This window comes from Benincasa hispida, chromosome 6 (genome assembly GCF_027475165.1).
Source record: "Benincasa hispida cultivar pf3 chromosome 6, pf3_genome.v1.1, whole genome shotgun sequence".
Lineage (NCBI taxonomy): Eukaryota > Viridiplantae > Streptophyta > Magnoliopsida > Cucurbitales > Cucurbitaceae > Benincasa > Benincasa hispida.
In genome coordinates this window covers 43,799,893-43,860,840 of record NC_143483.1, presented here as the reverse complement: position 1 = coordinate 43,860,840, position 60,948 = coordinate 43,799,893, and the positions used below count along the sequence as shown (strand labels likewise).

Below are 60,948 nucleotides of genomic sequence, written 5' to 3'. Positions count from 1 at the left end.
AATCTTGAGGAGACCATCTATATGACTCAACCAGAGGGGTTCATAGTTCCAGATCAAGAGCAAAGGGTTTGCAAGCTTAATAGGTCCATTTATGGGTTGAAACAAGCATCTAGATCTTGGAACATCAGATTTGACACTGTTGTCAAGTCGTTTGGCTTTGATTAGAACGTTGATGAGCCTTATGTTTACAAGAAGATCATCAACAGCTCAATAGCTTTCCTGGTACTTTATGTGGATGATATCCTACTCATTGGGAATGATGTAGGGTATCTGACTGACATTAAGAATTGGCCAGCTGACCAGTTCCAAATGAAAGATATTGCATGAGGCACAGTATGTTCTAGGGATTTAAATTATTTGGGATCGTAAGAATAAACAGTTAGCCCTGTTTCAGGCATTGTACATTGATCAAATGTTGATCAAGTACATGATGCAGGATTCCAAGAGGGGTTTGTTACCCTTCAGGCATGGAATGGTTTTGTCTAAGGATCAATGTTCTAAGACACCTCAAGAGGTTGAGGTGATGAGACGTATTCCCTATGCTTTTGCTATAGGAAGTTTGATGTATGCAATGTTGTGTACTAGTGTAACACAATTTTTAATCTATAAGCTACAAGTCCATGTCCCTGTTACTAGTTCGCCGGCAACGGCGCCATAAACTTGTTGACACATTTTTTTAGATATGAAACTACAATGCAAGGTTCAAGTCCATTCGATACTACTTCAAGATATGCGTTAATAATGAATGTTTTTGTAGTATGTTGTGCATTGTCACACCTTGCGTTGGAATCAAGTGTAATTCCACCGCAAGTTTCTCGGTGTGATCCAAGGTCGAACACAGGGACTGTTTGAGGTTATTGTGTTATGCTTGTGATACATGCGACCAAGGGTTTTTTCAATTTATAAAAGAGTTGTGTACAAGTATTTAAACATGCGGTAAAGTAAAGTAAAGCGGTAAAAATGCAATAATAAAATAAATTGCGATAAAGTAAATCTAAACTAAGATGATACAAGATACAGGTTTCATGATACAAGATACCGAGGTTGAGGCTGACTATGAAGATTATACAAAGATTGTGTTATGTGGTGGCAAGTCTTATGTGTGAAACAAAAACAGAAAAGATAATTAATACAAATAGTGCAAGTTCCTTAATTGCGTTAAAGATACAAGTACAGTTCCACTTTTCCCTTGGCGTACACCTCTCAGTGATCGGCCGCGTTTCCACATATCTGTGGTGAAATAGGGACGAACGTAATGAACACAAGGTTGCTTCCATCTCTGGAAGTACTACTCACTTTAGTTAACGCATTCTTCTAACCTTCTCTTGACAGATCAGAATGGCATCTTTACTTCTGCTCTCACAGGTGAAGATGCCATCTAGCATGCCTTAGCTAAACGCATTTATCTCTTTATCACAGATTAAGTTACTCGTTTAATTCATCTTAATTACCAAGGGATTAAGAAAACTTCATGGAAAAAACGATTAATGGAGGAATGGAAATAGACAGAGAAGTGGAAATGGAAATGATCGAGACATTCAATAAAACTATTTAGCGTCTGATACATGATTTGTGAATGAGGAGATTAAGAGAATGAAATACAATTGATGAAAATAGAGTTAGAAACAAATACAAATAAGCGCTAACGTCTTAGCGTTGATCTGGATGGAGATTTTCTTGAGGACGTGGATGGATCGTGCGGAAGGATGAGCTTCCCTTTCAGGCTTGCTCAACCTGTAGTAGGGATCTAAGCACAGAGCTTCACGACGGGGATTTGGTAGAATTGTACTGAGACTCACCTCTCGGCCTTGTCTCTTCTCTTCCTGGATTTATTCCGATCAGTACTCAGCTCAGCCTCTCTCTCAATAATCTAGCATCAATTAGCCCTCGTATCAAGTATATTTTCTCTGAATTCTATGGGGGTATTTATAGGTGAAAAGTTTTGACTTTTGGCTTGTGGACCCCACTTATTGTTATGGAAATTCCGAAGATGGAAGAATAAATATTCCTTCTATTATTCAATCAAACCGTCAAATTTGCACAATGGTTAGTTGTACACGTGTCACAATCCTTCGCGTTTGCGTTGCTCAGCTACATCTTTCAATTGGGTGCTCGCATGCAGTGTTGTTTTAATTACCGCTTGCAGTTGAAATTCAGCTCAGGAACGACTGTCACATTGCACCGTCATTGCGTTAATCATCTTTTAATTGTTGATTGATGAGCGCAATGTGACAGAGATGTGTTGTTCAGTTTCTCGTTGAGCCTTGATCGCAAGCAGTGACTTGGTTTCCTACAAAACAGAGTAGAAATATCCTCTTCTAGCATCTTAATGATCTTAGTGGGTGTAATTGCGATAATTTGTAATTATTATATTTCTTAGTTAATTTTCATACAATCGACGCATATTTTCTCTCTTTTTTGCCACAATATCTGAATAAGGTAGCATAAATAACTTGTATTTCTACAAGTTATCTAGGCCCGACATTTGCTATGCAGTAGGGATTGTCAGTCGGTATCAGTCCAATCCAAGATTTGATCACTGGACGACGGTCAAGATGATCCTCAAGTCTCTTCAGAGAACGAGGGACTACATGCTCATGTATGGAGATAAGGATCTGATCCTTACAGGATACACAGACTCTGACTTTCAGACCGATAGAGATTCTTGCAAATCGACATCGGGGTCAGTGTTCACTCTGAATGGAGAGGCTGTAGTCTGGCGAAGCATCAAGCAAGGATGCATTGTGGACTCCACTATGGAAGAATACATAGCCGCTTGTGAAGTAGCTAAGGAGGTAGTTTGGCTGAGGAAATTCCTTTCAGATCTGGAAGTTGTTCCAAATATGGATTTGCTTATCACTCTTTATTGTGATAATAGCGGGGCAGTGGCAAATTCAAAGAAGCCTCAAATTCATCGTCGAGATAAGCACATAGAACGAAAATATCACCTGATCAGGGAGATTTTGCCTCGCGGTGATATGATAGACACGAAGATCGCATTGGAGCATAACGTTGTTGATCTCTTTACAAAGGCCCTCACAGCTAAAGTGTTCGAGGGTCACCTGGAGAGTCTAAGGCTATAGGTGATGACGTGCAGAAATGCATGTCATCTTAAGCCTTTTACTTAGAATTATGAAGGTTGTTAGGCAGAATATGTGGCAATCATGATAGGAATTCACAAGGAAATGAGCTTGAATCGATCAGCATGTTGAATCTCAGCTAACCCCTTATTTTGCGTTATTATGCGTTCAATGTTCTATTTTTGTAGCTAAAACAGGAAATGGACATAAACGTGGAAATTAGACCACTGCATAGACGACCGCATGCAAAGAAACACTCCATCGCAAGGCCAAACGTGTCGATCAACGCATAGATGTTGCGGTAATCAACCGTATGCGTCCATCGCATGGGAGTTGCACTCGCCTAGCAATTGTGGTCATCGTGTAGAGTTGCGGTATTAAGCGAATTCAGTCATTAAATGATTACAGCTATGCGACAACGCATTCTAATGAAATCAACGCAAGGTTGGTGGAATGAACGCATCAATGCATCTACCTCGAGAAAAACCAAAAGATGATGCTGACATTTCACCTACCACGCCGTTAGTGGTAGAGGTTCAGAAAGGACTAACACACCGAACGTCAGACTCAAAGCAGTCCAATTAATGCTGTCGGCGACCCAAGCTCTATAAATAGAAGCCAATGAATGGAAATTGAAGTTATCCAAGGTTTTCGCCTGAGGTTCGCCTAGGGCGGATCCTTGTGATCCAGACAAAATGAGTGAGAAAATGCTGAGAGTTCTTCACCTCTTTCATCCATTCCGAGTGACGACCGGAGCCTTCGACCGAAGCTAGATCTCGAGAGAGTCAACTTCTCCACCCATCCATGGCACCACCAACAGCCTTGACGCATATTCGCTGGAAGCAAGACTTTGTTTCCAGCCGGTCATTTCATTTTCCTTTCTTTTCTTATATTGTATTGTGTACATTTTGTGATTAAGAAATTAATACAATTTGTTTTCAATGCATTTCTCTGTTTCCTTCGACTCCATCTCCATCTTATTTGCTTAGCATCTTTACTTTCATTGCAAAACTTAGTGAGATTGTTTGGGTATTGCATACTTAGTCATGTGGATTAGAGATATGAAGCATGTAGCAACCTATTGAGAGGTGAGCGTTTCGTAAGTGTGTAACCTTATTTTCTTAGTGTGAAGCTGCGACAAAACCTATCTATAGGCTAACACATTGCTTTTCTATGAGTAAAGTCAACAACAACCAACTGCCCGAAAGGGTAAGTGGTTGGTCGCATTAAGCAATGTATGCATTATTCACTAGAGATAGGAATAAGCTTAGGTCAGCCAAGTTCATGCGATTATCTTGTTCTATGAGCGCATCATTCATCATTTAGGTATACTTGAGAGAGTAGTCTAAAACCCAAATCTAAGACTCGAGAGAGCAGATTGAAATGCATAGACAAGAATGGGATCTTAGAGATAAGCTCTGTTTGCTTCACACAGCGTATGCACCCTACAGATTGGATTTGCATGCGTCCTGGAAGTAGGACAAGGGGTTATGCGGCAGCCACGTTCATGCGGCAAGAGCTAGTGAGCTGGTTATGGAGGTCTAGGCAGGCATAGGCTTCTCGGCAATATCGTAGATACACTGTATACATCCTAGAGTTAGGTTCACGTGTGTGTAGCAAGATTGTATAGTTTGCGTTGACTAAGGTTGCCTTTGCGGTCACTCTTAAGGGTTGCAATGAAACCATCTCCTCATTTTATCTATTTTTCCATACATTTATTTCATGTCAAGGTTTGTCGTATCTCTATCTTTCATGCATATTCTCATTACGTTGTCTGTTAGATAGGAGTAGGAGTAGGATTAACGTAGCAACCCCTCCAACATTCTTTTATTTAACCGCTGCATGCACATCATCACATTCATTCTGCTACAAGTCCCGTGTTCAACCTCAGATTACCCGAGAAACTTGCGTTCGCGTTATACTTGCTGTGAGCGCAAGAAACTTGTGACAGGATGCATGGTCATCGCAAACATTTATTAACGCATATTCATTCCAACACATGACCATCGATGCATGACTTTCAACGCATATCTTAAGAACATGCATCGTATACCACATCCACGGGATTTTAGTTGTCGAGTAAAATTGACTTTTAATTTCCTGCCACCAAGTTTTTGGCGTCGTTGCTAGGGACTTGGTAGCTAAATGTTTGTTAAGTTTTGTATCTCTTCGAGCAAACTTTTAATCTTGAGAGTATTGCAGCTTGTGCGATGAGGATATAAACAATATTAAAGTGTAGGCGATGCGCTGAAAGTCAGTATTGACCCCAAGGTAGAAAGGCAATCAGTCGCAAAAGAGCTGAAGACAGTTCTAAGCTCATGGTGGCCAACATGCGCCCAACAATTGTCAGAAGTTCCAATGGTCAAGGCAACTTGACCCAAGTAGTTGAGAGCCATCTCCTGCATGGAAGACTCCTTGCGGTGAAAACATTCTTATTTTTCCAAGGACGTCTTCTACTCTATCTTTACTTTGTTTTTTTAGTATAGGTTATTTTTATATTGTTATTTTGGATATATGGCTGCTTCCTTAGATGTGGTACGTCTGCTCTTGTAGGTGCAATAATAAGTCTCCTCGGTTCGTAGTTCAACGAAAGAATTCCTTTCATCCTTCAACGCATGGCTTCAATCGCATGAATTCCAATGCATGAGCGCATACATTGTTTCACCTAAGGTCTTTTACTGTTATCTTGTATGCCTTATCCTTTTGAAATTCTCTTTTTCCCAATTGCGTTATTTTGCGATGTTTCTATGATGGTACGTATAGTTCACCGCATCTTCTAACTAATCAACGCAAGGCATTCTTGCTTCTTCAAAATTTGAAAGTCTTAAGTTTTATTTTGTGCAAACCTTTGTTCAAGCATTTATTATCGCATTCTTGTAATTTTGCTTTTTTAGCTTTGTGGTGAGAACGCTGCCAACCTCTAAGTTTGGGGGTGGTAGCGGTCTCAGAGAATTGCGTTCATTATATTGCGCTCAATTGAAAAAAAAATGACGTGAGATTTTGAGAATAATAACTCTACTGTCAACGCAATGGGGAAACCCATGTTGATAAGAGTTAAGCTGTGAAATACACTTGCTCGAAGTTGGATGTCCACATGACACACGTGGGGGCAAGCCAAAACGAAGGCAAGTCACCAGAATCAGCGCATAAGCACAAATCAAATGAGACAAGAGTTGAGTTGAATATGGAACGTAACTGAAGTTGGATGCCCACATGACATATGTGGGGGTAAGCCAAAACGAAGGGCGTAACCAGGTTCAAGGCCGCATTTTAATAAGTCATCGCAAAGTTTTGAATTATTTTGACGAACACATTCTCAAAAGCTAAACACAAAGTTGCGATGAATGAAGAAAAAGTTTTTGAGCAAAGGCTTGCCGGAACTAAACTTAGAAAAGATCTTTTTGAAGAAGCAGCCAAAGTGGAGGAGAGTATTGCAGTGATGGTCAAAGGTGTGTAAATTATATTCTAAGAAGTTGGTCATCGCAAAGGAAAGCATGAAGGTGAGTTAGAATTTCTTGAGTATAATGCATGCTTGAGGACAAACATGATTTTAAGTTTGGGGGTGGAGCATTGGAGCACAACGTTGTTGATCCCTTTACAAAGGCCCTCACGGCTAAAGTGTTCGAGGGTCAACTGGAGAGTCTGGGTCTGTAGGACATGCGACATCTTGTCTAGGGCAAGTGGGAGATGATACTGGGGTATGCCCTAGTTTATTGTATATTGTATAATTTTATATTGTATTGTACATTAGTCTCGCGAGTCATTAAGACTAGTAGGAGATTGTTGGGATTGGTGTCCTAATTCTCCCGGAGTTTCATTGTTTGTAATGTTACATATTATTTGATGAATAAAATAATCGTTATTTCATTCTGGCATTTCCTCATATCCAATAAACAAAGCTCATTGGTTATCTTATGTAAACTTAAGCATGTATATGTGATATACAAGTGGATCATGCCTTAAGTGATAACCTAAATAGGTCTGTAGTATAAGGATTAAGGTGGGATACCTGATCCTGATGACTCTACGGATACAGCCCGCTTTGTAGAGGTTTGCAAGTGTTGTAAACTACTACAAATGATAGATCCTGACCATTCATGTGGAGACGTGCTAGGGGGTGTCCTATACAAAGAGTTTTTATAAGACTAGATCACGGGATGACTAGACTCTATATATAACGCCGTTGATACTAGAGACTTACATCTCACCTAAACGATCATAGGTGACACGATCTCAATCTTGGGTGTTTTAGGAACTCCTGCCTTTGAAGGCAGTACTATGATTAGTATGGGTGAGAGTGGCCAGATTGCCAACTCAACATGCCTACCTTTTTGGGGACTTGTTTGATCTGGGAGCTGGAAACTCAATCCACAAGATGGAATTCACTCCTTTCCCGAAGCAGGGATAAGTAGAGAGATTGCTCCCTTAAAGGTTGATTCCAGAGCTTGAACATAATGGCCACAACTTCTCTTTGGAAGAGAGGACTCAGTCATAGTAGGACTATAACTTATGTTCATTAGAGGGATCAGTGGTACTTAAGGAGTTAGATGTAACTACAGGGGCATAACAGTTATTGGTCGAGTTGTACTTACGAGCGATTTGTGAATGGTTGTCGTACTTCTGATTGGTTAAGATGGACACATAATATACCTGTGGTAAGGAGAGTTTAGCTGTTGGTCTTCTGGTAGTTAACGAATGGTGGATCCCGTGACTAAAGAGTTTAGTCAGCTATTCACGTACCATTAGAGCTTCGAGCTACAAGTCCATAAGGTCCCCTTGGTAGCTCAATGGATTCAGTTGAGGATCAGTTCTTAGTGTTGATTTGAAATGTTCAAATTGACAAGAGGTAATTTGATTATATATGATATGATCGATATGATGTATGAGATACATTTAGTGGAGGATTGATGTAAATGAGATTTACATTAAGTACCATGGAATAGAAAAGGAACTATGGTTTATATGATTCATGAGATGAAATATTAAGACTATAGGTTATAAGTATAGTATGATAAGTTGGTTATCATTTATATTTATAATAATATTAATTATTGGATAATTAAATCTTTTTCTCTAATAACCAATTGAGTGAAAGGTTATTGGTGGTTCATGGTAACCGTGATTTAAAAGGAAAATTGTTTTCCTAATTTTAGTAAGTTTTGGCAAAAATGTTTTGAGATTTTCTCTCTCGGAAAAAGAATCTCACGGAAGTTGTCAAGTAAATACAATTTACTAAGGGACAGCTTGACAAAGGTAAACGATCGTGTAGTGTTTGTAGGCGACAGACACGCAGTTAAGCGATGAGCTAAACGATTGCTTAGCTTTTACCAGACGATCGCTTAGCTTTTGCTAAACGATTGGGCATCGACCTATATGATAGGTTTCAGCCATCTCCCACTTGCTCAATCATTTACACGATTGTTGTTTCCTCCGTCTTTTGCCTCAAACCAAGTCCATACAGAGCCTACCATTTGGATTCTCACACCGAGAATACCAAGGTAGCCTTCTTGGTGGTGTCATACTCAACTCGACGCCGTCGAGATTCTGTGGAGTTCGTTCGTGTTGTTGGGGTGTTCGTGACCGAGGTGATTGCTGAGTTCGAGTTTGCGGTGTTCGTGCTGCGTAGCGGTCATGTTGTTCGAGCGTTTGTGAGTAAGGAGCATGGAGACGAGTCTAATGTGTGTAGATTTCTCCTTGATTTTTGTAGTTTCATGCTGTAATTTCTATATGGATTGTATAACCGTATGTTTCTATTAATGACTGTAATTTGTAATGTTCATACATGATTGTAATTTGGATATGTTTCTATTAATGACTGTAATTTGTAATGTTCATACATGATTGTAATTTGGAATGATCTTTCAGCTGCTCACGGAAATCCTCGTGTTTGATTTCCTTCAAATCTGACTTGCTTTTGTTATCTTATAAAAGAACAAAATGTATATATTTTTGTTGTAAATGAAATGTTCATTTTCGAAAATTATGTTTGTTCTATCTCATAGCAACTTCTGTTAAGAATCAAACTAGTTATAAGCCATTTGCAAATATTCAGATATTCAAAATGGCTAGAAATCAATTATATCAAAGTATAGAAAGTTTAAAGATTTCTAGATCTATTTAATAAAGAGTTATTGAATTAACACTGTTAACAAAAGTTGTTAAAACAGGTCAGATGCGTCTTACTCAAAGAGTTGAGAGTACCTCAATGTAGTGGGAGGAAAGTATGACTTCCTGGTCATTATTGAGAATAAGATGCGTTCCCCATATAGTTTAATAAGATTTCTATTGTACACTAACATGTTTACAATGATTCTTTCGGCTAAAGTGTTTGAGAATCACCTAGTAAGACTAGGAATACCAGGTAAATAACCAGGGCATGTGGGAGAAATATCGGGTATAGGATACCGAATGGTAAACCATGAGTATGGGATGCCCTAGTTTATTTGTATTTCTCAATAAAACTCAAAAACTCAGTCTTATATATTCGTATATATAAGTTACCACTGGAGTTTTAGTCTAAGTGGGAGTTTATTGGGTTTTATGTCTTAAAACTCGTGGATTGTAAACAATAAAACTTATTCTGAAAATTCAATAAGTTGTTATTGAATATATGTATTGCTTATTAGAAATCCAATACACCTAAAAGATCCATGACTATTACATGAGTACTTGAACTTTATGTGGAGACATAAAAGTGGATCAGGTTCGAGTAAAGAGTCAAAATGATCTATAGTATATGAATAAGTTTGGGTGCCTTATTCTGGTAATACTATTGAATGTGGCCTACTCTGTAGTTGTTACAAAGAGTAATAAAGTGCTACAAACGAAGTGATCCTAATTCGTACATGTTATGACTTGAGAAGTGGGGGTGTCCTATGCAATAAGATTTGTACAAGATTGGATTGTGAAATCAGTCACTCTTATTTTATAACGTTGTTTACTGTTTAAGACTGACTATTTCAAAGTGATGACCTAGGTAACTTGACCTTAATCCTAAGCTAACTATGAACTCTTATTTATTTGGGATTATCCTTAGATTTACATAGGTGTGGGTTGGCTCAACAACGCCGACTCAATAAACCTCCATTTCAGGGGTAAGACCGGGTAGATAGCTGGAGACATAGGATGCAAGAAGGAATTTAAGACCGGGTAGATAGCTGGAGACATAGAATGCAAGAAGAAATTCACTCCTACCCGCTTTTAGGGATAGTAGAGAGGTTGTTCCCTTAAGTGCTAACTCTGAGTCTTGAACAAGGGGCCCCACCCTCTCATTGGCCCGAGAGGGATTCGATTTGTTGATTGCATCACAAATCAATTATTCATTAGAGGATCAGTGGGACTTAAGAAATAAGAGGTAATCTCAGGGGTAAAACAGACATTTAACCCAGCCGTTATTACGAACAACTTGTGAAGGGTTAACTTACTAATCATGGTTATTTCGAGTGGACATATATATCTATAGTGAGGGGAGTTCAACTATGGGCTTTAATGGAGTGTCCCATTAGTTAATGAATGTGGGTTAATTCGATGTAATGAGTTTAGCCAATTAATCTCAAATCGTTGGAGCCCATGATCTGTAGGTCCGCGAGGTCCCCCTATTAGCTTGTAAATGGATTAGCTTTAGAGTAGTGTGATAAGTTAATTTGAAACGTTCAAATGAGATATAATTACACGTTTAATTTTAAGAATTAAACAAAGTTGGAGAATTAATATTTAAATATGATTTAAATATATGAAGGTGGTTTTGTGCAAAATTAATTTAATATTTGATATTAAATTAATTAGAATTATTTAAATTGTTTAAATAATTATTTATTAATTGTATAAGAAAATTGATTTTGTAAAATTAATAATTTTTTCAATTTTAGAAATCAAATTTGAAAATTGAAAAACACAAAAATGGAATTGTGGATTTTTCTATATCATCTTCAAAGTAGCTCACACAAAACCCACTTCATTAGGCTTCAATAACTCTAAGCATGAGTTGCATCTCATGCAGCCATCTTCTTTGCATGAAGGTCCTACAATATATTGAGAAGATTGGAGTGGAATTGAGGCATGCATCTATAGAATTTTTGTTGAAAAATTCGTGTTGAAGAAGGTGTTCTTCAAGCGGGTTGCTACTGTGAGTTCTTCTTTAAGTTCCCTTCATTCAAGTTTATTTTGAATCTCACAACTCAATTTGAAGCTCCATGAGAATAGTGGGGAAGATCTTGAGGTGGTTTACAACAAGATTTGGAGAAGTTTGCAGCTGAGAATCAAGATTGAAGAAGTTCTTCAAAGGTATGGCTTGAAATTCTCTTGTTTTAATATGAACATGCTTTAGTTACTTTTAAAACTAATGAATTAGGGTGCTTATTGATCATTGTTATTCCCGCTGCTTGCTGATATACTCCAACAGTATATACCTTTAGGACCAAGGATTTCTTCAAAACACTTTAGCAGAACACATGGGTGCTTGGAGACGTGAGTATTTCTATTAATGCATTAACCATAATCGACCATTTGGAAAATTCTAATTGATCGTAGAAGTTTTTAAACAATCGTTTAAATCTTTATAAAATATCGCATAGAAAAGTCTAAACGGTGTTGTAGACATTACCAGTGAAACTACTCTTCACTCAACCATGTATTTATATCTTGCTTTTTCTAGGATGCTTTGATGGAGCTAGAGGGAATTGCTTCTAAAATCTGATAAGAAGGTCTTGATGCAGGGGCATAACAGTAATTTTGGCCTAGCTGTAGTTACGAGCAATTTGTGAAGGGTCATCGTACTATTGACTGGTTATATATAATGGACACAAAAATATATTTGTAATGCGAAGAGTGTAGCTGTGATTTTTAGTGGAGTGCCCGACAGTTAACAAATAGTGAATAATTTTATTAAAGAGTTTAATTAATTATTCATATACCATTGGAGCTTCAAGCTATAGGTCCATGAGGTCTCCTCTGTAGCTCAATGGGAATTAATGAGAATGAATTTTTGGATTAATTTGAATTGTTCAAATTAATTTAGGGAATTAATTATATGTGATATAATTAATTTAATCTAATTATATATGATATAATTACTATAATGTATTTGATACATTATAATATAAAATTTATTTGAGAGGAAATAAATATTTGAATATGATTCAAATATTAATTATGTGAATTGGATTCATATAATTAAATTTATTATAAATATGATTTACATTAAAAGTCATTGGTGAGAGAGAATTGAAACTATAAGTTATATTTTATTTGATACAAGATAGAAACTATATGTTATGTGTTATATTTGATATAATATATAGTTATATATATATATATATATATATATATATATATATATATATATTATTTATTAAAAATAAATTTATTTCATTTTATTTTTTTTCGAAAAAAATCATTTTGGGAAGAAGTTGTAACTCTCTCACCCTATTTTCTCTTTAATAGGTGATAGTGGGGCAAGAAAGAGTGTGCTTCTTCTTCCTGTAGTGTTTTCACAAAAACAACATAGATTCACAGAAACGTTCTGAGAAAATCTGAATCCCATCATCTTCTTTTTTCTCTATCAAACTCCCTTTTCCAAAATAGCCAGAGCCCACACATTTGTAGATTCTAATCTAGAGAATACGGAGATTTCTTCCGTGTTGGTGTCCATTTGAAAGAGGGTTTTTCTTAAATCCATTTTTCTGTTTTTGTTTTCTTTCAAGCATGCTGTAATTTTAATTTTAGATGTATGTATTGTGTAAAATTGTATTCTATGAAAAAACTGAAATTAGAATGATCCACTTCCATTCAGGACCTTTGCAAGTTCCTTCACTTGAAATGGGGGATGGCAAAGTGGCAGGTTGGTTGGATCATGAAACACACATGAGGTTTTGGGTGGACTCTCACTTCTTTACTGATTACGTGCTTGGACAATATAAAGATTACAAGCCAGCATGGACGGATGTTAACTTCGTCTTTGGGGCAATCAACATCAAACAACACTGGCTTATGTTTGGCATCGATCTCGAGAGGTGCATAATTTTTGTATTTAACTCCATGTCAAACTACATCGGTAACGACATAGTTGATGGTTATCTTCAACTCGTGGCCAGAGCAATACCTTCGATGTTGATTTCTATCCGATCTGACATTCCACATAGGAAGTTCAAGTACGAGCAATGGGAAGTGAAGAAATCGAAGATGACCCTCCAAGAGCGCAAGTTTTTAGACTGTGGCATTTTTTGTGCTAAATTTATAGAATAATGTGTAACTGGTGTTGGTAGAGCTAGCTTAACACAGGCTAATATGGCACTATATAGAAGACAGTATGTTACCAGTTGTGGACAAATAAATATTTATGGTAATAGAATTCAAATTGCACTGTACATTTAACTAAGCAATCGTCCAAAACTAACTAAACAATCGCATATATCTGAGTAAATGTTCACACATAATAACTACAATATCAAATACAAATAACAAAGCAGTCGCATATAAATAATAAAATGATCGCATAGAAATAACTAAACTATCACATAGATCGAAGTAAACGATTGCACATAATAACTAAGCGATCACCATAAATAACTAAGTGATCCCCTTTTGTTTATAACAAATCGATCACATACAAATTACATATCATTAAGCATAGATGGGCCAACGCCAGGTGTTATTAATGTTTGTCTGCAAATTAATGTTTTCTTGTTAGCCTAGATGAGCCTAGATAGTCAAAGTTCTTTCGTATTGCAAGCATCGATAATTTAACTAACAAATCATATTTCGAAAAGAAAATTTGATCGGCCTTTACATCCTCGTTATTCAAACAGTCATGAGGTATTGTGATGAGGTCGTCATACGGTGGGCCTTTGATGGTCTGGGTATATTTACAAATGATTGGTTTAGAATGGTGGAATACATTTGAATCGAAGGCATCACAACTGGTGGGACGGGAGCAGGTGGGGTTGGAACATGGATGTAAGGTGTTGGAGAAATTTATGGTCCTAAAGATTGCCCATATCCATGTTCAGTATCAAACTATGAAATACATCTAGGTTCACTGTTTTGACCAAACCAAGCTTCACTTCGGTCATCCTTTAAGTTACATGGCTCAATATGATCATTCAGTGAAGACATGGTGTGAATATTACGTGTTGGAATGGTAGCAAACCCAAAGTTTTGACTGGTTGAAATGGGTTGATCGGTCGGATTGCAATGTTGGTACATATCATCGGTGTACACTCCATGACTTTCGCAAGGTGTAATTGATATAAATAACAGCATCCGGATGCACCACTTCCTTCTGAAAAAAACTAAGGTCTTCATCATTGATTATGTCAACTGGGAGAGCTGGGACCAATAAATTGTAACAACATTTGATGTATATATCAAACATATCCAGATCGATATTCAGTTGTTGGTGCATAATACTCACTAATTCACTGACTGTTATATCATTTCTGACTTTCAGACCTTTCATATGACCTCCAACATAATTTCTTCCGGACTCATCCCAATCCTCACCAAATCGTACAAATATGCAAAGTAGCGTCTTTGATCTGCAATGGGATAAGCAAATCTTAAGCAATGTCCCATAAAAGTTTAAGAAATCGCCCAGTAATTGATAAGTGATCGTCCAACTATTTATAAGTGTTTGCTTAGTATTGTATATGCGATTATATATAAATTTCTGAACGATCGTTTCTACAATACTACACGATCGTTTATAAATTACTACACGATCGTTTATAAATTACTACATGGTCATTTATAAATTACTACACGATCGTTTATAAATTACTACACGATCGTTTATAAATTACTACATGGTCATTTATAAATTACTACACGATCGTTTATAACTTACTACATGATCGTTTATAACTTACTACACGATCGTCTAGTAATTCATGAAGGATTGTTTATATGGTAATGAACGATTGTATATATATTACTATATGATCGTTTATTTCATACTAAACAACACTTATTATGAAAGCAATCTGAAACAAGAAATATTGTAGAATATCACTTACATTCTCTCCGTTTCTAAATTTGACGATGAAAGCGATCAATGAGAATGTAGGACTGAAACTCTGAGAGAACACTCCAAGAGAACAATGGGAGAACTTCGTGGGGGATTCGACGGAAAGTGAATACTGAGAGTGAGAAATTCGATTCATACCAATGTTATTGGTAGAATAGTAGTTAGGAATAAATGCTTTGGTGGAATATTGGTGTTGCATTGAATACATATTGAATGAATGCTTGAGAAATGGTTGAAGGAAGAAGATGGAAGGCTTTGGTTTGACGGCTTTTTAAAATTTGGGGTAATTTTGGAATTTTGCATGGGCAAAAGGTCAATGGTAGAAAAGTTTTTAGAAAGAGGTCATTGGTAGAAAAGTTTTTGGTTTTTAGATCATTTTGTGAATTTTTCCCTTATTTTCTCATCTTCTAAACTAAAAAAGATTGAACTCTTATCCAAATTTCAAAAAGGGCGTTTGAGGCAAAAAAAATTGGTTATTGTATCCTAAGTTATTATAGTTGGGTTATAATAGTTTGTGAATAAGGTGTAAATTATTTTAGTTTGAGTTATAATAGTATGTGTCTGAGGTGTAAAATATTTTAGTTTGAGAAGGAAAAAGTAAATACTGTAGCAAAGAATAAAAAAAATGATGAATGTAAAATATTAAAAATTGTAGCAAATAGTAAATACTGTAGCAAATTAGAGTTTTGAAATAGTGTAGACTATAGTTAGTTGGGGACAACAAAATAGAATTTACTATAACAAGAGGTGGTTATTATAGTCTTAAGATAATTCTTGCTCCAAACACCCCTTAACAAGTTTTTAAAAATTATTTTTTATATAATATCTTTTGATCCCTAAGTTTTGACTCTAGTTTTTTTTTTCTTTGAAACCGAAGTGAGCAGAAGGACTTTTTAGACCCAACTCAATTCTTCAGATTGTTAATTTCTTTAATCCAAATAACCATTTTTCTTTAATCCAAATAACCCTTATTAAAAAATGAACCCAACCCAACCCAAGCATAGTTCGAGTTGGTTCGTGGTATATTAGGTGAACCCATGAACTAACTCAACCCACAAAATTTTCATTTATTTGAATCCAACCCAGCCCAATTGAGTTAATAACCCAACTCAAGCCACACGGGTTGAGTTGGGTTGATCGATTTTTTCGGGTCATCGGATTTTTTGAACACCCCTAGATGGCCCTGACATTCCCTTGTATCCCCTGCGATCGGACTACGTCATCTTTGCTTGTATTGATGCTTTTAAGGGTGAAAGTTATCCCCACAAACTAATATAGATCAAAAAAAAAATTCTCATGAGGTCACCCAATAAGATTGTTCCAAGCTAAGCACGTTTAACTATAAAGTGTCAGGGTTAAGCCCTGAATCTCATAGGGTTTTATAGTTTGTAAACCTTGTATAAACTTGTAAGTGATTAATAATATTTGAATATTTGATATTTTATTCACTTTGTCTATAAAATATCTGATATTTTAGTGGCATTAACCACAAAGCAATAAACTAACATCCACGATTATCGTTGTAACTTAAACATGTATGTGGAGACATAGAGGTGGATCATATTTAAGTGATAACCCAAATGGTCTGTGGTATATAGATCAGGTTGGGTACTTTATCCTGGTGACACTACGAGTAGACTCGCTTTGTAGATGTTACAAATGTTGTAAAGTGCTACAAATGATCTAATCTTGATCATTCATATATTAGACATGCGAGCAGGGATATTCTATACAAAGGAGTTTGTACAAGACCGGACCACAAAATGCTTAGTCTTATTATATAACGCCGTTCATAATAAAGACTTTCATTTCACTAGGATGACCATAGGTAACATGACCTTAATCCTAAGTGAGTTGTGAACTCTTGCCTATGAGAACGGTCATTTGATTTGTATGGGTGAGAGCGGCTAGATTGCCTACTCAACAAGCCTACCATTTTGGGGATTCGTCTGATTAGGGAGCTGAGAACTCAGCTACACAAGTTGGAATTCACTACTTCCTCGAAGAAGGGGTAAGTAGATAAATTGCTCTCTTAAGGGCTGATTCCAGGTCTTGAACAATGTGGCGCCACACCCTCTTCTAGCCCGAGAGGGGTTTAGTCATATTGGGACTATGATCTATTGTCCATTAGAGGGATCAGTAGCACTTAAGAAGTTAGAGGTAACTATAGAAGCAAAACGATAATTTGGTCCAGCTGTACTTACGAGCAATTTGTGAATGGTCAACACAGAAATATATCTGTAGTGCGAAGAGTGCAGTTGTCGGTCTTTAGTGGAGTGTCCGACAATTAACGGATAGTGGATAATGTAATTAAAGAGTTTAATTAATTATTCACGTACCGTTGGAGCTTCAAGCTACAAGTCTATAAGGTCCCTTTGGTAGCTCAAAAGGATTTAGTTGAGAATCAGTTTTTGAGTTAATTTGAATTGTTCAAATTAATAAGAGAGAATTTAATTATATATGATATAATTAAATTGATTCAATTACATATGATATAATTAACATAATGTATTTGATACATTATTGTTTAAATAGAGGAATAAATATTCGAATGTGATTCAAATATATTTTCTATGAATGAGATTCATAGATGTTAAATTTAATATAAATATGATTTATATTAAATGTCATAAAATAGAGAAAAAGAACTATAGTTTATCTTGTATATGATGCAATATTAAAATTATAGGTTATAAATATAATATAATAAGTTGGTTATCATATTTATTTATATTATTAATTATTTTGGATATTATTCTCTTTTTCTCTCTAACCACCTTAATGGGAGGTTAGTTGGTTTTTATGATAAATGAGATAAATAAAATATAATTTTATTATTCCATATCTAATCTACACGATCTTGTGATTGAATCTATATGATAGATTAAGAGAGCATATATGATAGGCTCATTGTCTACAAGATTGAAGAACTTCTCTATACGATAGTGTGCTCTTCCTCAATCGTCTTCCTCCTCTAAACTCTAACACTTCCTCCTAACCAAAATAGTCAGAGCACACCACTCCTAGGTTCTCACCCTGAGAATACCGAGGTCACTAAGTGGGAGTGTCTTCCCCTTTGGTTCGAGTTTGGTTGCTGATCGAGGGGTTCGTGTTTGTTCGAAGAGTTCGTGACAATTTGACGGATTTACGTGAAGAAGAGTTATTCAAAGGTATAATCACTTGAACTCTTTTTGTAGTTTAAAAGAATGCTGTAATTTTTGTTAAGATGCATAATTTGTGTGCTTTATTGTAAATGTTTGTTTTCAATCGAAATGGGATTTGGACGATCCGCTTCCGCTCATGGAGCTCTTGTAAATCGAGTTCCTTCATAAAGTTCCTAAGATTGAGCCATCGAAAAAAAGGGTGCACGTTGTTGGTATAGGTAGTAACTTTCAATTCTTTTGTCTTTTTTAACCATATTTTCATGTTCTCAGGATCCCTATCATTTAGATATGATCTCGGTTCATTTATGTCTTCCTCCTAATCTCGGGGCGTTACAGTAATTGACATGACCTTCGTCCCTAGAGCTCGGAGGTTCAATCCCCACCCTACAATTGTTGTACTAAAATAAAGTTTTGGCTCTAGTTTCATTATGTTTTAAAATGTCACACACTAAATTTTTCAATTGGTTTTAGAAAATTGTTAGTATTTTTTGGGTAAATTGCAAAAACCACTTTTAAAGTATGGTGATAGTTGCAATTATACACCAAACTTTCAAGTAAAAATTGAGTTTTCATGCTTCTAAAACCGTTAAAATTGTAACCTCAAATTTACATAGTTGTAGATATTAGACCTTCAAATATTTAATGGTAAGTAATAAATATAATTTTTATTTAAGAAAATATAATAGGTGAATAAGCTTCTAAAATTTATAATAAATATGCTAATAGATATATATATATATATTTTTTTTAAGAAATCTATAATAAAACTAAATTTAAGATTTATCGATAGTAAATGAATTCGAACGAAATCTCAAAATACCGATTACCGACTAAATTGATATTTTAACCCATTTTTGCCCAAAAAAAATAAAAAATAATAAATAAAATCACAATTTTCAAATTTTTTTTGTGAACTCCAAAGTATGTGGATCCCAACGGTCATTCATTCGTCATCTTCTCCTCTCTCTCGTCCGAGAAGCAAAGCATCAGAGTAAAATGCAGACCACAGCCATAGTTCCTTCTTCAAGTGGCTCCATTTTCTTCAACCCCCTTCTCAATTTTACCCTTTCAAATCCCATAATTCCACCCAGATCCCCATTCCTCTCGACCCTTGTAGCAGTTTCCGATGGATTGCAGGCCCAAACATCGATCATTTGCGCTAGAAAGAAGAAGAAAAGTCCCGGATTTCAGAGATCAACCAAATTGATGCTTGAATTGGCTTCTCTCTTAGTTTCCAATCTCAAGATCTTGCCGCCACCGCTGGATTTAGTCGTCACGGAATTGAGCGGCGGAGATGGAAACGGAGGTGGTTCGCGGTTGTGGAGGGGTTTTGGTGGAGGGGGCTATGATGGATGGAGAGGTAAAAGGAAGAAGAAACCATTGTTGATTGGGTTTTTGATTGTTTGTGGTCTTGTTTTGTTGTTTATGACTGATTTTGAGATCGATACGGTTTGTGGTGTTCTTGGATTTGCTTTATTCAGTGTTGCATTGATTCAATTGTGGCTGAAAAGTGGGATTTCGAAAGATTTCGTTTGGGGGTTTGGCCTTTTCGGCATTTTGATTGCCTTGGGATTGAGAAGATCTGAAATGCAAAAATGGGTTGGAAAATTAGGGATTTACAGTCCAAAGATGAAGAGTTTGAGAAGAAAAATTAGAGGCAAGAAAATTTTCTGAGAGCGCTCTTCGATAAACACAATATATATATCTATAAGTATTTTTTTTCCTCTAATGAGATTATAGTTAGAGATTCGACTAGATATTTCCCCTTCATATCTTCACCTTCTTTTTACATAATTCTCACTCGATGATTCATTTCCATGATCTTCAATCTTGCGTATCTGATTGAGAACGAAGATAATGAAACCGAATTATTACAGTATTATAAGTTTATTGGAAAAATGCAAAACCATGAAGGAGTTGAAACAAATACACAGTCTGATGATTACAACTTCAGTCGTCAAGAACATAGTCCCCTGCAGCAGACTTATTGATTTTTGCGCAAATTCTGATCTGGGTGACATTGAATATGCGAGAACAGTTTTCTATCAAATTGATCAGCCAAGTGTTTACATCTGGAATTCGATGATCAAAGGGTACTGCAATGGCGGTGACAAGTTTGAAGCTCTGTTTATGTATGAAGAAATGCAGCGTAAAGGCTTCTCCCCGGACCATTTCACCTTCCCTTTTGTGTTGAAAGTTTGCTCCATAATCGATCTTTTTGGATATGGGCAAAGCGTTCACAATCGAATTGTGAAAACTGGGTTTGAATTAGATGCGTATACTTCTTGTTGTTTGCTCAATATGTATGTTTCTTGTGGAGATTTGAGTTCTGGGCTGAAGGTGTTTGAGTTTATTCCCAAGTGGAATGTGGTTGCTTGGACTTCCTTAATTGCAGGGTTTGTGAACAATGATCAGGCGAGAGAAGCTCTGAGATTGTTCAAAGATATGGAGAATGAAGGTGTGGAGCCTAATGAAATCACCATGACCACTGCCTTGGCTGCAGCTGCTCATTGCAGAGATATCGATACTGGGAAATTGGTTCACAATCGTCTCTGCCAACTTGGTTTTGATCCATTCGACATAAACTCTAACTTCAATGTAATACTTGCAACTGCAATCATGGACATGTATGCAAAATGTGGCAAGTTGGCGACTGCTCGGAATCTGTTTGATAAAATGCCTCAAAGAAACTTGGTTGTTTGGAATTCGATGATTGGTGCCTATAGTCAATATGGTCGAAGAGCGGAGGCATTACACCTTTTCATTGACATGGGATTGGCTGGGTTTGCTCCTGATAAAGCAACATTTTTGAGTGTGATAAGTGCTTGCACCCATCTGGGGTTTCGATCAACCGGACGAAGTTTACATGCTCGTGTGTTGAAAACAAGCTTCCATGAGTATGTTCCCATCGGAACCGCTCTTATGGACATGTATGCGAAAGCTGGAGATGCAGATACTGCATTGAAGATCTTCAGCAAGATGCAGAAGAAAGATGAAATGGCCTGGACAACGATGATATTAGGGTTAGCAATCCATGACAAAGGCCAAGAAGCACTGCATATGTTCAGAAGAATGGTAGCAGAAGATGAAGTTGCTCCTAACCAAATCACCTACATAGGAGTTCTATGGGCATGCAGCCATCTCGGGCTGATCGAAGAAGGTCAGAAACAGTTTACCTCCATGACTGAGGTTTACGGTATCGAGCCTACTATGGAGCATTATGGCTGCATGATCGATCTTTTGAGTAGAGCAGGCCACTTTGAAGAGGCCGAGGAGTTCCTGAAGAAAATGCCAATGCAACCAAATGCAATAATCTGGAGTTCTATTCTGAATGGCTGTGAAATGTATGGAAATGTAGGTCTTGCTAACAGAGTGAAAGGTCACATAGCAGAGTTGAAGAACTCTGGCAGTGGTGTTTATGTACTTTTGTCAAATATTTATGCCAGAGCCTGTAATTGGCAAGAAATGAAGCTGGCGAGAGATATGTTAAAGCATAAAAAGATCGGAAAAACTCTTGGGAACAGTTTTGTTGAAATAAAGTTGTTGCCTTAGCTAATGCTACTGTTGGATAACAAAAGTTCCATACTATTATGATAGTACCTAATCCAATAATCCTTCCATTAAGCATTTGACACTTGATTAGATGATAAATTATTTTATTCTACGGGTCCATGCAATTATTAAATACTTATTTTTTTGGCAAACAATGAATGGAAGTAGTTGTAGTACTAAAATTTTTCCTTGTCCAAACTAAGAAAACTTAAAAGACGATCAAATCAGGTAAGTAAAGTCAATTGATCTAGTAGTGAACGTAATTATGATGGTTTGAAAGTTTTCAATCAGTAACAGAGGGAGGGAGAAAGACAATTTCAGTCACAGAGGGAGAGAGAGAGACTGTTAGGGGGAGAAAAGTGAGAGAGAGATCATGAATGTTAGAATTATAGACAGATTGATATCGTAAACTTCAAAGTAAAATGAACTAGGCACTACTTAATTCTCTATACAACAGATCTTTTAACAAAATTACAAATTCCATATCATTGTGATGTTTTTCTGGGAGCTTGGTCGAGAAAATTAAGCTGATCCTTTCAAAGCATCTCCTTCTAAAGGAATGACAGAGAAAAAAAATGAGTTAACATCTTTCCTAATAGGCCATATTTCCTAATGAATAGTTATCCACAGAAAAGGCCTTTTCCTAAACAACAAACCAAAATGAGTCAACAATCATCTCAGTATTTTGACCCCCCTAACAAATCATTTAAGCCTGCTAATCACCTTTTGGCTACAGTGCCTTCTAAAATCCCATCTGCACCAAAAGCACCTGAAAATTGCAGGTTATTGACAGGGCCGGGTAGCTGGAAAGTGATAGAGAAGTGACCTGGTGGACATAGATTTTTCGATTGCATCCGAAATACTTGCGAATTCTTACATACTATCTTCTCCCCTGTTGTTGTTACTCCTTTTATTTTCACTTTCCCATCAGGTTCCATGTCACAACTGAAACTGTCTGCTGCCATTAAACAATAGTCTGGTCAGATAGATAATTTTCATGTGTACCAAAGCAAAAACAGATAAGAGAATAATCTTGTGTCTGTATTGTTAGGATAACATTAACGCTGCACATTATGGTAGCAAAGTGGAAGAAAATTAATCAGTTTCAACACTCACTCACTTTGATCTCTAGCCACCCCTGGAAGAGAAACGCGGAAGAAGTATGAATTCTCGTTCTCACCGATGTCCACACGTCCAATGACTGGTCCAACTTTTCCCATGGCTGCAGTCCCAGTGAGGGAAATCCCAGTTTTGGTGGCAGATACAATATCATCCCACTCTTGACTGGTTGTGAGAGGACAATATACCATAGCTGGCCCAACCTTCACCATAGCTTCTGGATCTTCAACTCGTGGAGAAGAAGGAATGTAGCTGTGTGGTAGAGGTGGACCAATATATGGCATGCTATTGATGGGAGCCACATTGAGAATGCGTTGACGAAGATTTGAAGAATCTGCCTCATCTTTTCTTGTTTCCTCAACCCTGCAAGACGAGTAATATGATTACAACATAGTCTGATGGTTCTCTGTCATACCATTCATTGAACAGAAATTGTGGACGAGTCTTTGAACTCCCTTTTTCCTAATAAAAAGAGGTTTTGAAGGATCTCCCTCATATTATGCTCAGTGCACACTGCACTGATCTCAAGGAGTTTCATCCATCAAAAGGTCAACTTCGGGAGAATAAAGATTTTGAAATGTTAAGTTTTTCATTTAGGGACACCAAGATATCTCCAAAAATCCGAGCTCTTACCACTAGGGGCACCAGTTGGAGGTGGGGATCTTTAAACTTAACAATAAAAATAACAAACACTCCCAAATTGAACCAATAATATAAGGCCATAAGCAGTCCAACAGTATGTTCAGTCGCTACTCTAGTCATATGAGAACATATTTTCCTAAGAGAACTAACTCGAGTTAAAGATTGTCTGGGAGGTATTTTAATGGACATATGGAGGGGTCTGAGATTAAAACAGTCATTGCCCAAAGCAAAGGTTGTGTAGGGAACATCTAACCTCTTGTGTGCATATGATGTAGTGCGTGCAAGCGACAGGTTCATCTTGTTTGGCAGGGGAGGGAGAAGAGCATACAAGAGGTCACCAGCGTTATATGAGACACATGCCAAACTAAAAGATTGGAAAGTACGATAGCATAACAAGAAATATATGAATATATGATTAGGTCTAAACTTTCTGTATGGTCAAACTTTTCTAATGCTCACATACTTCAAGAGAAAATTAGTGGGAGAAAGGAAATTTTAGTCTTAAATATTTCCTTTCTTCACCAAGGTGAAGCTGATGTAGTTGAAACAACAGACGGAAAATGGATTGTGATAGAAAACAAGCAGATTGTGACAGCCACCTCCAACAATTTATCCTCACAAACACAATCTCTTTGGGAAAAAATAAATTTCTCAAGCGTAAATAATTTTTTTCTCAAACGGCAGCCCAAATGTCACAGAGAGGATTCACTTAATGGACTTGTTTCTTTTTAAAGCCAGAGTATGTATTCACGTTACTGACATAAGAAGACAAAGATGAACGCCTGGAGGATAAGCTACAGGGACAGGTACAAATGAGTGTACCACATATCTAAAAGAAATGGCACAAGTTTAATGATGTACTTGGACTATCAAAACCCGGGATGCCTGGTCTATGCTATCAATAGATATTATGTGAATTTGGACATCCGGGTGAGTATACATGAGCAAGAGAGAGAACAAGACAAACAAATAGAAATCCTTAAAATTGTGACAACCGTCCAAGAGAGATTGCATACCCGGGTTGGAAATCAAAACAAAAAACAAAATTGATCAAATTTGGTTACTTATAACTCTGACAGATAATTTGGTTTCTAAATCGTTGACATTCCCTTGTATATATATGGGATTTCCTCAGAAAACAGATAACCAGAACAACATAAGTTCCTTTATGAGGCACGTAAATTTGCCATTTCCTTGTATCATAGCCAACTTCAAAGAAACAAGAACTCATTTACAGAATATATGATGTTTATCATTTATGATTAATAAAAGGATAACAAAAAAAGAAGTCTAAAAATATAAGACTATTGGTGATTATTTGCCTTGTAAGTCAACATGTGGGTGTTTAAGACTATAATGCCTCAAGTTGCCTTTTCAACTTCAGACACGTCAGGCAGATAATAAATCTCAACTAGATTTTAAAATCTGTTGTCAAATGGATATAAGCCTCTAGAACTAAAGTATATAAAAAGTACTGTTTTAATGGTTTAGAAAGGAGAAGAAAAAAAAGTTGATATTTGCTATTTAGCTTAAGAGTTCAGACAAAATTCAACAAGCACAAGCAATTACAAACATTAATATGGACCAATCGAATTAAAATGCATCTCAAAAAAGATAAAAATAATCAGTGCAAATTCCAGCTCAATACTTCTATGCTTCTAAGGAAAACGTCATGATTTAACACCAATTTGACAGACTGGCAAGGAAAAATTAAAGGGAAGTCTGAAAGTATTAACTTTCCAAATGAGAAATTACAGTTTCCCCCCTCCAAATCTTTCCAAAATAGGCACTTTAAAGAACTCGTGAACCCATGAACTAAATCTTTTGGTGAAGCCTTTCTGCTGGACTCTATGGAGGTGGAGGGAAAGAAACAACGGCCTTTTCAAAAACAAAGCCAAGCCTTCTGATTACTTATTAAACTTGGTGCTCTTCTCTGTTTTTAGTTGGTGCAAATGAACAAATTTTTTAAAGGACTATTAGTCTCAGAATCTCACTGATTTTATTTCTTGATGGAAGATTCTTTTGTAATCCACTCTACGAAGATTCTCCTTCCATTTTGTAAAGATTAACGAAAAAGGCCGTCTATGTATTACCAACTACGATTTCATGCCATCCAAAGAAAAGAACTCGTCCCAAAATATAAACACAACCATAGATGAGAACACTTATCGCTCATTCACGGACTCCAATTATAGAGAAACTCAACTTGGTTAAAACCGCCAAAAATCTCCAACAAAGTTCCCCTGATTTCCATCTCAACAACTTACTCTCTTAAGCAACCAAAACCAAAAGTTCCCACTCACCATTAAGAAAAAATTCAGAACATAAACACCGCAAAATGATTATTACATTTACCCATATTCAATTACGAACAAGCAGAACGCAAAAATTACCTTCAATTCTTCTTAAAATCCGAAACTATAGTTCATTTATCTATATCACCAAAACCCTTTACCCTAATACCCATCCGCTTCATAAATATAATGCTCAAATACCAAGAAAAAGGAGACAGTAGTTAATTAAAGAAGAGAAAATCCCTCCTCTGCTGCATTAACCGATGATTGATAACAGAAGAGATAGATAGAGAGACAAAGATAGCACTCCAATCAAACATGAAGAGAAGAAGATACCTAGCCGGAGAAGTCATCGGAGAGTCGCCGGAGATTTTGAAAAGCTTGTAAGTTCGGATTTCGTCAACGTACCCAGTAACACTGACAGACAGATGTTAGTGGAGATGTTCAATTTATAAATAAGCATTGCATAGGGCTGAGATGAATACGGTTCCCTTCATATCTTCCTCACGTGATGTTTTTTTCTCCTTTTTCTTTTTTAGTCTCATTTAGAAAAGGCCACTAATTTCTAAATTTGGATTTAAATCCCATTATCCATTCCATAAGTTATTAAGATTAAGGGATTTTTACATAACTTATGTTTGGCCATATATTTTTATAAATATCTTTAAATTCAAAAAAGTTTACTTTTGATAGTTTTGCCATATTTTCGAAGCTACATTAATGATGGAGAGAAAATACATTTTTTTTTTAAGAAGTATTGTAAATAAAGTGTGGGATGGGAGGAATCAAACTTCAAACCACGAGATTAATAGTATGAACATTATGCCACTTGAGCTACGCTTTTGTTGGTAAATAGTGCATTTATTATAGAGAGAGAAAATGCATTTATTTTAATTTTTTTCTATTTTCCAATTTGGAAAAAATATATTTAATGAAATTTTGTTTTCTATTTACATTGGTTTTCACACATCAATTTATTGGTTTTTTTTTTTTTTACAGATTAATGGTTATTTTAAATATACCTTAAAACATTTTGACGGATTCATGAATATTTTAAGAATACCGTAGAACATTTTGTTAGGTATTTGAAAATATTCTAACCAATATATGAAATATGCCAAAATTTATAAATTAGAAATTGACCAAATGCTTGACATAAATCACAGTATAAACCAATATATGAAATATACCGTAGTATATAAATTTTCATAGATTTCATTTACACCACAGAGTATATATCATAATACAATAAGTCTAAATAAAAAAAAACACTCGTTTTTATCAAATAAACAAACACATATACCACAGTACATATCAAATTTCCTACAAATGCTAAAAAGATAGTACATATATATCACAATATATATAAAAAATAGAAAAAAAAATGAAGTCCATCTTCATATGGGGGTTTATAATACATAACTCTCCATCTTTATCTCTTCTTCTTCTTCAGCCATGGTCGTCACAAATCTCTCTCCCTGTCATTGTCAACCGAATTTGCTCGTCCCGTCGCGTCGTCGACCGAATCTGCTCAATCCATCATTGTCGATTCGCACCACGCCGTCCGCACCATCAATTCGTCCCAAGTCGTTTGTGTCATCTTGTATCGATCTATCAATTCGCCTTACGACGTCGTCTACTGCCTACAACTCACATCGCCAAAAGGAGAAAAGAGAGGGAAGGGAAGGAAAAAAAGAGTGGGAAGAGGAAGAAATTAATGTGAATTGTGGAGGAGAGAATATATGAAATATATTGTTGGGGAGAGAAAATATATGCATGGGGGAGAGAGAAATAAATAAATAACTATATATATATATATATATAAAACATAGGTGAGGGCTAAATTGTAAATAATCATTGATATTAGTGAAAATAGGGAGGCCAACATGTCTTTTTTGTAAAAAAAAAATGAAATGTTTAAGACATTAACATAATATGTGTCTATTCTTTAGGCCTTTTATGTAGAAATCCCTAAGATTAAATTACGTGTGCCAAAACGAGCATATCTCAATTAAAATATAGAATGTGTTAGCATAACATGTATCTAATTTGAATACCTTTACCTCTGTTCTACGAATTATTGGGTTTTATGTCCTAAAACTCGTGGTTTGTAAGCAATAAAACTTATACTGAAAATTCAATAAAGTTGTTATTGAATATATTGTTTTTTAGAAATTCAATAAACCAAAGTCCTTTGGCTATTATATGAGTACTTGAACTTTATGTGAAGACATACAAGTGGATCAGGTTCGAGTAAATAGTCAAAATGATCTATAGTATATGAATAAGGTTGGGTGCCTTATTTTGGTAACACTATTGGATGTGGTCTACTCTATAGTTGTTACAAAGAGTTGTAAAGTGCTACAAACAAAGTGATTCTAATTCGTTCATGTTGGGACATAAGAAGTGGGGGTGTCCTGTGCAAATGAGTTTTGTGCAAGATCAGACCACGAAACCAGTCACTCTTACTTTATAACGTTGTTTACTGTTTAAGACTAACTATTTCAAAGCGACCTAGGTAATTTGACCTTAATCCTGAGCTAACTATGAACTCCTGTTTGTTCAGGATTATCCTTTGATCTGTAAATGGTGAGAGTAGACCAACTGCCTCTGCTCAATAAGCTTACCATTTTGGGGATAAGACCGGATGAATAGCTGGGGACATAGGTGTAAGATGGAATTCACTCCTACCCAATTAGGGATAGTAGAAAGGTTGTTCCCTTCAAGTGTTGATTCTGGGTCTTGAACAAGAGGCTTCACCCTCTCATTGAGACATAAGATGCTTCACTTATACCTTTCACGTTTCTCCTAAATAGTCCACACCGTGAGATCTATCCTCGGCCTCGCGGCACCTTTGGCGTGTCCCCTCAGTGGATGGTGTTTGGGTAGGTCAATATTAAGGTTGATGGAGAGAATGTTCATAGTAAGTGGGAGCGGGAAGTGCGACAACATATCCCTCGGTCTCCCTCGTTAGGCTGAATAAAGTTACTGCGCATCGCCTCGAGGCACCCTAGAAGTGTTCCCCTAAAGGATGGCAGTTTTGCGAGTTTTTTTTTTTATTTGATCTCCTGTAAGAGGATAAGTTAACTTAGTCTCTTGTCCTAATCTGCTTCTTTCCTACGGTGGGCTCATTAGAGCGGGACTCTGCCATCAAAAGCGAGGGGTTACACTTACGTGGAAGAGTTAAAGGTTAACGATTTTGGATCGAAAAATGGTGGTTGTTAGGTTCAGTTCTAAGAGTTGGTTCTTTCTAATGGTTGATAATGTCTCATCCCAGCTAAGGGGCAACTGATCACCCCACCGGTGGCATTTGTCCTACCTCACTAGGGCATCATTGAAAAATAGAAGTCTTTAACTTAGGGTACTTGAAACTTTTTTGCAAAATTGATTGGTTTAAAAGTGGTTTAGCAAATTCTAATAAAGTTTTGTTCATTTTTTTAGCAACATTTTCAAAATGGCAACAGCCACGTTAGCATTGCTAAGCGTCGAAAAACTTACTGGCGATAGTTTCGAAACATGGAAACACATGATCATGACAATCCTAATCATCAAGGATCTCATGTTCGCTCTCACGGAGGCTTGTCCTCCTATTCCAGCTCCGAATGCCGCTCGAAATGTTCGGGAGGCATACGAGCGATGGACAAGGGCGAATGAGAAGCCCGAGCCTACATCTTGACAAGCCTTTCTGAAGTCTTGGCCAAGAAACATGAGCCTATGGTCTTAGCGCGTGAGATCATGGAGTCCCTGTGGGGGATGTTTGGATAACCATCTGAACAGCTTATGTATGAGGCTCTTAAATACATATTCAACTCTAAAATGGAAGAAGGCACCTCTGTTCGTGAACATGTGCTAAACATGATGGTCCACTTTAATATGGCGGAGTTGAATGTATCTACCATCGATGAGGGTAGCTAGGTTAGCATAATCCTATATTCTTTGCCGGAGAGTTTCCTGCACTTTGTTAGCAATGTGATTCTTAACAAAGTAAAATATAACCTTACAACTCTCCTCAACGAGTTTCAGACATAACAATGTTTACTGAAAAGTAAGGAGAGGCAGAAGGGTGAGACAAATGTTGCTTCATCCTCCAGGATGTTCCATAGAGGTTCGAATTCAGGAACGAAGTCTGCACCTTCTGCTTCTAACTCTGAAAAGGGGAAGAAGAAAAAGGGTGGTAAGGGAAAAGGGAGGGCACCTGCTAACCCACCGCATGTCGCCCCAAGGAGGCGTCCACAGGCTGCTAAAGGAAAGTGTTTCCATTGTAACTAAGATGGACACTGGAACTGTCCTCGGTATCTGAAAGAGAAGAAAACAGCCAAGGTGGATAAAGGTAAATGTGATTTACTTGTTCTTGAAACTTGTTTAGTGGAGAATGATGATTCTTCCTAGATAATTGATTCAGGCGCCACTAACCATGTTTGTTCTTCTTTTCAGGGGATTAGATCTTGGCAGCAGCTGGAGACTAGTGAGATGACGATGCGAGTTGGCACCGGGCACATCATCTCAGCTGTGGCAGTGGGAGGACACCAGTTAGCTTTATAGAATAGGTTTCTTATTTTACATAATGTATATATTGTTCCCAAACTAAAGAGGAACCTTATTTCTGTAAAGTGTTAATTGCAATGTAAATATACTATCTCATTTAATGTGGATAAAGCGTTTATTCATAAAGATGAAGTTTTTATTTGTACAGCAAATCTAGAATCGAATTTATATGTGCTAAGGCTGTAAGCCATTAATTCCCTCCATAATACTGAATTGTTCAAAACTGTCGTAACTCAATCAAAACGTCGACGAATTTCTCTAAAAGAAAATTCCCAACTTTGGCATCTTCATTTAGGACACATCAATCTCAATAGGATTAAGAGATTGGTGAAGAATGGACTTCTAAGTGAGTTAGAAGAAAATTCTTTACCAGTGTGCGAATCTTATCTTAAGGCTAAGATGACTAAACGACCTTTTACTAGAAAAGGTTATAAAGCCAAGGAGCCTCTTGAGTTAGTACATTCTGACCTTTGTGATCTTATGAATGTGCGAGCGCGAGGTGGCTATGAGTATTTTATCAGTTTCACGGATGATTACTCGAGGTATAGGTATGTTTATCTTATGCAACAGAAGTCTGAATCCTTTGAAAAGTTCAAAGAGTTCAAGGCTGAAGTTTAAAATGCATTGGATTGATGGATTAAAACACTTCGATCAGATCGAGGTGGAGAGTTTTTTAACTTCGAATTACAGAACTATTTAATAGAATATGGAATCGTTTTCCAACTCTCAGCGTCGGGTACACCTCAGCAGAATGGTGTAACGGAGAGGAGAAATAGGACCTTGTTAGACATGGTTCGCTCAACGATGAGTTACGCTTTCTTACCGAACTCGTTTTGAGGTTTCGCACTGGAGACTACGATATATATACTCAATTGTGTTCCCTCTAAGAGTGTTGCAAGAACACATCTAGAGTTGTGGAACGGGTGTAAAGCTAGTTTAAGTCACTTTTGCATTTAGAGTTGCCCTGCACATGTACTTGAGGCTAATCCCAAGAAGTTGGAACCACGATCGAGGTTATGCCTCTTTATAGGCTACCCCAAAGGTACACGAGGGGGTTATTTTTATGATCCTATAAAAAATAGGGTATTTGTTTCAACAAACACTATTTTCCTGGAGGAGGATCATATAAGGGAGCACAGTCCATAAAGCAAAGTCGTATTGTGTGAGCTTTCCAATGAAACTACTGAAACTTCAACAAGAGTTGTTGAAGAGTCTGCTACATCAGCAAGAGTTGTTGATGGAAGTTCATCCAGTAGGTCAGTTCCACCTTAAGAGTTGAGGGAACCTTAACATAGTGGGAGGGTTGCGAACCCACTCGTTCACTATCTGGGTTTCACGAAATCCTTGCTATGGTAACAGATGGTGACGTTGAGGATCCGTTGTCTTATAAGAAGGCAATAGAGGATGTTGACCAGGATGGCGACGTTGATGAACCTTGTGTTTACAAGAAGATCATCAACGCTTCAGTAGTCTTCTTAGTGTTGTACGTAGACGATATCTTACTCATTGGGAATGATGCAAGTCTACTGACTGCAGTTAAGTACTAGCTAGCGACCCAATTCCAAATGAAAGATTTGGGAGAGACTCATTTTGTTCTAGGTATACAGATCTTTCGGGATTGTTAGAACAAAGTGTTAGCACTGTCTCAGGCATCGTACATTGACGAGATGTTGCTCAAGTACTCGATGTAGGACTCCAGGAGGGGCCTACTGCCGTTTATCCATGGAGTCACTTTGTCTAAGGAAATTTGTCCTAAGACGCCTCAAGAGGTTGAGAAGATGACACGGTTCAGTCTAACCCAAACCATTTTAATGTTGCTGACGCATTTACGAAGGCTCTCACGGCTACAGTGTTTGAGGGTCACCTACGGAGCATGGGTCTATAGGATTGCCCGCGGTTGGGCTAGGGCAAGTGGGAGATTTTCTTGTACTGGGCTTTTATGCCCTAGTTTATTGTTTAGTACTAGTTTATTGTACACCCCACTTTGCTTTAGGACAAGTGGGAGATTGTTGGGGTTGATGCCCTAAAGTCTTGTGTCCTGTAGTTTGTAAATAGTTTGTACGAATGCTTGTGTTGTTAATATATGATATTTACTTCACATATTGTATTTTGCTCAGTTGCTTGTTTTATTTGCTTTACCACAAACCAATAAACATAAAATCCCTGGTTATCTGTATGTGACTCAAGCATGTATGTGGTGATATACAAGTGGTTCGACCGGTTGTCTTGTGGACCGGTCTGGTTTAGCCTCGAATGATTTTTTGGCTGGTCCGGTTTAGACGATCCAGATCTGGTTCAAGCTACTAGAGTTTGTTTTGGAGCGATTCGAGCGGTCTGGAAGCGGTTCAGAAGCTATTTTTGTAATAATTAGGTTTTCGTTTGCTTGTTTATGCCAAAACTAAAGCCATATCAGTTAGTGTTTAATTATTTATGCATGTGATGTATGTTATAATTAAATAAATCTTGTAGGTGCATACATGCCATGTAGATTTAAAATCCCACCGTAGGAAGCATGTTACATGCATTGAAAGTATGTTATAAAATGTTATAATATATCGTATGCATGTTAGGGTTTCTTTTATGTAATATAATAGTTATATTAGATATTGAATGCTTTTGTTGTTTATCGTGGATGTTTAACATGTCTAAAATTTTGTAAGTTATTATAAAATTGGGTTAGACGTTTAAAATCCATAACTGTATGTTCACTTAGGTTAATCACTTATTTTAATAGTTAAAATAGGTCGTTAAACTTGTAAACTAGGCAAACTCAATCAAAATATAATCCTAACGAAGGCTGGGGGTACTTAAGTTGACGGTCTACGAAACACCTCCTACCTGGGGATTATAACCGAATAATTGAGCATTGGTAACTGGTTTTATGAGCATTCGTGAGCGGTGTAAGGTAATAAAAATGGTTTATCACCTAGACATCGTAGGTTTAAAATTCATTTATAAGTGTTATACTTGGATAAACCACCTAGACTTAGGATTTTTTTTATTAGCCGAAAAAAACCTAAGTATAAATTTACCCAAACATTTAGAATACTTCAGTGGGAGAATAAAAGTTATTAGCTTTCACGTCCTTAAGAGTTCACACGGTGAGATCCATGCTCGGCTTCTTGTTGATTTTACCTCGACTGCTCCATGCGGAAAGTGTTTGCATGGTTAATAACAAGGTGAATGGGGGAAGTCGTTCATAGTAAGTGGGTGAAGGAAATGTGTCAACATTGTCCTACGGTCTCCTCCATTAGTATGAACCGTGAGATTCCTATGTTGCTCTTGCTGTCGTTTTTAGGCAGCACTAGCTAGTCATTAACCGCGGCGATCTCCTTGAAGGGTTGTAACATAGGATTTGGAACAACCCAGACTTCAGTAAAATGAATAGGGTCTTATAGTTCTTTCTTGGATATTGTCTTCTATTTCGGAGGCGTACTCATATCGTTCTGTAAGATCTAAAAATGGCGGGTCTACACTTACAAGACTTACTAAGTGTTAGTAATGATTTTGACCGAAAACGATAACTAAATGACTATCAGAATATGAGTTATTCTGGAGATAGTATTTGGTCAAGAACTGTTTTGATTTTGTGAAGGAATTCTTGACTGCCCTTCGGTAGCTTTGTTCTAAATCACTTAAGTATCGTTGCAAAAATAATGATTATGAGTACATTATCACTTTACTAAACTTGATTGGATTTAAAAGAAATTCACTTATATAATTTGTTTATAATTTTAGAATGACGAGTTCAATTATACAATTGTTGGCTTTGGACAAACTGATTGGGGATAACTATGTCATTTAGAAATCGAATTTGAATACAATACTTACGATAGACAATTTGAGATTTGTCTTAATGGAGGAATGTCCTCTCATTTCTAGCTCTAATTCCAACCAAATTGTTCGGGAAGCATTTGATAGATGGATCAGGGCAAATGATAAAGCCCGTGCTTTTATTCTCGCCAGCCTGTCTGATGTTTTGGCGAAAAAACACGAAGATATGAGTACTGCCAAAGAGATTATGGAATCTCTAAGAGGGATGTTTGAATAACCGTCCTTCACCCTGAGGCATGATGCTATCAAATACGTTTACAAAGTCGCATGAAAGAGGGAACCAATGTTCGTGAATATGTCCTGGACATGATGGTCCACTTTAATGTGATTGAAGTAAACGACACTATGATGGATGAGAGAAGCCAAGTTGGTTTTATTGTAGAATCTCTTCCGAAGAGTTTTCTACAATTATGTACAAATGCTTTAATGAATAAAATTGAATACAACTTAACAACTCTACTGAATGAGCTGCATGCTTTTCAGACTATGTTGAGAACTAAGGGCCTGGAACCAGAAGTAAATGTTGAGAAAAGAGGAACGTCCTCCAAGCCTGATGTTGCCTCCTCTTCGTAGAGTAAGAATATTCCAATGAAGAAAGACAAAGGGAAAGGGAAGAAGAAGCCTGTTGGCAAGAAAAGCAAGAAAATCGTTGCAGAGAAAAGTTAATGTTTCCACTACAACGAACAAGGGTACTGGAAGAGAAATTTCTCTAAATATCTTGCAAGGAAGAGAGCAGAGAAAGGTAAACAGGCTACTTAGTTCCTGGAGACCGTTTACTCAGCTAGATCAGTGGAAGAAGTTGCTACTGAAGATGATATTACCTGCTTTTGTAAATCTTGTAATGAACGTATTGTACATATTTTTGTTTTGAATGAAATGTTCATTTTCAGAAAATATGTTTGTTCTATCTCATAGCAACTTCTGTTAAGAATCAAATTGTTAAAATCCATTTGCAAATATTCAGATATTTATCGACTAAGATCGAAGTATAATAAATTTAAAGATTTCTAGATTTGACTGTTAACAAGAGTTGTTAAGGCATGTCAGACACATCTTAATTAAAGAGTTGAGAGCACCTCAATATAGTGGGAGGAAAATGTGCTTTCTGGCCATTATTGAGAATTAGATGCATTCCCCATATAGTTTAATAAGAAGCCTATTTGTACACTAATATGTTTACCATGATTCTCTCGACTAACGTGTTTGAGAATCATCTAGTAAAACTAGAAATACCAGAGGTTAATAACCTTGGGCAAGTGGGAGAAATATCGGGTATAAGATACTGAATGGTAAACCATGGATATGGGATGCCCTAGTTTATTGTATTTCTTTATAAAACTTAGAAACTCAGTATTATATATTGGATATATAAGTTACCACTGGAGTTTCAGTCCAAGTGGGAGTTTGGTGGGTTTTATGTCCTAAAACTCGTGATTTGTAAGTAATAGAACTTATACTGAAAATTCAATAAAGTTGTTATTGAATATATTGTTTTTTAAACATCCAATAAACCAAAGTCCCTTGACTATTACATGAGTACTTGAACTTTATGTGGAGACATACAAGTGGATCAGGTTCGAGTAAATAGTCAAAATGATCTATAGTATATGAATAAGATTGGGTGCCTTATTCTGGTAACACTATTGGATGCGACCTACTTTGTGGTTGGATTAAAGCTTAGAGGAAGTTATTTAAAGGTATGTCATGAAACCCATTTATTTCTGTTGAAGCATGTTTTTTTTCCTCCCAAGATTAATGAATTAGAGTGTTTATGGATCTTGGTAACTTTCACTGCGCATTGGTACCTTCCAACACGAATTGCCTTCGAAAAAAATCTCTTATGAGTGGTCCGTTAAATTACTGGAAGCCCAAACTGTCATCAAGGAAAGTGTTTGGTTCACTACCTTGAAATTGGTATAGTCCACTCATGTTTGGTGCACCAATTATAGTAGTTGGTATTTCCAACAATAGTAACTTACAATTAATTAGTATTTATATCTCAAATCCCTCTTTGCTATAGTATTTACTATTGGTTATTGTGTTTACTATTTTCTGCTCATCCTCTTTTTTCCATCTGTTTACTATGTTCTACTACTAAAATATTTTGCACCCCAAACATAGACTATGATATCTCAGACTAAAATAGTTTGTACCTCATAACACATTATTATAATCTACAAACTACAATAACCACAAATTATAATAACCAACTTAGAACCTAAGGGTCTTAAACATCTCAATTCTAATGTCTTCTCCCTTCCCACTCCCTCGTGGTTGAATCTGATTCTTGGGAGGTGATAAATCTAATTGACAACTACTCATTAGACTATATCGAAGTGAAGAATGTAGTTGATGAGATCAATATTTTGGCGAGGAGTTTGGGAATTGTATCCTTCTCTTTCTATCCTTGTACTCATAATCGAGTTGCTCACTATGTATGCCTATTATGCCACGAGTTTTTCGAATAACTTTGATGTTTTTTATTCTTCCATTTTGGAAGATTTTGGGAGTTGTTGAAAATTTCCTTTTTTTCAGTTGGGTTTTGAATGTTACTAATGTTGACATTTTTCCTTTGTTTTCCCTCGATTTTAGGGCTTTAATGAACTTTTCTTTTTTTTTAACAATTTGCCCATTATAAATAATAATTATTATAAAAATTGGCATGACTATAATTGACATTTATTTATTAATTTTTCATGAAGGTGGAGGTTTAATTTCCATTATAGTATCTGCTTCACTAAAAGAAAACTATAAATAAGATTCAATTGCTTTACAAAACAAAAACTATTAAGACCAATAATTTAAGTCTATGTTGGTGTCTAATCGGTTTTTAAACTTTAATAATTCTTCAACTCTCAACTTCATATTTTCATATCTAATAAATATTTAATTTTTAAATTTATACTAATAATTAATAGGATGACACATATTTTTTAAAATCATGATCTTAATAAATACAAATCTAAAAGCTTTAGACACTGTTTAATAATCATTTATACAATATTTAACAACTACTTGGTTTTTAAAACTTAAGTCTATAATGACTGTGTTTACTTGTCATAATGTTCAGTTAACTGTTTAGATTTTATGAATAAAAACTAAAAAAAAAAAAAATTATTTTTTGATATTTGACTAAGAATCAAATGTTTTAGAAAGGAAGGTTGAAACTATGATTAAAAAATTGCTACAAATAAAGACAATTTTTAGAAAAAAAAATAAAACTAAATAATTATTTGACTATTTTCAAATATAGTAGAATAAATCAAAATATTTACAAGTATAACAAAATGTCATGGTCTATTACTGATAGACGTTGCTATCAGTGTCTGCCACTAATAGACGGTAACATTTTGCAATATTTAAAAATATTTTCAGCAATTTGACATTTAAAATAATTTCTCTAATTATTAAATGAGCCTCAATTTTTAGTTCTTAATTCTAATAATTGTATCAATAAGAGCGTAACTCAACTAGCATAGTGCTCGTACTAATTATTACTCTAGCACTTTTCGATTCCTTTGGTATCATTTTATAACAATTATTTACAATAGTTTTTATATAAAAAAAAAAATATGTGAATTCATATCTAAATTCTAAAAACTATACAAGTTTTTTTATTTTATTTTATTTTGTTTATTATTATTATTATTATTTTGGTGTTTTCAAAACTTGTCTTAAAGTCAGAAAGACTAAAGCAGAGGAAAAATTGCTCAAACTAATTGAAAATACTAATAACTTTATATATATATATAAACCCGACTTGCTTTCTAAAAAGTAGTTATTTTTAGAATATTTATAAGGAGTAAAATTATCAATTTACCCTTAAATCACAAAAACATCCAATACCATAATTCATAATATAGTTAATCGGTAATTGAGATGTACTATCTTTTGGTCGGGTTGAATTTCCCTACCCGTTTGTTGTACCAAAGCTAAAATTATGTATTTGAAAGTGATGGCAGTTCAACGGAAAGATTAGTCACTGGTGAATTCTTCAACTTTTCTTCAAAATTTCGTTTTTTTCGATCTTCCTAGATTTTGGGGCTGTATAATATTGTCTGTTTGATGCAAGCTCAACCAAACTTCTCCTCCAGTTTGATTTTTGCTCAAAACTGTTGGTCATTTCTGGATTTTTTGGTGGGTTTTCTATGATCTGGAACTGATTGCGCTTGTTCTTCGATTCGGCTGATCTCCAAGTGCCTGCTCAAGTTATCTTCACTTCTTGATTCCTTCCAATTAGGTAAAAATTATGGTGGAATTTGAATGGAACCCTATGCCCTCCTTTTATCTTTGACCTTATTAATATTTATGACTGTAATTGTTGAATTCAAATGGCACTGCATTGATAATTGGATATAGAACATTTTGATATTAGGGCCAGCATGTATCATCTTCTTCACACTTTCAATCAACAAGTTTTTAGCTGGCCTGGCTGTATTAGATTAATTGTCTGTATTTGGAATCGCTCAATCTGACCCTAAAATTTAGTTCCCTTCCACTCCTCCCCCCCGCGTTGGAAGTAAGAGGCCTTTTCTTTGTCCCAAAAGGGAAGAAAGCTGCTGTTATGGATGAATGTTGATGCAAATTGTACTTTTAGGTTGATATAGGTTGCATTCTCAGAATTGGTTACTGAACGAGAACAATTTGATTGCAGTTTATAAAATGGTAGTTAGGCTGTACATCCAAAATAATTGGCCATTTCAAAAGAAAGATGAGTTATGAACTTTCTATTGTCTAGTTTTGTTATGTCTTTTGTGGTCAAAATGGATTTGTAATCATTTTAGTACAAATAATGTGGGGGTGAGGATCTGAACTTCAAACCTCTGAGGAAGAAGTCGATGACTTAACCATTGGGCTATTCTCATGTTCACATAGAGCAAGTGTTTCTTACAATTACACCCAACAGCCCACTTGAGCAATTTGCCATGCTCCCATTGATTCCTACGAATATAGGAAACTTTTATTTCTCATTCACAAATCCATCTTGGTTTAACTCTTAGTTTAGTCCTACTTCTGATTCATTTTGTTACTAAAAATGGAGGAGGGAAATTAGTACCAAATGCTTGGCAATCCTTGGTAGAGCTTATTTATGATTTCGTGCTGAACTTGGTAAATGAACAAAGAGGTAGTTTTTCCAGAAATATTAAACAAAAGTTTTTTCCCGCGCATCTTGGTCACTTTTACTTTTTTGTCATTTCATAATCCCTAGGGTATGATTCTAGCTTCATAGTGGAGTACTAGCTTCAGGCAAATGTGAGGGAGGGGATGTCAAACATATGTGGGGAAGGAGTTGATACAAATCTGTAGTTGTAAAATGGCAGTTGCCATGACGGTGATTTCTTCTAAAATTTCTAGTTCCTTGCAAATTATTTGATAACTGCTCACTTCTGCTGGTGAATTCCATATATTTGCTTCAAGTTACTTCTTGGTTCATCAATTATAATTTTGGGTATCCATTACCGTGAAAAGTTTTTTTTGTAATAAAGTTATAAAGCAAACGTGAGTTAATTTTCTTGCAGTTGTCTTTCACGTTGCCTTTTGGTCCTCTATTGAATGTTATAGGTTTAGAAAAAAACGGTGGGTAGATTTTTGGGTAGCCTTTTACTGTATGTATTCTTTCCAGATGATTATTTATCTTGCTAGCATTTATTTAATACAAACATTTTCTCTGTTACTCCAATTAGCAACTTTTTCTTGCTTGTAGGTTTCTATTTGGCATCTGCTTCTGCAATGGGTGACAGCTCTCCCCAGAACTCGAAATCTCTTATCGCTGTTATGCCAACTAAAACGCCAGATAATGACCAACATTTTCTCTTGTACTTCATCGCCGGTATCTACTTTGGGCCTAACCTCAAAGGCGAAATGTCACCAAAGTCAGCGCTACAGAGGCTTGCTGAGGAATTGCCTCCCTATACTTCTGATCAACTTGCTGGATCTCTCATGAAGATGGTGGAAGTAGAGCGAATATTTTATTATGTTTTGAGGAAGGCTGATGAATCTCTTAATATGAAGATGTCTTTATTGCACCAGTTCTTCCGAGGCAATTTTCCTGCAAAAGGACGAGATATTGGTTTTCCTCAGTTTCCTGATCTCTTTCCACTCGAATTCCATCCCCATTCTCGGTCCAAGAATTGGTACAGGTTTATCGAAAACCTTTCATTTATCAACAACCCAGCAGTCTACTACCTCAATTCTGAGGATATTGAAAGGTTTAAGAGGCTAACAGGACTGGATGACTTCTATTTGGATAGAGACGCAGCAAGGTCATACAATTCATCAGCTCGTAAAGCTTCACTCAATGATGAAGCTACAAGCCATACATCAAATAAAGAGTTCTCTCCTCTTAAGGATGATCAGCAATATCCGTTAGTTACTTCACCTTTCCGTAGTGTTCCATATAATGGTAATTTGACACCTCCACATACCAATTCTGACTCTAATTGTTTGGAGAAGAAATTTGGTCCAGCAATGCTATTTCTTCCCAGACAACCATCTGAAGAAGATTGGGAGAATCTAGTAGCTGCTACAAATACAGGATTTGCATTGACCGGAACTGCAGTAATGGGGCACGTTGGACCAATAATTGGATCAATGGACATTGGGGAATGTGAAGACTCGTACTTGTTTCGTGTGTCACTTCCAGGCGTTAAAAGAGATCCAAGTAAGTTGCTTTTGTTTAAAGTATCTTACATATGAGTTTCTTTTGAAAAGAAAATGAAACTTTTCATTAAGAATGTGAAAAGAGATTAATGAACATAAAACTGCAGACAAGGAATTATAAAATAACAAAGCAAAAGTTGAAAAACTAGAAGCTGAATCTTACATATTACTGCAACTACACAGGATTATCCTAAGAGTATCCCGAGTTATACATATATATATATATATATATATATATATATATATATACACTGAAAAAGAAAGGATGTTATTAACAACAATATAGTCTAGCCACGAAGATATTGGTTATGACACTCTATTGCTTCAGTTAAGGTTTTGTAATTATAAATATATGCTTCTTTAATTTCTAAAATTTAAAAAGGTTCAGTTACATTCTTTTAACTTTGAATTTTTTTCATTTTACCATGGTAAGGAAATGATGATATGACATGCTACGAGATAAATAAGGGAGGATTTGACATGAAATGACAAACAAATGATGGAAATAGACACATTTAGGTTCAGAAACACTTTCGGTCCCTCAAGTAACAATTTAGTCCCTAAACTTTAGTTGGTAACATTTTAGTTCCTTTATCTTTAAAATTGTAATAATTTAATCCATAAACTTTAATAAGTAATGATTTAATCTTTATATTTTATAATTTATAATGGTTTAATTCCTATCATGAAAATATTAGTATGATTTAATGAATTTTTTTACAAATATTGATTGATAAACTGATTATGAATCAAATTTAGAGACTACGTCGTTAGGTAATAAAAATTGGCACTTAATTTAATAAAAAATTTCATGATACGGACTAATCGTTACAATCTATAAAATACAGGGACTAAATCGTTACTAAGTAAAGCTTAGAGACTAATTTGTTACTTTCATAAAAGTTCAGGGACCCAAAGTATTTTTTAACCACATTTTTATCTTGATTGATCGATGGGAAAAATGTCGCTTTAGTTATAGTTGTCTAGCTATCGATATGTTCGTTTATCTACCATATTATGACCAATTAGGCAACGTATATTCATTGGAGTTAGAGGCATAACTGATATATATTTTTTGAAATCGAAGGACTAAATAGACACGGCCATCGAAATGGACTATATTTTATGATGTTAGTGACTAACTTTTTCAGTGGTTTTCCTGTCATAAATTAAGAGTTTTGATTCATTGATCAGGTGGATTTAACTGTGAAATTGAAAAAGATGGCAGAGTAGTGATACAGGGAGTTACAACAACAGGTGAGAGAACTGTGAAAAAGCATTCTCAAGTGTTTGAAATGTTAACACACAACCTGTGTCCACCAGGAAAGTTTTCACTCTCATTTCAGCTACCTGGTCCTGTTGATCCTCAACACTTCTTAGCTAACTTTGACATTGATGGGATTCTTGAAGGTGTTGTGATGAAAGATTTACAGTCATGACTCATGAGTGTGTTAGCAATTTAACTTCATGCCTTGATTCAAAGGATAATAAAATATTTCCAATTTTCGAGCTCTATTGAATGCATACCACATTGCACATCATCCTTTTAATCACTTTTGTAGTGTTGCAAAGAAGCTGATTTATTAGTTTGAATATAGGTTTTGTAAAGAGTTTTTCATAATCAAGTGCAAAAGCCCCTTGCTTAGGCCAAATTCAGCTTATTAAATGTATTTAACACTTTCATTTGCACTCAATTAATAAGGTCAGGAAAAAATTATATTGCAACTAATTTGAGTAGGCTTAATCTTTTTAATATGTTGGGATGAGTTCTGATAACAATAAGAAGATGATATAATGAGTCAACAGTTTCAAACAGAATATAACTCAATATAAAGACATCAATTACCATCTTAGAAATCTATAGTAATTTTCATTTTCAAAATTATTAAACTCGGACAAAAGAAAGAAAAAAAGTATCAAAATATTGGTTTTTTTTATAAAAATTTATAAAATACTCCTAAACTTTGCCATTTTTTTAAAAAATCTTCCTATACTTTCAAATGTTTCAATGTTTACCATAAACATTTCAAAACTGCCCTAGTAGTAGAAATTCTTTAAATTTTTTCTTACAAAAATTGGCATCAAGACAAATTCTTTAGATTTTATTTTACGAAAAAAATTCTTTAGATTTTATTTTACGAAAATTGGCACCCTAAATGGTATGGCGGTGATCTAAAATAGAAAATTGAACGAATCACACTACTTTAGGTCATTGGTACAGTTCTAAGTCCCAATTTAGGTCTAAAATTCTAAAAGATTTCTGGAGGGTTTTCTATAGTTCAGCCATTTTTTTCCTTTCTTCTTGTTAGGTTATAGGCTCACATTTCTAATATTCTAAATATTTAGAAAGAGAATTCATATTGGAGTACATGTAGATCAGTAACTAAAATTAGGGCCATCTGCCATCACAGGAACTATGAAATTGAGGTGTGAAAAAATGAAACCAAACTGTATTGTATCAATTCATAGCCTGAAGAATTCAAAGCTAGGAAAATGCCATACACCAAAATTCCCTCTCTTCCTATTCCATTCATGAAATGTTCAGTGTTTGTAATATGATGTTGATTAAGCTGCTGATGCTAATGCCTATGGTAAGGTTTAGTTCAGAAATTACAATCAATGGAGAAATTTCCTCATCTATATTCTTGTGGCAAGCGGTATCCAGACATCACTAATTTATCTGCAAACATCTTGCCTGTCTTTGGCATCACATGCCAATGCAATGTCAAGTTAAACTCTTTACCTCTCAGATTGCTTCCCTGCATAAGGTGAAATACAACTTATTAATCATCATAAACAGTTTGGGGAGGCTTTTGCAAAGGGACTGAGGCGACGAACCTGATCAACGAAACGATACTTGTTTGAAGTATGGATTTGAAACTTTGCAATCTCTTTGGAAGGTATGATACCATCCCAAAGTGAGATCTGCAAACGACATTTCAGAAAGAGTTTAAACTGAAGTAAATGTATAAAAACGCCCCATGAAATGAAATATGTGAACTTTTGTGATTCCAGTAGTCATGATAAAGGCAAAAATTTAAGGTAAGTCATGTAGCCGAAAGAGACGAGCAGAAATTCACCTGATTCAAAGAGTTCATCGGGGTTTCATATTCAGCAGCAAGAAACACAAAAACCTGTTGCACATATTAAAATGAAGATTATCATAACACTGACAAATCTCAAGAAAGGGTTTATTATAGTTTATGAAATATGAATATAAACAGATGAAACCAATGTCATCCCCAACACTAATATTAACTCGAATGGCATAGTTCACAGAATACACAAATAGAGGCAGGCAAGAAGCCAGGACGACCACCCTGTGCAAAATGAACGTCTGCCTATTCGAAATGCAATTAACTTCAGGCATTATGAAAATTTGTATGAGGTTTATAATAGACCCTCGATGGTGGATAGTTAAGAGCATAGAAGTAAGAAAGTAAGGGGAGGATGGCTTAGCATTTAGCATAAACATAAGGAGTGGGCTGGCCCTTAATGTAACTAGTCAGTTAGATTGGTGAGAGGGCACAAATAAGAGAGTAAGTAGCAAAATAGATTATGATAGAGAGGGCACTACTTTCCGAGTGAGGCTTTAGCTTGAATTCTTCCTCAATTATGTTTCACTCAGTGTGAATAAACAAACGCGTTTTATCAACTCATTATCTATAACCATCATAATTAACCAACCAGGCTGTCTGGGAAGGTTTATGAGAGAAAACAAAAGAGGAAAATAGGTTGCCACTATACCTGCTTTGTATTCCATGTAAATAATGACTGCAAGTCCGCTGATATGTTTAAAGTCATGCTAACCTGCAAGAAGAATCATTCTTTCAAAAATCAAGAAAAAGCGATTGCATTGTTTTATGATATTAAGTCCTCATCAATCCTCTTGCAAAGAACCTGCTTTGTACTTATCAACAACAAAAATTGAATTATTTATTTATTATTATTATTATTATTTTACAGTTCGTTATCAGGCATTTTGGTTGGAAAAAGTGCTGCTGAAGAACTAAAGTGCCCTTCAAGAAAAAAGGATTACATTGTTTTGGGATAATAAGCTTGTTAATCGCTCTCACACAAAGTTCACCTCTTTTTGACGAAGGGAATACTCACATAAAAATTAACGATCATTTCCTTAGAGATCTGATCATAAACAGAGAAATAATTACTACGACTATAAAGGTAAGAGATGAGATTGCATACCTATTCATCAAAAGCCTTGAGAAATGACTCGTCCATGAAGATGATGGAGTCATGGAAGTCTAGCTTAAGGGAGAATTTTGTTGGAAGTTTATCATCCCCAAAAAACAGTCATATTCAATCTCACACTTACACATTCAAACAAAAAAAAACCTGTTCTTTCCAAGAACTCAACAAAAAGAAAAATCCTCTTTTAATTATAACTTTCCTAGATCACTTTATTGCTTATGAGTGAGTGAAAAAGACCCCTTTATTATACTATCCCATGGGATCTTTACTTTCCCATTATATTCATGCATATACTTGATGTATTTAATAAATTGCAATTCATACACTTCAAAATTCATGATTTGTGTATCTAAAAATCCATCAAGTAACCAATCTAGCTTAGATTTCAAATGACAAGGGGGCTGTTTGAGGCGCTGAGATAATATAGGATGTGGGGAGTTCTGATGTCTAGGGAGTTCTGATCGAGTATGAATGATCGAGTATGATCGAACATGTTCAAGCATTGAGATGATATACGATACACGGAAGGAAAATGATGGTGAGATACAAAACATGTTTCGAAAATGGGCCCACAAACAATTAAAATCAGTGAGATAGGATAATGGGCCTCCAAACACTGGGATGATATAGGATGTGGGGATATACCATCTCATGTTGGGTCACCGAACAGCCCCTAAGAGTTAAAAGTAATCTCTTAACGAAATTACAAAACCCCTAATCAAGATTACAGCCAAACCACCATCATTTATCTAAGAGAAACATGACTTTCCACCAGATAAGAAGAAACAACATTCGATTGGATTAAAAACCAGCTAAATATTGTTTCCTATATATATAAAAACAGCAAATTATTTTTAAATCTGTTCGGACTAAGCTGGTGCTTCCCTAGAAGGAAAGAAGAGGCTTTGTTTCAATTCATTTTTGGTCCTCCCTTCAGGAGTAAGGTCATAGTTCTTTGGTCTAACGCTATCATGGCAATGCTGTGGAAGTTCTAGCTTGAGAGGGACCACAAGATCTTCAAAGAAAAGGTAATTAGCATTGATGAGCTTTGGGACTCCATTAAACTTTTTGCACCCATCTGGTGTTCATTTTCTACGTCTTTTTTTTTTTTTTTTAATTTTTTAAATTATGCTTTCGTTCATATATCGGATAATTGAAAGTCTTTTTTGAAACCCTTTTACAAGATATATCATCTCCCATTTCATATGATCTTCCTTCATCAATATATTATTTTGTCTCTTAAAGAAACAGCAAAATCCCATGCTAGAAAAAACAAGAACTAAATCACTAAGCAAAGCATCGGACTAATCTTAATCCTAAGAGGACGAAAGCTCAGATAAGTTCCCCCTACCATGATTTTCATACACTCAAGGGAAAAGTCTTCCCTTTTTGGCTGGCTGTGGGCGAGAAAGGTTTCAAACAAGGAACAACCACATCATCATTCATAGATACGTGCTCTAATCTTCTAGGCTACATGTTCTCCAATAACCAAATTGGGTCTTCTCCCCAGCCATTATCCTTAATTTTCAAATACACGAATGTCCCATTTCATCACATCAAATAACAAATCATGCAATACAAAAGAATAAAAATGGACCCTAAAGCTCAACACGTTAGGAAACTGAAATGCACTACATAATTAAACCTCAAAGTCCCTATTCTCACACAAATTTCCACAAACTCAATAGAAAAGAAACGGGCGTAATCTAACATGCTGAAGAAAGCAAGTCCATGAGATCATACCTCGTCGTTTCCATTGGGTTGATTTTGAAACCAGTTGATGCTCAAAACCTAAGACCCAAAAACAAGAAAACCCAAATCAAATCTCCAAAAGGGTCTCGAAATCCAAGAGAATTAAATCCACAGATCTAAAAGGGGAAGGGAAAAAAACCCAGAAAGGGGGGAAAGAAGAAGAGAGACCTGAACTTGTGCTGTGGGTGAAGGCGAATTTAGGGTATCGGAAAAGGAAGCCATAGCACAAATAACGGCGAGTATGGTGGCGGCGAAGGTCAGCAAGACGTTGGCTCTGAACCCAAATGAATGCATTTTTGAATTGGGGTTTTCTTATTGTGTTTTCACCCCAATTGTTCAGCAGTCTGGAATTGGTTCTATGAATTCAGGGGCGGGAGGGAAAAGAGGGAAAAGAAAGAAACAATGCGAGACTTGGAAAGGAAAATAAAGTCTCGCTGGAACAGAGCAGAGAGAGAGAAAGAGAGAGGCCGCATGATTTGGCAATTTTGAGGTTTTTCATTGGAGGAGACACGTTGAATGAACAGTGGTACCCACTCCATTCAAGAAAATTTTGAACGTTACGCTTGCATACCGTTCATTCACTAAGTTGATCTTTCAAAATGACCATACTGGAATAATCCTTATACTATCAACCTAAAGTTAGAAGTTATAAATTTTGATCGATACACTTCCATACCATCCAAGAAATTAAGAGTGTTTAAAAAACTCCAATTCGAACAACTCGTACCACCCAATCTAAACTAGATTGGGTTGGGTTAGTCTTATTCTTGGGTTAGGTTGGGTTGAATTTTTTCTATTTTTGTTGGGTTGGGTTGGGTATCGGATTGGAATAAAAATTCAGATTGATCCAACCCAAATTATATATATATACTTTTGAAACTAATGAGAAATTTATAAATATCTTTATTTAAAGTTTGTAATAAATATCATAGATATTTAGTTTTTAACATTTGATTTTATGAGATTTTAGTTATTAGCCATGTGTTTTAAATAAATTTACGTATTTAAAATTAATAAGAAAAAATAAGTTATAACCTGACAATCCAACTCAACCAAACTTGAATTTTAAGGGTTAAAGACTTTATTTGGGTTCTTTGGTTGCCAATCCAACCAACTCGAATTTTTGGATTGGTAAAAAGAAAATACTTTCAACCCAACCCAATACAACCCATGTACACCTCTACAAGAAATCGTTGGGTGTTTTTTTTTTTGTTTGAAAAATTACATTTTTTGTCTTTTAAGTTTTAGATCTAGTTTCTATTTGGTCCATAAGTTTCAAAATGTTATATTTTTAGTCATGAAGTTTTGAGTTTGGTTTTAATTTAGTCACTAAGGAGATATTTGACTCACCAACATGAGTTGAGTTGAGTTGGTTTGGTATAATATACTAACTCATTGTTTAGCTCTAGCTTTAAATGTCAGTGGAGTTGAGTTGGTATTGAAAGAGTATACAAGCATGCAGTGGAAGAAATCAGAATTAATAAGTACTCTAATTACACTTAATCTAAGTTTAAAAAACATGTATCAAAACTATTTTCATAGGAGGGTTTCAAGATTAACAATACCTTTGAAGTAACTCTTCAATTCCAACCCCTCTTCATGAATTTGACCTTCAAATGCACAATAAACCATCAAGAGGATCTTCTCTACCATCTTCTAACTTGGATTGAGAGTTGGAATCTCTAAATTAGCTCAATTAGGTTAATGGAGCGAGGAGGGTTTGAGAGAGAGAGTGCAGAATTCTAGAACTCTGAAATTCAATTGCATGAAGAACTTCAAATTCTGAAAATTGAAGTTTTTAAAGAACTAATTCATGCAAGCACTTTGTTAATTAGCTTGATGACACTTCATTAGCCATTAACAAAGTGGACTTAAGTGTTAATTCATGGACAATTCCACTCAAAATCAAATTTTTGAGAAAAACCCACTTTAAAATTAAATAATCATTTTTCCATTTTCAGATTTTTTTTTAAATTTAATTTTACATTAAAATTAAATTAAATAATGTTGAATTTCAATTATGAAATTGAATTAAAAAATAATTTATTTATTTAATTAATTAAACATATTTAATTAATTTAAAAAATAATTTAATATCAAATATTAAATTAATAAAACACCTAATTCAAACATGAATCCTATTCACATTAATTAATATGTAAATTAATATTTAAATATTGTATACACTCCAATTTACGTTTAATTTCAATAAATTTAAACGTTTTAATTATATCAAATATAATTAATCAAACCCTAAATTAAATTTGAATACTTCAAATTCAAAACCCTAATTTCGATTTTGAACATTTCAAATCTGCTTAATTCATTAATCCAAGGAGTAATTTTACAAGCTAGTAGAAAGACCTTATGGACCTACAGATCATGAGTTCCAATGATTTAAGATTAATTGACTAAACTTATTGATCGAATTAATCAATATTCGTTAACTATCGAAACATATCACTATAGCTCGATAGTTGCACTCTTCTCACTGTAGATATATTTTTATTGACTTTAACCATAATCAGTAAGTCGACCCTTTACAAGTTGTTCGTATTTACAGCTAGGTCAAAATTATCGTTTTACCCCTGTAAATACATCTTGCTCCTTAAGCTCCCACTGATCCTCTATTGAACAATTGGTTTATAGTCTAACTAATAAACCATGACTTTCTCGATCATGAGAGGGCGGAGCCCCATTGTTCAAGATTAGGAATCAGTATTTAAGAGAACAACCTATCTGCTAACCCTACATTAGGTAGAAATGAATTCCATGACTATGTCCCCAACTATCTATCTGGTCTTATCCCCAAAATGGGAGGCTTATTGAGCAGTGCTATTGAACTACTCTCACTTATGCAAATCAAAGGAAAATCCCGAATAAACAGGAGCTCATATTTAGCTTAGGATTAAGATCGAGTTACCCTAGGTCATCAAATTTGAAATAGTCAGCTTTAACAGTAAACGGTCATTATAAAGAAAGATGACCAATTTGAGGTTCGGTCTTATGCAAACATCCTTTACATAGGATGCCCCCACTCGCATGTCTCGACATGAATGATTTTGAGATACATAATTTATATCAGTATACAAAGTGGGCTGCATCCAATAGTGTCACCAGGATGAGGTACTCAATCTCATCCATATACTTATAGACCATTTTGGCTATAAACTAAAACTTGATCCATATTTATGTGTCTACATAAAGTTAAAGTATTCATACTATAGCCATGGATTCATTTATTGGATTTTACAACAGAATGCAATATCAATAATATTTTATTGAATGAACAACTTAATAATACTTTTATTGATAAATAGAATATGTTTCAAATATTTACGAACTGTGAGTTTTAGGATATTCCCAACAGGTATATTTTACCAACTTACCCAACTCATCCAATCTCTCTCTTCTTCCAATATTTTCAATGGCTCTACCCATTGATCACTATTATACTCTGGGAACGAATTATGGGCTCCAACAACCACCTTCGATAACAACTCGGGGCTTCAACAATCACCTATGATGACAACTTCGGCAACGAAATCTAGGCTTCGAAAACCACCTTCGGCACAACTCTAGCGACCAATTCCAGGCTCCAAAAACCTTCGCACAACCAACTCCATCAACTAATTTTGGGCTCCAACAACTACCTTGGATGACCTTGTGGGATGGTGTCCTAATTCTCCCGGAGTCTCGTTGTTTTGTAAAGATACACATTATTCAATGAATAAAATAAGTGTTATTTAATTCTGACATTTACTCATATCCAATAAAAAAAGCTCTTTGGTTATCTTATGTGAACTTAAACATGTATATGTGATATACAAGTGGATCATGCCTTAAGTGATAACCTAAATAGGTTTGTAGTATAAGGATTAAGGTGGGATACCTGATCCTGGTGACACTACGGATACAACCCGCTTTGTAGAGGTTTGTAAGTGTCGTAAACTACTACATATGGTAGATCCTGACCATTCACGTGGAGACATGCGAGCGGGGGTGTCCTATACAAAGAGTTTGTATAAGACCTGGACCACGAGATGACTAAACTCTGTATATAACACCGTTGATACTAAAGACTTGCATCTCATCTAAACGACCATAGGTGACACAACCTCAATCCTGAGTGTTTTGGGAACTCTTACCTTTGAGGGCGGTCCTTTGATTAGTATGGTGAGAGTGGCCAGATTGCCAACTCAACATGCCTACCTTTTTGGAGACTTGTCTGATCTGGGAGTTGGGAACTCAATCCACAAAATGGAATTCACTCCTTTCCCGAAGTAGAGATAAGTAGAGAGATTGTTCTCTTAAGGGTTGATTCCGGGGCTTGAACATAGTGGCCCACAGCTTCTCTTTGGAAGAAAAGACTCAGTCATAGTAGGACTATGACTTATGTTCATTAGAGGGATCAGTGGTACTTAAGGAGACAGATGTAACTACAGAAGTATAACAGTTATTGGTCCAACTGTACTTACGAATGATCTGTGAAGGGTTGTCGCACTACTGATTGGTTAAGATGAACATATAATATATCTTTGGTAAGGAGAGTTCAACTATCGGTCTTTAGTGGAGTATCTGGCAGTTAACGGATGGTGGATCTTGTGAATAAAAAGTTTAGTCAGTTATTCACGTACTGTTGGAGCTTCGAGCTACAGGTCCATGAGGTCCCCTTGGTAGCTCAATGGATTCAGTTGAGGATCAGTTCTTGGTGTTGATTTGAAATGTTCAAATTGACAAAAGGTATTTTGATTATATATGATATAATCGATATAATATATGAGATACATCTAGTGGAAGATTGATGTAAATGAGATTTACATTAAGTACCATGGAATAGAAAAAGAACTATGGTTTATATGTTTCATGAGATGAAATATTAAAACTATCGGTTATAAATATAGTGTCATAAGTTGGTTATCATTTATATTTATAATAATATTAATTATTGGATAATTAATTCTTTTTCTTTAATAACCAAGTGAGTGTGTGGTTATTGAATTCATAGTAACCGTGAGTTTAAAAGGAAATTAGCTTTCCTATTTTCAAAGGGGGAGTTTTATAAAAGGTTGAAAAAAGTTTTTGAGATTTCTCTCGACAAAAAAAAAAAAAAAAGAAACTCACGGTAGTCGTCAAGTAAATACGGATTTACTAAACGATGACTGGGCAAGCTAAACGATCATGCAGTGGCGAGCTAAACGATTGTGCAGTTTTTACTAAACGATCGCATAGTGTTGCTAGATGATCGCTTGCCCTAAGTAAACGATCGTGTAGTGTCTGTAGGCGACATACTGAGCTAAACGATGAGCTAAACGATCACATAGCTTTTGCTAGACGATCACTTAGCTTTATCTAAATGATTGAGCATCGATCTATACAATAGGTCTCTGCCATCTTCCACTTGCCTAGTCGTGTACGCGATCGGTGTTTCCTCCTTCGTCTGTCTCATACCAAGTCCGAATAGAGCCCACCCTCTGGATTCTCACACCGAAAATACCAAGGTCGCCTTGTTGGTGGTGTCAGACTCAACTCGACACCGTCGAGGTTCTATGGAGGGCGTTCGTGGTGCTGAGGAGTTTGTGACCGAGGCAATCGTTGAGGACGAGCGCGAAGTGTTCGTGTTGTGTTCACTACGGTGTTGCAGTCATGTAGATCGAGCGTTCGAGGTTGTTGTTGTTCGAGCATTCATGCGCAACGGAGCATGGAGACGCTTCTGCCAATGTTCGTACGGTTTTTCCTTTTGTGCATTTGAGTTTTCATACTGTAATTTCTGCATTTTAATTGTATAACCGTTTGTTTGAAGTCGATTGTAAATGTTATGTTCATTCATGATTGTGATTTGGAATAATCTTTCTTCTGTTGTTCTTGGAAATCTCGAATACGATTTCCTTCAGACCTAACTCTGATGACCATCTTCTCGCTACCAACTCTAATGACCAATTTCAGGCTCCGGCAACAAGCTCCAATTACCAACTCTGACAACCACTTTCATAGGCTACAACCACCTCTGATTACAAACTCCAAGGAAAATCTCCTTCAATGACCACCTTCGAGCGAATAACTCTGACAACCAACTTGGGGCTTCGACAGCCACCTTTGACGACAAACTCTGGCAATAAACTCTAATACAACCTTCATGCGAGACTAGCTTTGGACTCCAATAACCACCTTCGACTACAAACTCTGACGAAAATAATCTTTGATGATGAACTTCGACAACCACCTTCACCTGACCAACTTTAGACTTCGTAAACTACCTCTGATGACAAACTTTGATAACCAACTCCAGTACCACCTTCATGCGACCAACTTCATGCTCCAACAACCACCTTTGACTACAAACTCTAGTGAAAATCATCTTTGAAAATCAACTTCGACAACCACTTCCGACTATTATATGACTGATGACTATTAAAGTATGTTGTAGGGTTGTTGATTATATAAAAAATAGTATTTTGTCTACATTAAGTGCAATATTTATATGTAAAAATTTGTAAAAATATTTTTATTTAATTGAATTCACATATCAAATGAGTGTTAAGAATATTTAGACGAAAAATATGTATGTATTTGAAAAGTATGTAACATATAACAAAAAAAATCATAAAATGAAAATTTTTTTCTTGGAACATTTTCCAACAAAAATTAGTGAAAAATGGAGATTTATTTTCTAATGATCCTCCAAATTTAGAGGAATTGAAAGTGAAATTATTAAAAAAATGTGATGACATTTCATTGGCTATTAAGATGATGGGAGAGATTTAATTAAAAAAATTATGACATAGTAAAATATAGAGCAACAACATGAAGAAGAAGAAAAAAAAAGAATAGGATAATGAAATTCATGGAGCAAAATTAGGAAACAAAAGTTTTGATTTCACTTTGATTTCTCATTTTATTTAACCATATTTCTATATAAAAAAATGTAATGGGTTAATTGTTGTTCATTGCACAAGAAAGAAAGAAAGAAAGAAAGAAAGATAGGTAGAATTATTGAATAAAAAAGTTTCAAAATAAAAATAATAAAAATTGCATCAAATATCACTGACATATGAACTCAACTCTGCACCCAAACACAGACATATGAACTCAAAGCAAATAACTCTATTCTCCAAACGCAGATATATGAACTCAATAGATATATGAACTCTAGACATCCTATCTCAACTTAGTAGCCCAAACAACCCCTAAATTTCAAAATGTTACAATTTTACCTTTCAGGTTTGAGTTTTTATTTCAATTTGTCCTTATGAACCTATATTTAGTGAAAAATCAAAGTTAACCGTGTAAATTTTGAAACCTAGGGATCAAATTGTAACAAAACTCAAATTTTAGAGAAAAAATTGTAACATTTTGAAATATATAGACTAAATTGAAATCAAATTCAAAACTTAAGAACTAAAAGTACAACATTTTGAACTCTAGGGACTGAGTAGAAATTATACCAAAATCTAGGGACCAAAAATGTAATTTTTTACTTTTTTTCCTTATTAAGTACAATAGGAATGAGGGATTCAAACCACATACCTCCTAATACATACTATATACTAGCTATGCTTGCTTTGGTATGGATATGGAGATTTAAACGTCCGACTATAGGTTACTTACTATTGGGTTATGTTTACTTTAGTGATCTTCTCAAGGTTCATTGACAAATTGCTAACATTTGAATTTTGAAGTCTCTGTAACTTGAGATGTCGAGGGGGTTGAATAAAAACGAAGACGGATTTTTCGTTTCCATTTTATTCTTCATCCCCATAAAATTTTTCATTTATTTTTGCGAGGATTAGGGTGGAGAATTTATGGAGATCGTGTTTCCCATAGGAAATTATTCTCCGCTGGAGCTCTTTTAGCAAAAATCAATTAAATTATGTTAAACAAAAGTTTCAATTAGATAGTTAATTCTCCGCTATGAATTTTCATTTAATTTATATGCTTTATTGTCGAGGAAAAAACCTTAAACCTCTTAAATGAACCAAATAAAAATTCATTGGAAATTATTTAATTATTTATACATACATTGACTGGTATTGAGAATGTTCAACCTCATTTAATTTACATTCTTCCTTCTCCATTTAGCTCACAATAATTTCTTTTTTCACTCTCTCCACTATTCTTCATCTAAATGATAATTTCCATCTCCATTAGAGACATCTTTGTGGAAAAAATAAACATCTCTATCTATGACTAGTAATGAATTTCAAAATGGTGGTTATTATTTCAAGTTGAATTGCAAATTTTGTTCTTATTGTTTGGATGAATTTTAATTTGGTTCTATGTAGCTTTTATAAGTTTCAATTTAGTTTTCCTTTGGTATTTGTAGTTCTATAAGTTTCATTTTATTGATTTTTTTTATAAAAATAATGTTATTTTAATATTTATTGACAAAAATAGGATTGGTTTGAAACTATTGACAAAAATAGAGTTGTAAAATCGTGGACGGGGTCCACCATTTTTGAGTTAGCACCTAAATCGTGTACCCGTCCACGATTTAAGGCAAACCACCAATTAAGGCTAATTTTTTTTTTCACATTTTCTCTGTAAAATAAAAATTGAATCAAATTTCTAATCACGAATTAAGGTTAAATCTATTTTTTTTCACATTTTCCCCTAAACTTCTGTATTCTTCTTTTATTTTTTTTTAGTATTTTTTGTATTTTTGGAGAATTTTTTACAGTGAAATTCAAAATTTTAAAAGGTCTACAGTAAAATAAAAATTGAATCAAATTTTTAGACATGAATGAAGGCTAAATCTAGATTTGTTTTACCATAGATTTTTTTTTTCATTGTTTTACTGTGGAATTCAAATAGATTTGTTCCCCTTTGTATTCACTTAAATAAAAAAGCAATAAAAACAATAAAAGTAATAAAAAAATAATAACAATATGGAACTCATGGACCCCGTCACGAGCTTCTTAGCTGACATAAAAATCATGTACCGATACATGATTTTGCTATCCTATTTTTGTCAATACTTTTTCCCTCCACCTTACTTTGTAATTTCTTTCCAATATACCCTATTTTTGTTATTACTTTAAAAAAATACACTATTCTTGAACTTATCCCCATTTTACTCTATAGGTTTATTCAACAATTAATATGTGAGAGTGGAGATTCAAATATTTAACCTTTTGGTTAAGGATACAAGCCTTAACTAGACCACTTATGATTTAATAGAACCTCACAAATTGTCTTTACTATTACCATATTTACACATCGTGCTTAATATGCAGAGGAAAAATGGAAAAAATATATGAGAAGTTTAAAATTATAGAGACCAAATTGAAACTAAGCATAATCTTTAGAGTTTAAATTGAAACATTTAAAACTTTAAGAACCAAAATAATATTATTGTTCAAACTCTAAGAACCAAATTTATAATTTACTGATTCGCCGATTGTTTGATTAAATTAGTCATTTAGTCAATTTTCTAAATTTAATTTGTTCACTCATCGCTCTAATCTAATAGTCCATACCACCTTATTCAATTTTTTAGCAAATAGAATGTGACATCTACATTCTCCCAATATAACAGCTATGATCACTATCAAAAGATAGAAAGGAAGTTAAAACTTAACTAAAATGAATGTTGTGAAATTGAGGAGCACAATGGATATGGAGAAAATATAATAATAATAATAAAATAATAAAATATAATTAAATTTATAAATAACTGAATTAAAAATAACTAAATTATAATTTTATGAAAATAGGAATAATAGAAATAGAAAATATGATTTTATGGAAATAGAAAATATATGAAATTTTCTTTTGTTCTCACCAATGTGCATAATTTTAAGATCCACCAAATGTCATTATTTATAAACAAAGTGGTAAGTAGGATGTTGACTTACATGGACACCAAGCATGAATTATTACAAGCCGCATGGACAACATGAAAAATAACACATGTCTTTTAAGACACTAAGTATTGGACATCTATTTTTATGATATTTATAATACCCTCTTAGATGCTCTATATATATATATATATATAAAATAGGCCTCGTTCAAATTTTACTAGGAAAAGTCCAATGGGAAAAAAACCTAGTGAAGGAAAAAGAGTACATATTTCTTATAATATATATTCCTAAAAGAATACAATATATTTATTCCCCCTCACGAAAATACCATTTAAGATCTCTGAGTCTCCGCATTCCGATGTTGTACACCAATTTTTCAAAAGTTGCGGTTGGTAATGCGTTTGTAAATAAGTCTTCCAAGTTATCTTTCGAATAAATTTGTTGTATAGTGATGTCGTCATTTTCTTCAAGATCATGAGTGTAGAAAAGATTCGGTGAAATATTTTTTGTTTTATCTCCTTTAATATATCCTCCTTTGATTTGGGCTATGCAAGCTGTGTTGGCTTTGTATTATATTGTTGGAAGATTTTTATTAGAAGACAAGCGACACGTTTCATGAATGTGCTGACTCATTGACCTTAGCCATACACATTCTCGATTAACTTCGTAAATTGCAAGAAGCATGATTTGAGGAAGTGGTCATTATGGTCTGTTTCACGGATCGCCGTGATATAGCAGTTCCTCCACATGTGAACAGATAACCTGTTTGAGATCTAACTTTGTGTGGATCAGATAAATATCCAAAATCTGCATAACCAACTAGATCAAAATTTGATTTATTTGAATAAAATAAACTCATATCAATTGTTCCTCGGAGATAATGGAGTATATGCTTAATTTCGTTCCATTTTTTTTTTGTAAGAGAAGAACTATATCTAGCTAATAAATTTACTGAAAATACAATATCTGGTATTGTATTATTAGCAAGATACATAAGTATAACAATTGCACTAAGATATTGCAAGATATCTGGTCTATGTCGATATTCTTCAACAGATTTTGATATCAAGAGCAACATTATACATAAAAATGTTGTCAATAATTATATTAGTTTGATTCCATATTTTTTCTGCCATGACATAGTTTATTGAAATCACATTATTATCTTTAGGTATGTCATATTTCTCACTACTAGTCATGTCGAGGATTTCTTCATGGGTATTTACATCCTCAACCAAGTCTATTTCACTATTAATTATTTTTCTTTTCGAGTATTTTTTATCTTTGGAACCCACTGGTCTATCACGCTTTTGGCATGTTCCAGACTCATTAGTGACAACTTGTTGTGTTGGAATATCAATTTTTGATGGAACATTTGCAGCTAGTATATGTGACTTAGTTACTTTCTTTGAATCTATAAATGCATCCGGTAATTGATTTGCTATATTTTGCAAATGAATTATTTTCTGAACTTCAAATTCACATTGATCTGTATGAGGATCTAAATGAGACAATAATGATCCATTCCATATAATTTCCTTTTTCAATTTCTTAATTTCTCCCCTAATGTTAGAAAATTTGTCTCATTAAAATGACAATCTACAAATCATGCAGTAAATACATCACCTATCAGGGGTTCAAGATATTTAGTAATTGATGGGGAATGGTATCCAACATATATTCCTAACCTCTTTTGAGGACCCATCTTAGTGCATTAGAACATATTTGTGTTGGGTTGTGTGTCCTAAAACTCGCAGTTTGTAAAGTTAAACACATTCTATTATCAATAAAGATGTTATTCAAACATTTCTTCAATAAAGTTGTTATTGAATCTTTAAATTGAATTCATAAAATCTAAATCCAATAAACTAAGATCCATGTCTATTATATGAATATTTGAACTTTATGTAGAGACATAAAGAGGGATCAAGTTCGAGTAAATAGCCAAAACAGTCTATAGTATATGATTAAGGTTAGGTATCTTATTCTGGTAACACTATTGGATGAGGCCTACTCCGTAGCTGTAACAAGTTGTTGTAAAGAAACTACAAACGAAGTGATCCAAATTCGTTCATGTATTGACATGAGGAGTAGGAGTGTCCTATGCAATGGGTTTACATAAGATCGGACCAAGAAATAAGTCACTCTTACTTTATAATATTGTTTACTGTTTAAAGACTGACTATTTCGCTTAGATGACCTAGGTAACTCGATCTTAATCCTGAGCTGACTATGAACTCCTGTTTATTTGGGCTTATCCTTAGATTTGCATGGGTGAGGGTTGGCTCAACAGCGCCGACTCAATAAGTCTCCCATTTCAGGGGTAAGACCGGGTAGATAGCTGGGGACATAGGGTGCAAGATGGCATTCACATCCACTCGATGTAGGGATAGGAGAAAGTTTGTTCTCTTAAGTACTATATCCAGGTCTTGAAAAAGGGGCCTCCTCTCTCACTGGCTCGAGAGGGATTCAGTTTGGTGATTAGATCATGAACCAATTGTTTATTAGAGGATCAGTTAGAACTTAAGGAACAAGAAGTAATATTGGGGTTAAAACAACATATTGACCCAGCCGTTATTAAGAACAACCTGTGAAGGGTCGACTTACTAGTTATGGTTATATCATGTGGACACAAATATATCTAAATGAAGAGAGTGCAATTTGAAAATATTCAAATTGAAAATAGAGTTTGAGTTTGAATGAGTTCAAATTCAAATTAGGGTTTGCATGATTATATTTGATATAATTAACGTTTAATTTATTGAAATTAAACGAAACTATAAAGTTTATAATATTTAAATGTTGATTTAAATATTAATTATATGAATAGGATTCATGTTTAAAATAAGGTATGTGATCAATTTAATATTTGATATTAAATTAATTAATTAATTAAATATGTTTAATTAATTTCTAATTTTAATCCAATTTAAGAAATTGGATTTTGTTTTTTCAAATTTGATTAGTTATGAATTAATCAAATCGGATTTTAGTTAATTAAAGAATTAATTGAGAAATGAAATTAAAATTTGAGAAAATGGAAACTTTGGAAAATTAGGAGAAAGTGGGGTTTCCCCACATTTTCTCCATGCATGAGGTGTTCTTCATGCATACACACACAAATCCCACTAACACTTGCAACTTAGAGCTGGCAATTTGGTTGCAAGTGAGTGCTTGCATGGTGTGCAGTGATAAAACACTCTGAATTGAATTGGAAGAGGTAATGCTCTTGGCTGAGAGATGAGTTTCTGAACTTATCTTCTTCTTCCTCTCAAATTCAGAAAATTTCTTCACCTAATTCACTCAAATTCAAGTCCCACACTCAAATTCAAGGTTGAAAATAGTAGAGAAGATCTCTTGGTGGTTTACGATTGATTTGGAGTTGAATTGGAGTGAAGAGCAACTTGGAATCAGGAGAATTCATCAAAGGTATGAAACTTAAAACCCTCTTGTTTTTTTTTTTTTTTTTTTTTTTTTTTTTTTTTTTTTTTTTTTTTTTCTTTTTTCTGAAAAAGCATGCTTTAGAACTCAAATTAAATGTGATTAGAGTGCTTATTGATTCTGTTTTCTTTTGTTGCATGCTTTTGTATTCCATCAATAAGTATCAGAGAGTGATTTAAGCACTCAATTAGTGTTAATTTGAGTTTTGGTGGGTGAATTTATGAAATTGCATGTTTGTGTACTTATATGGTGTTTTTCAGCTTTGGTATTAGATTTCTCTTTGAAATTGAAGTTAAATTTGTAATTAGCTCTTGTTTGATGAGTTTAAATGTGTGCTCTAGAGTTTGTAATTTTAATTTGATTAGAGTCACTGGAGTGGAAATTAGGCTGTAATTGAAGAGAAGATTGAGCATGGACAACAACAAGTTCCTAGAGCTAAAGCTTCGGCCTTGCAGCGTCGTGACATTGCGGGGAGAGCATTGCAACATTGAAACGCAGCATCTCGATGTTGTTCATCCCAACCCAGAAATGCACGCGCCCTCAAGCGGGTTCGCACGGGAGGAAGCCAGTCCGATCGGTCTAGGTCTATTCTGGTCTGGTTCAGCTTCACTCCGGTTTGGTTTGACCATCTTTGGACTGGTTCAACCCATTTTGTTGCTTTGGAGGTTCGGTTCGAGTGGTTTGGGTCCAGTTCGGGTCGGTTTGGGTGATTCAACACCAAATTGAAGCCGTTTTCTATCCTAATTTGTAATAATTTAGTTATTTTACTTGCTTAGGATGCCAAAGTTGGACTATATCAAGGTTAAATAATTATGCATGTGATGTATGTTG

The 60,948-nt window shown here is 35.1% G+C and overlaps 5 protein-coding genes across 9 annotated transcripts; 3 read left to right on the top strand and 2 right to left on the bottom strand.

Annotated features, from left to right (window-relative positions):
- The first annotated feature begins 19,262 nt into the window (after positions 1 to 19,262).
- LOC120077138 (uncharacterized) lies at positions 19,263 to 21,843 on the top strand. The gene has a single exon (XM_090315066.1). The coding sequence runs from the start codon at positions 19,263 to 19,265 to the stop codon at positions 19,938 to 19,940; it is 678 nt and encodes a 225-aa protein (XP_090171192.1). The 3' UTR covers positions 19,941 to 21,843.
- MEF19 (mitochondrial editing factor 19) lies at positions 20,124 to 21,843 on the top strand. Its single transcript, XM_039031038.2, has one exon. The coding sequence runs from the start codon at positions 20,124 to 20,126 to the stop codon at positions 21,816 to 21,818; it is 1,695 nt and encodes a 564-aa protein (XP_038886966.1). The 3' UTR covers positions 21,819 to 21,843.
- Positions 21,844 to 22,196: 353 nt separating this feature from the next.
- LOC120077606 (HSP20-like chaperones superfamily protein) lies at positions 22,197 to 26,367 on the bottom strand. 4 transcript variants are annotated; one of them, XM_039031543.2, is made up of 4 exons: positions 26,210 to 26,367; positions 22,939 to 23,300; positions 22,542 to 22,776; positions 22,197 to 22,369 (listed from the first exon to the last, which is right to left on the bottom strand). In XM_039031543.2, the coding sequence occupies exons 1-4, from the start codon at positions 26,224 to 26,226 to the stop codon at positions 22,246 to 22,248; spliced, it is 738 nt and encodes a 245-aa protein (XP_038887471.1). In that variant the 5' UTR covers positions 26,227 to 26,367; the 3' UTR covers positions 22,197 to 22,245. The 4 variants fall into 4 exon arrangements, with proteins under 4 accessions (XP_038887471.1, XP_038887472.1, XP_090171191.1 ...); XM_039031544.2 differs by having other exon boundaries at positions 22,542 to 22,773; XM_090315065.1 differs by having other exon boundaries at positions 22,328 to 22,776.
- An 11,665-nt stretch (positions 26,368 to 38,032) lies between these two features.
- LOC120077326 (increased DNA methylation 2) lies at positions 38,033 to 42,427 on the top strand. Of its 2 annotated transcripts, XM_090314483.1 has the most exons (4): positions 38,100 to 38,237; positions 38,347 to 38,492; positions 39,957 to 40,913; positions 42,107 to 42,427. In XM_090314483.1, exons 3-4 carry the CDS (start codon positions 39,983 to 39,985, stop codon positions 42,349 to 42,351), a joined length of 1,176 nt encoding a protein of 391 aa, XP_090170609.1. In that variant the 5' UTR covers positions 38,100 to 38,237; positions 38,347 to 38,492; positions 39,957 to 39,982; the 3' UTR covers positions 42,352 to 42,427. The 2 variants fall into 2 exon arrangements, with proteins under 2 accessions (XP_038887136.1, XP_090170609.1); XM_039031208.2 differs by having other exon boundaries at positions 38,033 to 38,492.
- Positions 42,428 to 43,342: 915 nt separating this feature from the next.
- Positions 43,343 to 47,387, bottom strand: LOC120078341 (signal peptidase complex subunit 3B-like). The gene is made up of 6 exons (XM_039032595.2): positions 47,042 to 47,387; positions 46,865 to 46,912; positions 44,660 to 44,722; positions 43,993 to 44,046; positions 43,751 to 43,837; positions 43,343 to 43,671 (listed from the first exon to the last, which is right to left on the bottom strand). The coding sequence occupies exons 1-6, from the start codon at positions 47,165 to 47,167 to the stop codon at positions 43,546 to 43,548; spliced, it is 504 nt and encodes a 167-aa protein (XP_038888523.1). The 5' UTR covers positions 47,168 to 47,387; the 3' UTR covers positions 43,343 to 43,545.
- Between the last annotated feature and the right edge of the window lie 13,561 nt (positions 47,388 to 60,948).

Excerpts from the sequence above, each read along its gene's own strand:
- LOC120077138 (XM_090315066.1), top strand. The coding sequence starts at position 19,263 with ATGCAGACCACAGCCATAGTTCCTTCTTCAAGTGGCTCCATTTTCTTC.
- MEF19 (XM_039031038.2), top strand. The coding sequence starts at position 20,124 with ATGAAACCGAATTATTACAGTATTATAAGTTTATTGGAAAAATGCAAA.
- LOC120077606 (XM_039031543.2), bottom strand. Across the intron at positions 22,777-22,938 it reads AGGGGTGGCTAGAGATCAAA|CAGACAGTTTCAGTTGTGAC; the intron begins GTGAGTGAGTGT and ends GTTTAATGGCAG. Across the intron at positions 22,370-22,541 it reads GAAGGCACTGTAGCCAAAAG|AAGGAGATGCTTTGAAAGGA; the intron begins GTGATTAGCAGG and ends TCATTCCTTTAG.
- LOC120077326 (XM_039031208.2), top strand. The coding sequence starts at position 39,983 with ATGGGTGACAGCTCTCCCCAGAACTCGAAATCTCTTATCGCTGTTATG. Across the intron at positions 40,914-42,106 it reads AGGCGTTAAAAGAGATCCAA|GTGGATTTAACTGTGAAATT; the intron begins GTAAGTTGCTTT and ends TTCATTGATCAG.
- LOC120078341 (XM_039032595.2), bottom strand. The coding sequence starts at position 47,167 with ATGCATTCATTTGGGTTCAGAGCCAACGTCTTGCTGACCTTCGCCGCC. Across the intron at positions 43,838-43,992 it reads CGATGAACTCTTTGAATCAG|ATCTCACTTTGGGATGGTAT; the intron begins GTGAATTTCTGC and ends TGTCGTTTGCAG. Across the intron at positions 43,672-43,750 it reads AGTATCGTTTCGTTGATCAG|GGAAGCAATCTGAGAGGTAA; the intron begins GTTCGTCGCCTC and ends CACCTTATGCAG.